At 44.2% G+C, this 60,948-nt stretch overlaps 1 pseudogene; it reads right to left on the bottom strand.

Moving 5' to 3' along the window:
- Window positions 1-22,799: 22,799 nt before the first annotated feature.
- On the bottom strand, window positions 22,800-22,917 carry LOC124607759 (annotated as a pseudogene).
- Between the last annotated feature and the right edge of the window lie 38,031 nt (window positions 22,918-60,948).

Raw genomic sequence — 60,948 nt, 5'->3', positions numbered from 1 at the left:
TGCCGAAAATTATCAAGGAGGAGGAAATGCATGAGAGTCATGGTGGCTTCAGGCGAAATCTCTGCCCAGGCTCTAATACTTGGTGGAAGACATTATTTTCGAGGCATCTTTACGTGCTCGCAGAGCGCTCGGAACTGAAAAAGCTACGTGAAGCGATCAACGGGCATATTACAGACACTACCTAGCACATAAGTGCACAGCTTCATCAGATTTCCATTTCGCACCCGATCGGACCTTACTTTCCGAATAGTCCTCGTACTCACAGTGAAGTATAAATTTTCCAGCACTGACCAGTTCACTGCAAATACTTTATGTTATGAGCGAATTTGCGTGTACCCGCAGTGAAGTATACACTTTCCAGCACTGACAAGTTCACTGCAGATACTTTATGTTATGAACGAATTTGCGTATACTCGTACTGTAAGCTTCTCTGTATGGCTATTGATGTTTCGGAATCGTCCGGTTGACGTATGTCTCTCTGTGTAACAAGTAGCTACACTTTTTGTGTTCGCTGAATAACCACAGAACTACGCAAGAGACATATTTCAGTTCCTATACTTGATACGGTTCTATGTATTTCACTGCATGTTATTATTTACAGAGCGTTGAGACCGGCTCTTTTAGGGTCACTGCCTTCCGTAACAGCTAACAAACTGAAGTGCGCCCTGCCTAGTGTCACGCTTTTATTGGCAAATATATCAGCACGCCGAGTTTTCGCAGCAAGCTGTTATTATAGCAGGTGATACGCAATACGTTACAATATAATCTGCAATCTGACGTCATGTTTTATCACCAAATAAATCTCCATGGCGTGTTTAAACAGAAAAATTTGATTTCCAGGTGTGCTGCGAAAGCTCATCTGTCTTTTATTAACAGGTGTACACGTAGCGGACAGATCAACAGCCAGGCTACATATAAATGGGCGGCGCGCACGGGAACAATTTCCTGCACAGCGTGTTTGTGAACCTTTCTGGTAATAAAATAGTGGTAATGTAATTAAATGTGGCACATCAGCTGCAATGGAAAGAGATAACGGTTTTAACGTGTGTGCAGGGGTTTTTCATCGCTGCAGGAGAGAATACGCAATAGGCGAAAATGTAAATAGTGAAGTTAGCAGACAACAAAATGTCACCCCTGCAGCTCTTCAAAATGAAGCAGTATCCCTGAAAGGCACTGGATGGCACACGGAGAATGAAGTTGTAATTACTGAGGCAAGAAAAAGTTGTATTTCCGGACATTCATTTGAACTGGGCAATTACGCTACATCAATAAAGAAATTTCTACAGCTAAAAATATGTATGACTGAAGCAATAGTTTTATTAAGTGTGATTTAAGGCGGCTGTGTCTCCCGTTCAATAACGGGAAATAGACTGTACGTCGCTCATGTAGAACACCGCACGTGATGTGACGGGAATCACGTGGGAGTGTCAGCTTACTGTGAAATGTCACGTTCGCTTCGTGCACTACATACTTACTCACTTTCCGTGTCTGGGCAGGAACATCTAAACTCTCTTCCTCTAAAACTCTGCAGCCTTAACGGCTTTGTCATTGCACAAAAATAGATCTTCCGCTGTGCAAAAGAACTCCGTCCGTGGGCACATGAGCAAATTTTCAATTGTCTGTTTCTCCCCATTCAAACTGGCCATCTTCGGAGTAGCCCCCTTAAAAAACATGTTTCAAATGGCTCTGAGCACTATGGGAATTAACATCTGAGCTCATCAGTCCCCTAGACTTAGAACTACTTAAACCTAACTAGCCTAAGGACATCACACACATCCATGCCCGAGGCAGGATTCGAACCTGGGACCGTAGCAGCAGCGGATGGCTTAACCATGTTTACTTTGCATTTTGCGACTCCTGTTCGAACCTGTTCAGTGCTCTCCGTGTACTATACTGTACTTGATGCCCTTGTGTAATTTCCTCAAATGGTTCAAATGGCTCTGAGCACTATGGGACTTAACATCTATGGTCATCAGTCCCCTAGAACTTAGAACTACTTAAACCTAACTAACCTAAGGACAGCACACAACACCCAGTCATCACGAGGCAGAGAAAATCCCTGACCCCGCCGGGAATCGAACCCGGGAACCAGGGCGTGGGAAGCGAGAACGCTGTAATTTCCTCTTTGAGGTGCAAATCTGCATTTTGTCCATCCATAAAGATAAGCGGCGGGACTCAGGTCAGCTATCTAACTGTACTGTCCGCTGGAGAAAGGTCTTCCTTGATTTAAGGCGAGACGGAACCGTTTGGTGGCTACACATAAGGTGCCTTGAGTTGATCTGCTGATTTTTCCTCTCTGTTTCACTGGCTACTGATATTTTGCCGCAGGTGGGTAAATACTGCGGAGAGGTGAAGGCCTCATGCATCCAGTGACAATCCTGACAGTCTCATTCAGAGCGGCGTCTACCTGTTTGGAGAGGATAGACGCCTCCCATACTGGTGCCGCATATTCCCTGTCTGCAAAACTGAGTTCCATTGCTGATGATCGAAGCTATTAATAATGGATTACACTGTGTGAAGATGGTTAACATGATCCAAAACTGATCAGCATTCTTTATCAAGACTACCAATTCTTCACTGACTTCCAGTGTGGTGTTTAGAGAATATAGCAAAGTGCCATAACTTTCGCAAGTGTTGAAGTTCCATTTCCCTTGAATGTCTACGCCAACGCATAACCGTTGACAGCAATTTCAAGAACGTTCCTGTATGCACATGATATAACCCTCGCCGCACGAAGTCCAAGTTTCGTATCTGTCTGAATCCACAGAAGTTTATTACGCTACTACATGTGGAATTAGTAAATATTAATCACTCAAACACCCAAGTTTGCGCATTTCACCTACAGAGCAAGGAAAGTCGTCGCCAGATACGTTTAGAATTTTCAGGAACAATTTCTGGGCGCACTGTCTTAATGTAAGATCCATCGTACTAAAAACAAAACGAAAACCTCTATAGAAATGGAATTATCCACAATCAGGCAGGGCTGCAATGAGATTCATATCCTTCAAAAATTAGTGCTTTAAAGTGCTACTGTGTGTTTCCGTCGCTGTTGTTGTAGTATTGTCCAACGGATGGTTTGATGCAACTTCTCAAGCTAGTCCCTCTGGTGCAAGGTTTTATTTTCATATTGCTGAGCTACTGCATAATAAATTCACCTGTACCTACTTACTGAATTCAAGCCGTGATCTTCACTTCACTCCATTACCAAATTAACTATTTCATCTTTTTAATGAACACACCGCCATATGATCATATTTGTCCATACAGTCAAACTGGGTGTGTTCATTTAAAAATAATTGTATGACTGTTGCCCAGAAACACCAAAAACTGCAACTATTTCGTGACGCTCAAAAATGTGGCTTACCAACCTATCCGTTTTCTTAGTCAAGTTGTGCCAAAAATTTATTTTTTCCCGTATCAGGTTTAGAACTACTTCATTAGTTTTGCATTCCATCCTTCTAATCTACGATAATTTTCTGCAGGATCACGGTTAAAAAATCTCCTATTCACTTCCGTATAAGGCAACACTCCACACAAATCCCGGGATGGTTCCTTTCAAAGGGCACGGCCGACTTCCTTCCCCGCCCTTCCCTAATCCGATGAGACCGATGACCTCGCTGTCTAGTCTCCTTCCCCAAACCAACCAACCAACCATCCATCCATACAAATGCTTTCAGAAAAGATGACCTAACACATTTACGTTAGATCTTGATATATTTCTCTTTTTCTGGAAAGTTGCCCTCGGCATTGTCCATCTACATTTTATATGCTTTTTATCTCTGCCGTCATCAGTTACGAAGGGCGTTCAGCAAGTAATGTAACACTTTTTTTCCTGAAAATAGGATGGTTTATTCAGAATTCCAGACACCATATGATTCTCCACTCTTCTGGCTACGAAACCCTAGTTTTCAACACAATATCTGTTCAATGCAGTGACCTTTCACCACCTTACTGGGAGGGCCTGTATGCCGGAATGATACCGCTCTACTGGTCGACGTCGGATCCAATGTCTTCCTGCATCAATAACGCCCCCATAACATCCATATACCGGTTGCATCACAGTGCATCCTTCATCGGACTAAACGGACGGAAGCCCTTTATGATCTTCTGTTAGGCGGCGAGAAACGCAGCGAGTGCCCCAGCTAGTGAACGAATGTGTTAACACTACCAACAGAGAGTGCAATTGAGAAGCGAGTTGTTTGCCTGTGATCAGTCGACCACCTAGAATGAGCGTATCCACACGTTCCAACATCACAGGAGTCACAGCTGTGTACAGCCGGCCGGAACGCGGGAGATCAGACAGGTTTGCACCATCTTCTTGCGATGAAGAAAGACGCCTCGCCCAACGACTCACCCTGCTTTTGTTCACTGCCTGACCTTCATAGACATTCTGCAAACGCCTATTAACAACTGTGATCCGCTGGTTTCCCGGCAGAAGAAATTCAATGGCAACTTTCTGCTTGGAACGTACCTCCGTTACAGACGCCATTTTGAGAGCTACGTATAGCGTTGCCACCTATCGGGACTTCATAAAACTATGGGGGCTGAAGCGGGAAAACTGTGCAATATCCCACAACACATTCCGCACGTTTCCAACAGAAATTGGTCGAGAAAAATAAATGTGTTGCATTACGTACTGAACGCCCCTCATATTTTGTTGCCGAAATAGCAAAATTCATCTACTGCTTTCAGAGTCTAATTTTCTAATGTAATTCCTCAGCATCGCCTCATTTAACTCGACTACAGTATTATCTTTATTTTATCTGTGTTCATCTTTTCCATACACTATTCATTCTGTTCAAGTGATATTACAAGTTTTCTGTCAACTGTGATGGAATTAGGTTGCCACAAGCAAACCATAAAGTTTTAACTTCTTCTCCCTGAATTTAAATCTCGTTTCTAAATTTATCCTTAGTTTCTTTCGCCGCTTGCTGTTTGTACATACTGAATAATATCGAGCAACAGGTTACTATCTTGTCTCCCTACCTTTTCCATTACTACTTCCTGTTTCACTCTTGGAAGTGAAGTTTGATTTCCGTACCGGTTGTAGTTACCTTTCGCTCTTATTTTATCCCTGATAAGTTCAGAATTCGAAATTATTCGAGACAGTATTTTACGACCACGACTTCTTAAACTAATGGTTCAATAATACTAACACCTATCGGTACTTGTCCTTCCCAAAGCTGGTGTAAGTTAAGTACTTCCAGTCACTGAGATGCAGAGTCATCGACAAAACTTGTAGGCTGTTTACAGGCTTCCACAAGTTTTCTCCAGAGGCTAAGCTTTATTAACCAGTTGGAATAACATCACCCCCTGCAAGCAGAAAAGTGGTTCCGGGTAAAGAGAGGATTAAGGTGAACAGGACCGCGCCAACGCGCAGCATGAGTGAAATGTATCTCAGTAACGACTAAGATGCCGATAGAGCTTTCTGAGTATATTTAAAGAACGCAAAATGCAAGGCTGCAGGAAGGCAGAAGGAGATTGTGTCAGTTGATGAATACAGCTAAACAGCTAGTTTGTGGACACAATAAAAGTTGGCTGGTATTTTACCAGGTTAGGATCAGCACTGGGAAGTTAAACAACACAACGAGAAAATGGTATGTCCATACTGGTATGTACGAAGGCAAAATATTGTTAAGTTCCTGGTCTCAACACTTATTTTATTAGTAAACTGCAGCCTTTCCGTTCCACAATTTGAGTGTAGGTAGGTTATCAACATGAGCTCCTCTCAGGACTTGTTCAGTTGTACTTCGACGAGTTACTATACAACATACGCAAGTGCACGTACAGTGAAGGAATAGCCTGTGTCCACTGATGCTGCAGTAAACATATGTAATGCCATCCCTGACTCTGAAACTTCCTGTCGGATTGAAAGTCTCAGTCGGTCTGAGACTTGAACCAGAAAAAGTGCCTTTCGTAGACAATGTTCTTACCGAGAAAGATATCCACAAATGACACGCGACTCGCCCTCACAGCTTTCCACCTGCCGATACCTATTTCTTACTTTCCATTCTCTGAGAACTTCTCCCGCCCGCTTACCTTGCTGAACGGGAAGAAAGGGTATCGCGGGGAAATGATATAGCCACAGCCTAGAGCAGGGGGCGGGCAAACGTTGCACGCGGCTCATGAGCGCACAGCGCTGCACGTGTGCTGCTCGCGTGCAGGCGTCGACCGGGGCTGTGGCGACAGCCGGCAGGTTGCGGCAGTGTAGTGCCAGGCTAAGCTGCTGCCGTTGATGCGAAGCGAGCACTATGTAGTGAACGTTGTATTTCAAGAAACGGAGAAGTGGAGATTTGCTATCTTTTAAAAAGTAATGGGAGAATCATTTTTTCTTTGTGCAAAAACGTGAAAATTCGAAATGTTTAATAAGTGGCAGTATTCTCGCTGGTCAACGGAAGTTTAGTATTGAAGGCCATTATAATAAATTTCACAAGGACGAGTACAATTTATTGTCGGATTCTGAGCGGATGGGGAATTGACTGAGCTTAAGAAGAGCGATCTGACGATACCAGATGAATCTGTCGTAGTTGGCCGGCCGCAGTGGCCGAGCGGTTCTAGGCACTACAGTCTGGAACCGCGCGACCGCTATGGTCGCAGGTTCGAATCCTGCCTCGGGAATGGATGTGTGTGATGTCCTTAGGTTAGTTAGGTTTAAGTAGTTCTAAGTACTAGGGGACTGATGACCACAGCAGTTAAGTCCCATAGTGCTCAGAGCCATTTGAATTTGTCGTAGTTGCTGTTGTCACGAGAGATCTGCGACTTTCTCTCGTCATGTCTCTCATCTAACTGATTTAACATTTTATGGAGCACTGTTTTCACGTTTTCAGGACGACAACAATAATAGCCCAGCGGTATGTGCAAGTTATAAGACTGCGCTTAATATAGCGAGAGCTGGAAAACTATTTGCTGAATTAGTAAGTCTCAGTTAAGAGCAAACATCAGTGATGAAAATTTACGTAACTGTTGTGTTTGTCTGTATGTAGAAATTTTGTTCCAGATATTAAACGTTTTGTAAACTCCGCCTGTGATAACTAAATAAAACGTATCGTAGGTAATAGGTACTCTTTGAAACCATGATTTCTTTCAAGCACTCCTACTATCCTTATTGATTCACTCAATAAAGCAAGCTAGGAAACAAAACGCATTACAGAGGAAGGAGCGGACAGAAGGTATGGTGGGGAGGGGAAATAAGCGGAAAAGCTTGCCCCTGTGTGCACGCGGAACACCTGTTAACTGCACCGCACATGTGCAGGATTTCTGCCCGCCCCTGGCCTAGAGGTTGGTTACAGAGTGAGTCTTTCACTCTTTCCTAAGAGATCAAAACTGTTTGTCGGTTTGCGACATCCTCCCAAAAGTGCTAGTCCCACAAGGTATCAGGTAAAACTTTTGCGAAGTTGGAAAGTACGGATAAAGTAAAGGCTGTGAAGGGCGTGTTATGCAACACACCTGGATTGCAACTCGACAGGCAACATTAGCGGTTCGAGTTCTCGTCCGAAGCAGAGTTTTTATCTTCCACGGAGTTTGAAAAAGCGCGTACTCCGCTGCAGAATGATACATCGTTCTTTTGCATTAGTCTTGTGACTCGTTTGATGCGGCCCGCCACGAATTCGTCCCCTGTGATAAACCCTTCATGCTGCAGTAAACATATGTAATGCCATCCCTGACTTTGAAACTTCCTGTCGCCACGAATTCGTCCCCTGTGATAAACCCTTCATCACAGTGTAGCAGTTGCACCCTATGTCTTCAATTATTTGTTCGATGTATTCTATTTCTGTCTTCAGTTATTATCCTGTACATATTCCCTGATGTCTTAACACATGTTCTATCATCCTGAGCCTTCTTCCTGTCAGTATTTTCCTTATGCTCCTTTCTTCGGAGATTTTGCGGAGAACCTCCTCGTTCCTTCTCTTACAGTGAAACTAATTTGTAACATCCTTCTATAGAACCACCTCTCAGACGCTTCGATTCGTCTCTATTACAAATTTACCACGGTCCGTGATTCACTATAATACAATTATGTGCTCCAAACGTACATTCTCAGAAATTTCTTCCTCAAATTAAGGCCTATGTCTGACACTATTAGACTTCTCTTGGCCAGGAATGCCGTCTCTGGCTGTACTAGTGTGCTTTTTATGCCTTCCTTGCTTCGTCCGTCGTGCGTTATTTTCCTTCTGAGGGAGCGGAATTCCTTCGTCTACTTCGTGATGACCAGTCCTGATGTCAAATTTCTCGCTATTCCCATTTCTGCTACTTCTCATCACATTTGTCTTTTTTCTGTAGTCATCAGACTGGTCGTTCCATTCAACATTTCTTGGAATTCTTCTTCACATTCACTGAAGATAGCAATGTCATCAACGAATCTTGTCACTGATATAATTTCGCCTTGAATTTTAAACCCACTCTTTAACCTTTTTTTTATTTCGTCCATTGCTTCTTCGACGAACAGTAGGGACGAAAGACTTCAATCCTGTCTTACAGCCTTTTTAATCCGAGCACATCAATCCTGTTGGTCTTTCAGTCTTATTTTCCTCTTTTGGTTCTTGTACATATTGCATATTACTCATATTTCGCAGTTGTCTTACTGCTATATTTCTCAGAACTTCGAAAATCCTGCACGCTTTTACATTGTCGAACGCTTTTTCTAGATCAGGAAATCCTATCAGAGTGTCTTTATTTTTCACGAATCTTGCTTCAGCTATCAAACGCAACGTCATAAGTGCCCATCTGGTGCTCTTTACTTCGCTAAAGTCAAACTATTCGTTCTTGCATCCTCGGCTAAAATATTAACTTCAAATACAAGGTAGGAAAATATTAATTTGAAGTTGTTTCAGAGTGTTGGGAGAAAAGTGAAAGTGGTGAAAATTCTAATTCTTTTATTAAGGACTTCTGAAAAAAAAAAATTGTTTCATGCAGTCGGCAAAGACTGTCCGAATTGTCACCCAGCTTCGAGTTCCGGGGAATGCAGTACTCATACCCAGATGGTGGAGACGCGGAATAATGGTACAACAGACATGCAATCCACAACTCGCTGTTGTCGCACTTGAACAAGAAAATCTTAAAAATTGTACATGTCTGTCGTTGCACTGTTTCCATTCTGGACTGACCGACACTTATTTCCGCAACAGTAATTGCAGTTATCTTCTGCTATTTTTCGAAAACCATTAGAAACTTATTATCATGGCGCGCAGTGCCTGTATTATTATTTCCAAATATATAGAGATTTTTAGTTCAGTGCCAAGTCGTTTATTATACTGAGGGAAAATGTATGCCAGTGAGGTTAATTATTTTTGATAAATTAGAGGGTGTGCAGTTTTTTTAAACTGCTGCGTGAAGCTGAGACTATTATTTATTCCATGTTTTGTCGTTTAGCACTCTTTGGTGGTTATCAGCGCACGGTACCAACACCACCTAGATGGTATTGACGGTGTAAAGAGACATTATTAACAGCAGTCATATGCGAATTCTAGAGTCCAAGTAAGGATTTTTATACAGGTAAATTAATACTCTCAGGGAATTTTTATTCTATGCTGCTTATATTGGTGGGTCAGGCGAGATACATTATAATAACTCAAATGTTAAGAACTTTAGTGCTCGGGACTTAATCTCCAATGTATTTTATATTGGAAGCTGCGAAACAGTTACTTTAGCTCATTATTAAAACTGACATGAATCTCAACTTTTTGTTCTTTTCAAAAGAAATATATATCACTTTCTGTACCGATGTTAGTGAAACGAGTTCAGTACCTTATTTATTTTAGTTCATTTCATTTTTTTAATGTTATCAATTAATTTAATCATAAAACTGCTATATACACTTAAACAATAAACATTATAAGATTTTAATTAGAAAATTGATCCAAAATGTAATTTTCGCAATTTAGCAACTACAAAATTTCGTTCGTAGTGCCCAGAACACATTTTCAGTCTAGCAGATACTGATCCAAACATCAAGACAAATAACACGTAACGTTCACAGATGTGGTCTTCATGTGAGAACTACAGCTAGGACCTAGCCCTTCTGACATCCTTTCAGGAGAAATGGAAAATGTGCATTGTAATTTCGCTAAGAACCATCCGTGCTCTGTCAGCCGTGTCTCATCTTCTCTTCAGACCCTGTTCACCGATGCATCGCTGTCACTATTTACAGATCTTAATTGGCTCTAGAAATATAAAAGAAAGTTTTAAAACGATATTATTTCAATCCAAGCTCCTGTGTCCAAGACTCGCAATGTGTCCGATCGTACCCAGAGCCCACGCTGGCGTGGAGATGAAACAATGCCAGGCAAGTAGTCGTAATTCCGGCTGATGACCACGATCAATTAGTCTAATGCACTGCATTCCGCGGCAGCTCTCTCATATTGGCTGGAAATTTAATGATACCTCCTACAATTGCGTGTTGATGGGCAGTCAGAATTTTCAATTAGCGGTCAGATTCTGGTGTGGTACAGCAGCCGTATATGGAAAACACGATCCATAATACTCACAGTGGACCACTAGGAGCATTATTCGCCAACAGCAAGAACATCAACAATTTTCGAAGTTAACACATCTGAGCTCACACGTATTAAATAAAATAATGCTAACTAACACAGCTACCAAAACTTATAAAAAACTAGTGAAATCGCAACTGAAGTAAAATATTTTCCGAATCCATCTTCTAAAATGCTACTGTGCTAAACGTTTCTGAAGGTATTGGGACCAGCGTAAACACGAATACGTCCGTTTTTCCCTTATGTATCAACATACTTAATTTGGTGTATCAAGTTTTCGTCAGTCACCAGAATTTCTACTTGTTTGAAATATCCCTCCAGATCTCCCGTCAACATGTTCATTTATAACTATCTGCTACGCCAAATATCTTTGAGAAAAACTGTTATACAATTCACAATCCTATTACTCTATTACTATTTCCCGCGTCATGTTTGCTATTACTCGACGTCATCCAGAGTCTTACTAATGTTTTCTTTCTGTAATCGTTCTCTGTGTAATTGTTGCCTCACGTAACGTAAAGTCGTATTGCAGTCTGTCGACGTCTGTAGCGCCAAATACTTAGTAATTTCAGTTTCTTTTCTCCAGTTATTCGGAAATAACAGATTTTAAAGAATTAATTTCGTAAGTCAACGAATTATAAACATCAAACGTAAAAAATAACACATATGACACTTTCCTGAAGTTCTGAAGTGTTTCGTATTTATATACGGTGTTTCAAATAAGTCTTCGAAAATAATAAAATTGTGTATTAATCTTGCTATAAGCGTTTCGTTTTATTCACTTAAAACATTTTCAGTGGTTGAATTTTCCTCTGATATTCCTTAAATTCCGAATTGTCTTCTTCGTGCATATTTTTCAGGTATTCTTGCGACATCACTTTGACTTCCTGAAGTATAATAGAGTTAAGTATTGCACCACTAATGTTTATTTTTCGTTCTTGCATTTCACATTCCCTGACGTAAAACACGATTAAACATTGCACCACTAACGTCTATTTACATTCTTAATGTAAATAAACAGTAGCGGTGCCTAGTGGTGTTTCACGTAAGGCAATACGTATTACCTCAAGTAAAAATTATTTTAGGTCAAACACACGAGTGACCACTTCAATATTGGGAGTACGTAGAAAATTATGGTAAAATAAATAAGCGTTTTTAGCAGATAAATTGCTGGTTTTGAAACACCTTCAATAATTATACAGCAATTATGAACACCATGGTCAGAAAAACTAAGAATTTGTTTCACACTTCCCTGTGGCCTGAGCAGTTTTCAGGCTAGTTACAGAGTATCTGTGACTGCGTCACAAATGTTCACGTCCAGAAAGACCAAAGGGTTTGTCTGTATCCAGGATAATTATCAATACGAAATACTAAGAATTTCGAAAAGGATGAGGTGTCATCGAGATGTAGGACATTAGAGATGAAAGCTACATTCGAAATAAACAATGACTGAGTGAAAGGTTATCATAGCTTCATTCGAACAACCATCATGTCATGCGCCTAAAGTGAGTTAAGGAAACTGTTGAAAATGTAAACCAGAATGTCGAGATGAGGTTTGGCCCTCATTCTTACCAAAAACGGAAGTATTGCAGCACCTCGTTGCTTCAACACAACAACCAAAGCAACTTACGGGCAAGAACTCGAAGTGGCTGGTAGCAGCACAAGATTATCTTTATGCTGAGGACGAAGACTCTCTGTTCCTACTACGAGTCGATAAAATGCAGCACAAGATACTGTGGTGTGGATGTCTCGTGTTGAGAAACAAAATCTCACAGACACAGCGCCTCACCATTACATGTACTGATGAGTCAACACATTATGACAAGTGCCTATTGCCCACCGTTAGATTGAACTTAGCACAGTGGCTTTGCGGCATGTGATGCTGGGAGGAAAGTATACAGGGTGCTCCGAAACTATTAGTTCAAATTAATACAGAGAGAGAGAACATCAAAACACATGTATTTAACTATACAGGGTGTTACAAAAAGGTACGGCCAAACTCTCAGGAAACATTCCTCACACACAAATAAAGAAAAGATGTTATGTGGACATGTGTCCGGAAACGCTTAATTTCCATGTTAGAGCTCATTTTAGTTTCGTCAGTATGTACTGTACTTCCTCGATTCACCGCCAGTTGGCCCAATTGAAGGAAGGTAATGTTGACTTCGGTGCTTGTGTTGACATGCGACTCATTGCTCTACAGTACTGGCATCAAGAACATCAGTACGTAGCATCAAGAGGTTAGTGTTCATCACGAACGTGGTTTTGCAGTCAGTGCAATGTTTACAAATGCGGAGCTGGCAGATGCCCATTTGATGTATGGATTAGCACGGGGCCATAGCCGTGGCGCGGTACGTTTGTATCGAGACAGATTTCCGGAACGAAGGTGTCCCGACAGGAAGACGTTCGAAGCAATTGATCGGCGTCTTAGGGAGCACGGAACATTCCAGCCTATGACTCGTGACTGGGGAAGACCTAGAACGACGAGGACACCTGCAATGGACGAGGCAATTCTTCGTGCAGTTGACGATAACCCTAATGTCAGCGTCAGAGAAGTTGCTGCTGCACAAGGTAACTGCATGGAGAGTGCTACGGGAGAACCAGTTGATTCCGTACTATGTACAGCGTGTGCAGGCACTATCAGCAGCTGACTGGCCTCCACGGGTACACTTCTGCGAATGGTTCATCCAACAATGTGTCAATCCTCATTTCAGTGCAAATGTTCTCTTTACGGATGAGGCTTCATTCCAACGTGATCAAATTGTAAATTTTCACAATCAACATGTGTGGGCTGACGAGAATCCGCACGCAATTGTGCAATCACGTCATCAACACAGATTTTCTGTGAACGTTTGGGCAGGCATTGTTGGTGATGTCTTGATTGGGCCCCATGTTCTTCCACCTATGCTCAATGGAGCATGTTATCATGATTTCATACGGGATACTCTACCTGTGCTGCTAGAACATGTGCCTTTACGAGTACGACACAACATGTGGTTCATGCACGATGGAGCTCCTGCACATTTCAGTCGAAGTGTTCGTACGCTTCTCAACAACAGATTCGGTGAACGATGGATTGGTAGAGGCGGACCAATTCCATGGCCTCCACGCTCTCCTGACCTCAACCCTCTTGACTTTCATTTATGGGGGCATTTGAAAGCTCTTGTCTTCGCAACCCCGGTACCAAATGTAGAGACTCTTCGTGCTCGTATTGTGGACGGCTGTGATACAATACGCCATTCTCCAGGGCTACATCAGCGCATCAGGGATTCCATGCGACGGAGGGTGGATGCAAGTATCCTCGCTAACGGAGGACCTTTTGAACATTTCCTGTAACAAAGTGTTTGAAGTCACGCTGGTACGTTCTGTTGCTGTGTGTTTCCATTTCATGATTAATGTGATTTGAAGAGAAGTAATAAAATGAGCTCTAACATGGAAAGTAAGCGTTTCCGGACACATCTCCACATAACGTATTTTCTTTCTTTGTGTGTGAGGAATGTTTCCTGAAAGTTAGGCCGTACCATTTTGTAACACCCTGTATATATGGTCCCTGACCGCAATTTCTGATTCTAGGGACGATTTGCACGGAAGATAGTTTGGGATGCTAAATTACGGCAGTGGTACTCACAGGAACTCTCGAATGCGCGACAGTTGGTCTATATGCACGCAGTACCGTATTTTACACTAATTTTTAAGCATTTTTGTAAATATCATTTTAGCATTTTTTTTACTAGACTGCAAAGTCAGTCTACAAAATTCTACTTTATAAAACCGAACTGACATTTAAAATCCCTGAAAATCGTCAGCATCTAATTTAGGCCATTTTGCATTCAGTCCTCTATTTGTTCAGTTCTTTTTTACTAGTCCCCAGTCCCGAATGGCTTTTCCTATTGGCGGACGTCCGCAGCTCGTGGTCTAGTGGCTGGTGTTGCTGCCTCTGGATCACGGGGTCCCGGGTTCGTTTCCCACCCGAGTTGGGTATTTTCTCTGTCCGGGGACTGGGTGTTTGTGTTGTCCTCATCACATCATCATCTTCATCATTTGTGATAGTGTCTAGATTCGATAGTATAAAAAAAATGGACAGTGTAAAAATTTGGACTTTGTACGGGCACTGATGACATCGCAGTTTAGCGCCCCAAAAACCAAACATCATAGTCATCACCTGTTGACAGACGGCCGAAATGCAGCTCAGCTCGCTCTGTTTCCATGTTCTTCTGCATATGCTGTTACTTTAAATTTATTGCCCGTATCATATGAATACTTCTTATTTTTTCTATTACGAAACTGGCCACTAACAAAAATATTGTACTGTTCCCGAGAACACAAATCTCTTCCCGTTCAAGTACACTGATGCCGTAGACTGCAATGACGCATCATAGGCAACAGACTGCTCCGAGTTTGTGATGGCGGAGCAGAAGGGAGACGGTGTTAGCAAGCCTGTGATCCCCGCAACTTACATTCTTCGCACCGGTGCATGGCTGCTGCCTGTTGGATCCAGTGTTGCCAGATAGAGATAGGTTCCCCGTGGCATCGAATATATGGCCAATTTTAAGACCGGCTGGAATTTTAAATCAAACATTGGACATTTTTATATTACTTTCGAGTATAAGACGCTCCTGAATTTTGGAGGCAATTTTTCGAAGAATTGTAGGATCATTGATTATCGTGTCCGTTCCAAGATTTCCGGCATGTCCGTAACGGAACTAGCTGGGATGTTAGTTCTTGCGACGCTATCATTTCTGTTCACACAACGGTTCCATACATCAGCTGCTTCATGTGCCCCCAAAGGAAGAAACCCACGTGAGGCCAAGTGACCTGGGTTGTCAGGTCGCAGCATCACTTAGGCGCCCCAACGTGCTGGATGTACTTCCTCTGTCTAACATTCAGAGGTGCATCCACCAGCAGTTATGGCAACACATTTTTCACGAAGATGCGATATCTCCGTCCTATGACGTGGAATGGAAGAACGTATATCGAAATAGAGGGATAGAGAAACAATTAAAATCGCTCAAAAGAGGAAAGGCCGGCTGACCTGATGGGACACCAGTTCGATTTTACACAGAGTACGCGAAGGAACTTGCCCCCCTTCTTGCAGCGGTGTACCGTAGGTCTCTAGAAGAGCGTAGCGTTCCAAAAGATTGGAAAAGGGCACAGGTCATCCCCGTTTTCAAGAAGGGACGTCGAACAGACGTGCAGAACTATAGACACATATCTGTAGCGTCGATCAGTTGTATAATTTTGGAACACGTATTATGTTCGAGTATAATGACTTTTCTGGAAACTAGAAATCGACTATGTAGGAGTCAGAATGGGTCTCGAAAAAGACGATCGTGTGAAACCCAGCTCGCGCTATTCGTCCACGAGACTCAGAGGGCCATAGACACGGGTTCCCATGTAGATGCCGCGTTTCTTGACTTCTGCAAGGCGTTCGATACAGTTCCCCACAGTCGTTTAATGAACAAAGTAAGAGCATGTGGACTATCAGATCAATTGTGTGATTGGATTGAAGAGTTCCTAGATAACAGAACGCAGCATGTCATTCTCAATGGAGAGAAGTCTTCCGAAGTAAGAGTGATTTCAGGTGTGCCGCAGGGGAGTGTCGTAGGACCGCTGCTATTTACAATATACATAAATGACCTTGTGGATGACATCGGAAGTTCACTGAGGCTTTTTGCAGATGATGCTGTGGTATATCGAGAGGTTGTAACAATGGAAAATTGTACTGAAATGCAGGAGGATCTGCAGCGAATTGACGCAAGGTGCAGGGAATGGCAATTGAATCTCAATGTAGACAAGTGTAATGCGCTGCGAATACATAGAAGGATAGATCCCTTATCATTTAGCTACAAAATAGCAGGTCAGCAACTGGAAGCAGTTAATTCCGTAAATTATCTGGGAGTACGTATTAGGAGTGATTTAAAATGGAATGATCATATAAAGTTAATCGTCGGTAAAGCAGATGCTAGACAGATTCATTGGAAGAATCTTAAGCAAATGCAATCCGAAAAGAAAGGAAGTAGGTTACATTACGCTTGTTCGCCCACTGTTTGAATACTGCTGAGCAGTGTGGGATCCTTACCAGATAGGGTTGATAGAAGAGATAGAGAAGATCCAACGGAGAGCAGCGCGCTTCGTTACAGGATCATTTAGTAATCGCGAAAGCGTTACGGAGATGATAGATAAACTCCAGTGGAAGACTCTGCAAGAGAGACGCTCAGTAGCTCGGTACGGGCTTTTGTTGTAGTTTCGAGAACGTACCTTCACCGAGGAGCCAAGCAGTATGTTGTTCCCTCCTACGCATATCTCGCGAAGAGACCATGAGGATAAAATCAGAGAGGTTAGGCCGCACTCAGAGGCGTACCGACAATCCTTCTTTCCACGAACAATACGAGACTGGAATTGAAGGGAGAACCGATAGAGGTACTCAAGGTACCCTCCGCCACACACCGTCAGGTGGCTTGCGGAGTATGGATGTAGATGTAGATGGTTCCCCAAGCTGTCACCGAGAATGCCGACCCAAATGACACTGAACTGCTGTTGAAGAGCACGAGGTCGAGTATCTCATGGATTCACATATGCCGCCGGCCGGGGTGGTCTCGCGGTTCTAGGCGCGCAGTCCGGAACCGTGCGACCGCTACGGTCGCAGGTTCGAATCCTGCCTCGGGCATGGATGTGTGTGATGCCCTTAGGTTAGTTAGGTTTAAGTAGTTCTAAGTTCTAGGGGACTGATGACCACAGCAGTTGAGTCCCATAGTGCTCAGAGCCATTTTTTCACATATGCCCAAACTTACAGGTATTGAAAGAGCCTTCACGAGTACACAAAACCTAGTCGGTGCAGAGGACCTCGGCCGGAATTTTGGGGTGCAGGACACTCTGTTGAAAAAACCATTGTGCGAACGGCACGCGTTGGGGGAAATCTTCAGGTGCTACAGCTGCCACGCGCCGAAGACGGAAAGGATGAAGCTGCTAGTCGTGTGTCGCATTCCAAACAAGGCTATGTCTGGCCCCAAGGATGTGTGCAACACGTCGTGTACTTGTAAACTGAATGTAGCAGAATCCTGTCTTTCATTTTGGGGGTTCGCAATGTTTCATTCCGACCTGTATCAAGCATACTTGCACGGACAGCACATGTTTCACGCAGTATGCCATGCAAACGTCCAAACCTTTGGTGCTGTGGAATCTGCCGGTTGTGGAAGCGCTATTGATACTATCTCATTGCAGCTCGTCCATTTCCATTCACGGAACCGTATACCAGACGTATGTCAGCCATTTCAGTATTTGTAAACCGCTCTACGTTCACTGTTGTTGGCAAAAGGCGGTAATTACTGAGGCTGAATCGGTATGTTCACAAGGAAGTCACCATTGTTGTTACAAGGCAGTGATCCTCGCGAATGAATCGCTGTGTTTCGAAACAGACCTCAAAGCCAACCATCCGTATACAGAGCTGTTTTGAATATCAGCAGACGTTCCGAGTCAGCGATACAACAGCTTACGTCAGCACCACTAACAAAGTGTTCCATAACGTTACAAGATGATTACAGAGACCGTATGTTCCTTATCTAAACACATTTGTTTTGACGTTCTCTACCTCTTGTATTTATCTCCACGAGTGGTTTCAGAACACACTGTATAAGCGGAGCCGAGACGATTGTGGAATCATTCTAGTGGCCATACTAAGAATTTGTCGCATTAGACACTTACTTATGGTATTAAACCACATATTCTTTTGTGTTTCGTGATTTCATCTGTAAACGATCGAGCTGCATACAACAATGGTTTCATACAATAAACGTGCAAATTTGTTAACTGCGTCGTCCCACGTCATTACCTTATATTGTACAAGTGAAACGAAACACTTAGAAGCAGAGAAACAGCTAATTACACGTTGATTACGATGCAACGCAGACAGTGAACAAAGCGTTCCACTATTTGACAGGTAATCTTTGGCTGCTTATTTAATGTGTCCGTCCCTTTTGCTCTGTTTTCACGAATTTTGTTTCCTAGTGTGATAATCATTCCTAAAGGCATCATTCGTAATTCTCTCTAATCTACTACGTTCTTTTACAGCTGTGACAAACTTCATTTCTGCTTCCAGAATTCTTTAAACTTGGAATTTATGTGTGATTATGACTCCCTTCCATACAATAAAGAACGAACAGCCGTGGTCTTAGACTGTTTAGATTGTCCCTCTTTCCATGATTTTTTTCATAATCCGATTTATTTTACATAAATATTTGAGAATTGTACCAATGTCTTACCTGAATTTCTCTATCCTACGCATATGTAATTTTATATCCTAGATAGTTAAAATACTCAATTTATTTCACTATTTACCAACAGTAGTTTTTGGTCTTTTGGGGACATTTCTTTTCAATCCATCGTTTACAGTTTTCCTGTTGGTATACTGTATTTACTAGGTGTCACTCATAAGGGTCGTCTGCCACACTTTCTCTGGAGTTTCAGCAGGTATTTGCAATTTCGTTTTAGTACTGTATCTGGAGTCAGCCCAAACAAATAGTACTCATCACCCCTTTAATGCTGCGGAGAGTGTCGACGGAAAGCGTCGGTCTTTTTCCAGTTTCAGACAACATTATTTTTAAAAGGCGGCTCGTGGTAGCCGCGTGGTCTAAGGCACCTTGAACTTGTCTCGGTCCGTGCGGCTGCCCCCGTCGGAAGTTCGAGTCCCCGCGTGGCCGCTACGGTCGCAGGTTCGAATCCTGCCTCGGGCATGGTTGTGTGTGATGTCCTTAGGTCAGTTAGGTTTAAGTAGTTCTAAGTTCTAGGGGACTGATGATCTCAGATGTTAAGTCCCATAGTGCTCAGAGCCATTTGAACCATTTGGTTCGAGTCCTCCCTCGGGCTTGGGTGTGTGTATGTGTTGTCGATAGCGTAAGTTAGATTAAGTAGTGTGTAGGCTTAGGGACCGATGACCTCAGCAGTTTGGTCCCAGAAGGCATTACCACAAACTTACATTTTTACTTTTAAAAGCGATTTTAATGTGCCCATTCGATAGAGAAGTTCCAGATTAGAATAGTGCGATATTTCCTTTATCGATACGTATTAACAGGGACAGTAAAACTCTAAGCACAACCAGTACTCCAGCAGCCACAGTTCTGCTCTGGCTCGCAGTCAACCCTACCGCCAAACACTCAGCGCTGCTGGGCTGCCGTTTATTCTTCGTGTTTTAGTGTTCCTGTTAATACATATCAGTAAAACGAATATGTAACTAGACTAATCTGGGAGGTCTCTATCGAGAGGGGTGTAACATTCAGATTTAAATATAATTTTGTTTGTAACGTGAAACAAATCGAAGATTTCTGTTGACACTGGGCATCGCATGAAAAGCGTGACGAACCTTAATTGTTTAGACTGACTCCAGCAGTACTATGCACAAACTAAACTGCAAATATCTGCCGAAACACCACAGAAAATGCGCCTGGCAGTTCTTAGGAGAGGCACTGGGTATACAGGATAATTCAGCAGCCCTGCCTATGAGTTTTATGCAACCCACAACGCCTTCAAATACCACACGCAACATTTTCCTATTCTTTCGCTCGCTGCGCAGAAACTGTTAGTCCCATACAAAAAACGAACAGGGCCTGTTGTAGGAGATCTAACGTAGTTAAATTTTGTAATAGGATAATTTTTTTCACTAGGGCGTGTGGCCTCCAGCGATAACGTATCCCAATACAAAATTAAACTACATTATATTTCCTACAAAAATGTGCTGTTAATTTTTTCTGTAGTACTAATAGTTTGCGCGTGGTGAGCGAGAGAATATGAAAGTACCATGCGTGGATTTTGAGGACGTTGTAGGTTGCATAAATCACATGGGTAGGGACAGCTAATTCACCCTGTATGTGTGCCCGACAAGTAAACTCCTTTTAGTAGGTCATCTTCTACCAAAGATTAAGTGTGGGACCACTTCATCAGTTCATTCTTAATTCTGATATAAAACACATTTCTGCTGCCTGAGATCTACCCTTTTATTATTTATATGTAGCCACGACTCATTTTCATGTACTAAAGTACAAACAGTCACGCTCTTATAAAATGTCAATCGTATCACTTGCCGCATTTCGTTTTTCAGAGATATGTTTTCAGGAGACAGAATAAAATATCGTCTGTCAGAATACCTGCATCAAACTCAGCTTACCGTCCAGACATATGTCAAAATGCATGGGTGATACTTTACACCTTGATCTGACCTCTTTGTTTAACAACATAAAGTGACGGGAAAAAATCGCAAAACCGAGAAGGGGCTGTGCGACACACAGGAAGGTTAGTAGGTGTGTGTCTACATTTGAACGATGATGTCAATTCAAATTTCGCTCAGTCTCATAAGAGTAGCGCTATATGAGGATGCAAATCATATTTGCTTTAAAACTGCCAGTACTTCGTCTCGTCCCGAGTTCGAGTCTCGGTCCGGCATACAGTGGCTCTGAGCACTATGGGACTTAACATCTGAGGTCATCAGTCCCCTAGAACTTAGAGCTACTTAAACCTAACTAACCTAAGGACATCACACACATCCATGCCCGAGGCAGGATTCGAACCTGCGACCGTAGCGGTCCCGCAGTTCCAGACTGAAGCGCCTAGAACCGCACGGCAACAGCGGTCGGCAGGTCCGGCACACAGTTTTAATCTGCCAGCAAGTTTCATATCAGCGCACACTCCGCTGCAGTGTGAAAATCTCATTCATATTTGCTTTAAATACACGCTCTGGCGGTCTTGACGGTTAGTTACCTTTGAGACTGGCCGTGATGAGTTGGTTTCAGTCAAAAATGCCTATAAAGAAGCTAAATGTTCGTTCTTGAATGTTGCAGAAAGACTTGGCAGGAATGTGGCCAGTGTGTGTTACTGCTGGCAGCGGTGTTCAAGAGAATGTACAGTCGCAATAAGACCGGGCTCTATTCGGCCACGTGGAACTATTGAAAGGGAAGACCGTCGTGTCCGCCGTGTCACATCGCAATGCATCTGCAGTAGCAATTTGAACAGCACTTGGCATCACATTGACACAATGAACTGTTAAAAATCCGTTCCTTCAAGGACGGCTCCGAGCCAGTCGTCCTACAGAGTGCATTCCACTGACCCCAAACTACCGTCATTTGTGACTTTAGGGTAGAGTGGAGGTCATTGCGTTTTTTAATGGACGCTGGTTCTACCTCAGTGGTAGTGATGACCGTGTGTCGGTTAGAAAGAGGCCTGTTGAGGGCCCGCAGTCAACCTGGTTGAATGCTACCCACTGGACCTATACCTGGAGTTATGGTGTGGGGTGCGATTTCTTATGTCAGCAAGAGTATGACTGCAAATTTGTACGTCAGTATGGCGATTCGACCTCTTGTGCTGCCATTAAAGGGCAGCATTCCAAAGGATGTTTCCAACTTGATAACGTTCGCTCACATACCACTGTTGTAGCCTAACACGCTACACAGTGTCGACATGTTGCTTTGGCCTACTCGATCACCAGATATGTCTCCAGTCGAGCTCATATGGAGCATCATCGGACGATAACTTCCGCGTCATTCACAACCAGCATTAACCATCCTTGTATTGACCGATCGCCGGCCGCTGTGGCCGAGCGGTTCTACGCGCTTCAATCTGGAACCGCGCTGCTGCAACGGTCGCAGGTTCGAATCCTGCCTCGGGCATGGATGTGTGTGATGTCCTTATGTTTGTTAGGTTCAAGTAGTTCTAAGTCTAGGGAACTGATGACCTCAAATGCTAAGTCCCATAGTACTCAGAGGCATTTGAACCATTTTTTATTGCCGATCAAGTGCAACACGCATGAAACTCCACCCCACAAACTGAGATCCGGTACCTGTGCAACACAGCGCATGCATGTTCGCATGCTCTTTCAACATTCCGGCGGTTACACCGGTTATTAATGTAGCAGCACTTCACATTTGCATTGGCTTATCTCGCGCATACATTTACTTGTGATCTTGCACTGCTAATCACTTAAATATTTTACCTATACAAATCTGTGCCTGAAATTTCATCTCTCTACCTTAATTATTATTGTGGTGTTGCGACTTTTTTTCCATCAGTGTGTGACATCTTCATTAGACGTGATGTCTGTTCCATCTCGTAAGTTCGTCTTAAAGCACTCCTCCTTCAGGCCGCAAGTGGCCCATCGAGACCACCCGACCGCCATGTCATCCTCAGGGGAGAATGCGGATAGGAGGGGCGTGTGGTCAGCACACCGCTCTCCCGGTCGTTATGATGGTTTTCTTTGACCGGAGCCGCTACTAATCGGTCGAGTAGCTCTTCAGTTGTCATCACGAGGCTGAGTGCACCCCGAAAAAATGGCAACAGCGCATGGCGGCCAGAATGGTCACCCATCCAAGTCCCGGCCACGCCCAACAGCGCCTAACTTCGGTGATCTCACGGGAACTGGTGTATCCACTGCGGCAAGGCCGTAGCCTAAGTTGGCCTTAACCATGCCATATATTCTTGGGTCTGCCAAGAAGTATTTTTTTCATCGGGTACATGTTTCATAGCTTTTAGTGGTTATCGCCGCTCCAACGTTCTTTTTCTAGGTGGTTATCCTGTTTGTATCAATATTCGTCAACTATACACAGTTTATTTCTTCAGTTTTAATTTTTTTTCTTCATTTTTGTCCACATATGCTGTGTTATTTTACCATTTAAACTTTAGGTGATTGTGGCATACCCTCTTCAGAGTGTCGGTCAGATGTAATGGTTAATCTCATTTCGCCGTCATTATTGACTGTTTTGATTATTATGCGCAGCCGTCTTGTAAAGACGAAAGCAGAAACGTTAGAAACCGTCTGTCGATGTGCGCTGGCGCTCGGACGTGGAGCAACGCGGGAAAGGGCAGAGGTCAGGCTGCAGCCTCAGCCGCGGTCGCAGAGGGGGGAGGGGGAATATTTCACGTGCGGCGAGGACTGTCCTCCAGCGTGAAGAGGCGTTTAGCACAAAGGCGCCGAGTTTAAAATATTCGCCCCCCTGCCGCTACGGCCGCTCACTGCGCCACGGGGTGCGCCTAACGTCGCTAACACGCGCTGCCTTCAAGTTTAATTGCACCTTGTTTTAATTTTCAATTCAAGCTCTGCGCCGCCGTGCGACTTCACGCTCGGCGGAAGAGGGACTAAAGTAGATTTTCCTCTAGGGGGAAAGACGGGCATGGGTGCGCGGGGGACCGGAGTGCTCTGTAGCTTTCTGAGGACACGTGGGGCTAAAGTCTCTACGATGCCACACCGGAGGCAGTGCTTCACACAACTTCGTGAGAGTTTCCAAACAGACCACAATATTTTGTGCATTCCATCAAAACGCAGCCTAGGCGCTGTCTAACGACTATGATGAAACTGAAACCATGGATAAAAAGAAGTGTAAGGTTTAACGGCTGGCCTCATTCGAGAAAAAAAAAAGGAAGAAAGATTTGCCTTAACGAGCCGTTAACAATGTAATCGTTATTGGCGTCAAACTGGAATAGATTGGGGAAGGAGAGGAACGAAATCAGCTGTGTCCTCTTCAATGCGATTATATTGAGATTAGCACCACGTGATTTAGGGAAACCGCAGAGAAACCGGACGGGTATTTGAGCCCTGTCAGTCTAGTACCTTAACCACTATGGTATCTCGTTTGGTTCGACAAGGGGAAGAAAATTGGACACAGTGTGCGATTCTGGACGGACAGAAGTACACTACTGGCCATTAAAATTGATGCACCAAGAAGAAATGCAGATTATAAACGGATATTCATTGGAAAAATATATTATACTAGAACTGACATGTGATTATATTTTCACGCAATTTGGGTGCATAGATACTGAGGAATCAGTACCCAGAACAACCACCTCTGGCCGTAATAACGGACTTGATACGCCTGGGCATTGAGTCAAACAGAGCTTGGATGGCGTGTACAGGAACAGCTGCCGATGCAGCTTCAACACAATACCACAATTCATCAAGAGTAGTGACTGGCGTATTGTCACGACCCAGTTGCTCGGCGACCATTGACCAGACGTTTTCAATTGGTGAGAGATCTGGAGAATGTGCTGGCCAGGGCAGCAGTCGAACATTTTCTGTATCCAGAAAGGCCCGAACAGGACCTGCAACATACGGTCGTGCATTATCCTCCTGAAATGTAGGGTTTCGCTGGGATTGAATGAAGGGTAGAGCCACGGTTCGTAACACATCTGAAATGTAATGTCCATTGTTCAATTTGCCGTCAATGCGAACAAGAGGTGACCGAGACGCGTAACCAATGGCACAACATACCATCACGCCGGGCGATACGCCAGTATGGCGATGGCGATGACGAATACACGCATCCAATGTGCGTTCACCGCGATGTCGCCAAACACGGATGCCACCATCATGATGCTATAAACAGAACCTGAATTCATCCGAATAAATGACGTTTTGCCATTCGTGCACCCTGGTTTGTCGTTGAGTACACCATCGCAGCCGCTCCTGTCTGTGATGCAGCGTCAAGGGTAACCGTAGCCATGGTCTCCGAGCTGATAGTCCATGCTGCCGCAAACGTCGTCGAACTGTTCGTGCAGATGGTTATTGTCTTGCAAACGTTCCCATGTGTTGATGACACAGATCTAGACGTGGCTGCACGATCCGTTACAGCCGTGCGGATAAGATGCCTGTCATCTAGACTGCTAGGGATACGAGGCCGTTGGGATCCAGCACGGCGTTCCGTATTACCCTCCTGAACCCACTGATTCCATATTCTGTTAACAGTCATTGGATCTCGACCAACGCGAGCAGTAATGTCGCGATACGATAATCCGCAATAGCGATAGGCTACAATCCGACCTTAGCAAAGTCGGAAACTTGATGGCACGCATTTCTCCTCCTTACACGAGGCATCACAACAACGTTTCACCAGGCAACGTCGGTCAACTGCTGTTTGTGTATGAGAAATCGGTTGGAAACTTTCCTCATGTCAGCACGTTGTAGGTGTCGCCACCGGCGCCAACCTTGTGTAAATTCTCTGAAGAGCTAATCATTTGCATATCACAGCATCTTCTTCCTGTCGGTTAAATTTTGCGTTTGTAGCACGTCATCTTCGTGGTGTAGCAATTTTAATGGCCAGTAGTGTAGTAGTAGGTTGCGTTCCACTACTTGAAGAATGTTTTTAACTTCAAGAGTTTGCTGTATGGACGTTCAGAGACAACATTTACGCTGGGAAGCGTACCACGCTCACGCAATCCGTGAAACACCCTGCTATCAGGCAGTCTACGATTCGGAAATCGTTGTTGGTATTCTCGCACAGCAGCTCCGAAATTCACATTGGACAAACCATAGCCAACACCATGTCAGCATAATGTCGGAAGTTCCATGAGACTTTTCGTGGATGATGCTGTTGTACAGAGAGAAGTGGAAAGGATAGAAAATTGTAGCAGACTGCAAGAAGATCTGTGGAAGGCCGACGCTTGGTGTAGAGGGAGGGAGAGGGAATTGACCTGCAGCGTAAACAAATGTAACGTATTGCGAATATATTGGAAGAAGGAATTGTATGTCGAGTACATAAGGGACATCATCGGACAATAACTCCAGCATCATCCGCAAACGGCATTAACCGCCTCTGTACTGGCCGACCAAGTGCAAGAGGCATGGAACTCCTACAAGCTCACATTCGGCACCAGTACTACACAATGCATGCCCGTTTGCACGGCTGCAAGCAACGTTCTGGCGGCTACATCGCTTATTAATCAGCAGGCATTTCACATGTGCAACGACCTATCTCGCGCTTAAATTAAACTGTGATACTGCAATGTTAATCACACAGATTTGGGACCTAGACAAATATATTGCCGAAATTCCGTAATCTACGTTAATTATTTCTTAGTGTTGTTATTTTTTCCGTTCGTGTAAGTGTAGTCGTGAGACTAATGCTGTCGAACGATTTCATTTGGTGCTTCTTTATTATTTTGTACTCTCTGATATTCCACCATTGGGCTCGTGAGGGGCCATAAGCGTGGTTAATCTGTCGGCGGCCTCATCATATTTGCTGTTCGGTCGCGAGCGCGCTGCTCTGACTGTGGCACAGTACGGTCCGCACACGAGGAGAATATTAATGTCTGGCCCCTGACACGTGCTTTGTGTGCACCAATTACGTCTGACATGTGCAAATGCGACAGTAATTTGAGTTATCTTTCATCGCTTGTCCATTTTTGATATCTCGAGTGGCGGAACTGTTAAGCCCCAACGCTAGTCTTTGTAATTTTGACGTTTCATATGCCCCCCGGAGTTGATCAATTTCGTTATCACGATCTCTGCTGTGATTCGACGCTGGCGCAATTCAATTTCCTGATTGCTTTTTTTTCGCCTGCGAAGTCCATTCGGGAGAGAAACATATGTGTTTTAAACAGGTATAAGCTGGTAAAAAGATGATCTAATCTTCACTCCTATTTCTAAGTGTACGGCAAAAGTGTTAAGTTCCTTTATAGAAACAGATAAGTTACGAAAAACTTGGATCGACAGCTTAGTACTGAATTTTTATATACACATGAATTGCCAATTGTTAAGGCTCAAGTAAAAGAATTTTTCTCATAAGCAACACTATGACTTCATGTGTTCTCTGCAAGTCACTTTACGATGTGTGGCAGCAAGTAGTCGATTCGCTTGTTCCGGTCAGAAAAGAGCTTGCCTGTAAACAGCGGTATGGCACAAGCTGGTTGTTTTGAGAAACTATTCAGAAAAGTTTCAATAAAATCTCATAAAAAAGATATGACAAGTATATCCATTGTGTTCTTATTTTATTCATATAAATCAGTGTTTTCAAATATTTCTTGAGCCTTGTCTCGCATCCGCGTGATTATTAACGGATGAACTTCCTGTTGCCCCTCCGCCCGCGAAGAAGAACACGTGTACTGCTGCAACTGTCCATGTCTACTGTTACTTACATGTAAGTTCAAAAATGGTTCAAATGGCTCTGAGCACCACGAGACTTAACATCTGTGGTCACCAGTCCCCTAGAACTTAGAACTACTTAAACCTAACAAACCTAAGGACATCACACACATCCATGCCCGAGGTAGGATTCGAACCTGCAACCGTAGCGGTCACGCGGTTCCAGACTGAAGCGCCTAGAACCGCACGGCCACACAGGCTGGCTACGTGTAAGTGGGCAAACAAAATTAATTCCAAGTTTTTGCGAATCGTGTAACCGAGGCGGGACGTAGGAATCAGACCGGTATTCACCTAGTGGGATGTGGGAAACCACCTAAAAACCATGTTCAGGCTGGCCAGCACACCGCCCTTCGTCATTAATCTGCCGGGCGGATTCGATCTGGGATAGGCACAGCTCCCCGTCCTGGAAGTGGCTCTTTAACATGCTCGGCTGTCAAATTGTGTGAAATAGGTACTTTTTGAAATAGTAAATTGTATCCAAAATTCTATTCTTAAAACCAGATCAGTGGGTACTTAACGTGGTTTGATTGCCCACTGAGTGCACTTACCATGAGTTATCACTGACCTGCCACTGTTTAATTCCTGGACGAGTTAGTGAAACATTTCTGTGAACCTCTCAAAAATACAGGTTGGAAAGATAAGAACTGTTTCAGGTTCTGGTACTAGTATTTGCTTTACGAAGTTTAGAAATAGTGAAATATAAGGACTGTAAAAACTGACATAACTAGATACTAAAGATGTCCCTTAACATTTCTGCCATCACACTCTCACGTATATTCACAATAACAGTAGTCGAGGGACACAACACTTCTTTAGTTGCTTAACGGATTATTAATATTTACCTGAATAGCGACAACTTTTGAAGAGCATTTACATTCAGAAACATGTTCAGGATCTTTATCTGAGTAGTAATTATCCACACCACTCACGGATTTGTATATGTCGTCCCTGAAAAGCATTTTCTGGCACGAACACCGCACTAATTTCCACCACCATAAGCCATATTTTTTTGCACTTACCACTATTTACATGCACACATCATGGTAGAGTTTCCATTAGTGAAAATATGAATTTATTGATTTATGGTGGAACTATCAACTAATATGAATAAAACAAATCGCGTAGCATGTTTTGCATTCAATAACGCTGTTTGCCATCTACTGTCCCTTAGCACTGTTCACAGCCCAGGTCTCCAGATATCTTCTACCCTTCGGTTATTGTGTCACGTGTATTTCAAATGGCGACATCGTCACAAGGATGTATCGATCACAGCGCTGTTAGTAATATAAAAGTTTTCCGTTTACATGCTATTAAAAGCAGCACAGGGACAGAAGGTAGTGGAGGATGAAGAATTAAGAGGTCGAAGGGTGTCGTTCGGTAAGGAGAAAAAGCAGAAGTAGTTTCTTCCTGCCGATGTTTCCAATCAGTCTAGCTATCAGAGTACTCAGCGCAGGTTCTTATAAGCTTCATGAATATTGTCATGAGGGGTGGCTGGACTCGCCGACGCGCTTCTCGTGGAGATTGTTGTCTCGGGGGAGGGCGTATTTACTTTCACCGGCACTCTCGCTAAGCCAGCGTCTCCTACCGGAGGCAGGAGGCGCCAGTCTAAGGAAAGGTAAGGTAAGGTAAGGTAAGGCGAGGCGAGGCAAGGCGGATTTCTGCGCAAGCCTCTTCGGGCGCATCCGCCCCGAGTCTGCTGCTGCTTCCAGTTATTGGGAACTCCTTCCGTCTTCGCAACATCCGTCCAAGGCAGGTTATCCCCTATACGCCCTTTCACGTATCAAAGTGATTCGGCGGAAGCTCCACCGCTTAGAGGAGAACGCCGTATCGATTGCTGAACATAGTAAGGCGTTTCCTCCTATAAAATATTCTCGGAACTGTATTTCAGTGTAATATACCAAATCGACGTAGCATTTGACGAGACAATTTTCTGTATAAAGGTCACCACAATTACGAGACCTTTACAGTGCAATAACACACATACTTAACCCCATGATCACGTACAGTGAGACGAAGTTACACTGTTAGTCACTGAAATTACACCCTCATGGAGATGGCATACAACAAATGTATTGGCACAGAATGGTTATACACTGAAGCGCCAAAGAAACTGGTATAGGCATACGTATTTGAATACAGAGATATGTAAACAGGCAGAATACGGCGCTGCGGTCTGCAATGCCTATAAAAGACAAGTGTCTGGCGCAGTTGTTGGATCGGTTACTGCTGCTACAAAGGCAGGTTATCAGTGCCTTTGAAAAAATGGTTCAAATGGCTCTGAGCACTATGGGACTTAACTGCTGTGGTCATCAGTCCCCTAGAACTTACAACTACTTAAACCTAACTAACCTAAAGACATCACACACATCCATGCCCGATGCAGGATTCGAACCTGCGACCGTAGCGGTCGCGCAAAGTGCCTTTGAACGTGGTGTTATAGTCGGCGTACGAGTGATGGGACACAGCATCTCCAAGGTGGCGATAAAGTGGGTATTTTCCCATACGACCATTTCACGAGTGTACCGTGAATATCAGGAATCCGGTAAAACATCAAATCTCTGACATCGCTGCGGCCTGAAAAGGATTCTGCAAGAACGGGACCAACGATGACCGAAGAGAATCTTTCAACGTTACAGAAGTCCAACCCTCCCGCAAAATTGCTGCAGATTCCAATGCTGGATCATGAACAAGTATCAGCGTGCTAACCATTCAACGAAACATCATCGATTTGGGCCTTCGGAGCCGAAGACACATTCGTGTAGGACACAAAGCTTTACGCCTGGCTGGGCCCGTCAATATCGACATTGGATTGTTGATGACTGGAAAAATATTGCCTGGTCGGACAAGTCTCTTTTGAAATTGTATCGAGCAGATGGACGACTACGGGTATGGAGACAGCCTCATGAATCCATGGACTTGCATGTCAGCAAGGGACTGTTCAAGCTGGTGGCTGCTCTGCAATGGTGTGGGGCGTGTGCAGTAGGAGTGATATGGGATCCCTGATACGTCTATATACGGCTCTGACAGGTAACACATACGAAATCATCCTGTATGATCACCTGCTTTCTTTTATATCCACTGTGCATTCCGACGGGCTTGGCAATTCCAGCAGGACAATGTGACACCCTAATTGTCAAGAATTGCTACAGAGTGGCTCCAGGAACACTCTTCTGAGTTTGCACCACACACTCAGATATCGCACGGAGGCCGCAAGAGGACCCGGCCAAACGACGCGCCGCGGAAATTTCCTCGCTGCTCCACGCCAACCGACTAACTGCCCAGGCCCAGAAACGGTGAAAGGACCAAGTATACGTCGGCCGATGAGACGAACAACCGAACGACCAACCAACGGTCGTCCCGCTCCAATCTCCCTCCGTCGGACAGTTCATGTGTGTCGCCAGCGGTCGGTGAGCACTGGCTGTCGACGCCTCACCGGCGCTCCGTCGCCCGACTTCACTGCTGCTGCGTTCCAACTGCACTGCTGATCCGTCCCGAACTGACTGCCAGACACACGACAACCCGGAAATACTATCGGTCGCCCCAGAGATGGTACGACTGTGCACTTATCGATACGCGCTCTGCTGCCGCTCATGGGCAAGTAAAGCCGGGTTCACACACGCAACGAAAGTATCGCCACAAGTCAAGTCATTCTGGAGTGGCGCTGTGAGCTACCGTTCACACAGGACGCCACAAATTCTTCGTAATTGAGCAGTTTGCAAAATGGCGTCACCTGTCTCAGCTGAAATGATTCGGGCCTGCGTTAATGTTGTAGCGCAAATTGTGACATTAGAAATGAGCGAAGAGTTAACAACAAAGAAACGGAAGCGCAAATGGATCCGTAAGTGGAATCGCGCAGAAATTATATGGGAGCAACAAATACGCTCATAAAAGAATTAACATTAGAAGATGAAAATTCATTCGTAAGCCATTTTCGGATGTCGAAGACGAATTTCGAGTACTTGTTGAGCTGTGTATCTAGCTCTGTTCAAAGATCGGATACACACATGAGAGATGCAATCCCTGCTCGTGTGAAACTTCAAGTAACTCTCCGATATTTGGCAAATGGTGATTCCATGTCATCTCTCCAGTACACCTACCGTGTCCCGAAAAAATACTATTTCAGTATTCTTGTGCGAAGTGCTGGATGCTATTTACGATGCCCTTAAGTCTCATTTGAAGGTAAGTGATAAAACATAACCCCTTTTGCTGTTCTAAACAGTGAAAGTTAATTGATTTTTCACCGAATTGAAATTTTCTGCACTCGTTAAGTAGCAGTATATACTATTTTAGTATTTTGTCTTACATATCATGTGTAGCTGAAATCTTTTTACAACCAGCCCACAGAAACATTGCTTTAGATATTTCACAGATTCACTAGCCAGAGCTTTAACTGCAGTGTTGGAAATATGCAGCAATTAACAGTGTCTAAATATACTCTCAGTATTTCAGATGTCTTTATGAACTACAGATCCCTAGCTTTCATTATTTATGGAATGAGCTAATCATACATGAAAGTACAAACGAACTGTCCTTCAATCATAGTTCTAATTAATAGCAAACGCACAAACAAAAGCACTATCTGCGAACGAATACGCACTAGAAAGGTTTGAATCCAACCGCGAGGTAGCATTCGAATGACGTTATTCGATTGTGGAGAAGGCAAAATGGCGCAACAAAGTAGAACCAAGTTCAACTTTTTGTGGCGTGACAAAAGTTGCGCTTCTTAAATGGCGCCACCGAAAACTAGGAGTTCACACATGCAACTACAAAGCAACTGCAGTTCGCCATTAGCAGTGCCTGTGTGAACCCGGCTTAAGGCAGGAAGTTAGTGACGCCAGTAAATGGCATAAGAAGATGACAAACAATAAATGGTATCAACGCGAGCCGTCCACAGCTCAGCCATTAATTGTGATACGCCAGAATTTAGATGTATAGGTATTACGGGCTATGAAATATAGTGCTATACTTCTTCGCTGTTAGACAATATTCCGATAAACACGTCAATAGCACTCTACAGCGGCCGTTGCGTGGCGACATAAACAGGTGCGTTTGTATCACATCTTCACCGCGCAAACAAGGCGAAGTACCAAAAGCGTCCCCATTGGAGGCGGCCCGAGAAGCACTCACCTCTTTGCCGGTGTTAGAATGCAGGGGCGTACGGCGCGCGATTTCGAGACGAACGGAACGAGTGTGCCGCTCGTTAATTTCGAGCGAGCGGATCTGGCCCCGGCCGCCGCCTAGTCTCTCTCGAGACTCTCACGCCCGGCTGCGCTAAGGAAGAGCGACGCCCGATAAAAACTACCCGAGTGTAAACAAATTGCCAAAGGCGGGGCCGGCTAGCGCGGGGGCGGTTGTAACGGCGGGCATTAGCGGTTCGCCCGCACTCGTGCAGCTGCCGCGTCTGACGGAGAGGCGCTGCTGGAGCGTCTGCGCTGGGAAATCGCCCGTGAGGAATTCCCCCTCAAGCAACCCGTCTGCGTACTCTCTGATATTCTCACAGCTCTCGGGACACATACTCCGATCTCGGGGAAATAACCGTCGCATCGAGCGCACTGCCGCGGCGCGTGCACGGAATGAAGCACGAAGCCTCATCAGGATGAGAGAGAACACAGCAATCGAAGTTGTGCCCTTGTATTTGTGTTTATACCGAGTATGCCTACTGTTTTATAGATGTAGATACGGGGTGAAGCAGCTGAGATATGCTGTCACGTCCAAAACGTGAGTGTTGCTTGGGATTGGGAGACAGGGTTCGGGGAGAAAGGAAAATAGTCAAATGTAACACCTACAGCCGTCCTTAAGATGTCATTTATTTTATGGCTAACAGTCTCGGTGCTTCAGGCCTTAGCTGACACTAGTCGGGTTAACACTATTCGGTTGTTACATATGACTGAGTATCTGGACACAGCCGCCCTCTCTGGATGATGATGATGATGACTAATGATGATGATGATGATGATGATGATGATTTGGGTTGAGGGGGCGTTCGACATCACGGTCATCAGAGCCCTGACGAAAAATCAACAGAAAATCTCATGGGTGGGGACGAAGGCTGTCCCCTCATGCAGAGCAGTTTATAACGTACTAAAGTCTGCCGTCCTTCCCCACCAATTTAGGGATGAGGCCTGATGGTCCACAAAATTTCACCACGCTGTTAACACTGGTATCGGTATCTGCGAGGACGGTGGGCAGATCTCCAACGAGACCAAGGGCTGCCCTATTATCAGTAAACACGAAAAACGTAGCCACAATATGCCGGGTTCGATTCCCAGAGGGGTCAGGGATTTTCACCTGCCTCGAGATGACCGGGTGTTGTTATGTCGTCTTAATCATCATCATTCATTCCCATTACGGTCGGAGGAAGGCAATGGCAAACCACCTCCGCAAGGACCTTGCCTAGTAAAAAAAAATGGCTCTGAGCACTGGGACTTAACATCTATGGTCATCAGTCCCCTAGAACCTAGAACTACCTAAAACTAACCAACCTAAGGACATCACACACATCCATGCCCGAGGCAGGATTCGAACCTGCGACCGTAGCAGTCGCGCGGTTCCGGACTTAGCGCCTAGAATTGCCTAGTAAAGCGGTTCGGGTCTCCGGCATCGTCCCCTACGCTCTGTCGAGGAGTATGGGAATTCATCATCATTTATTCAATGAGACGGTCTTGCGCCTTCTTACTAGGAGGGCGTGTATGTCGTATGGTACCACTCTGCTGGTCGACGTCGGAGCCAACGTCCTGTTGCATCATCCACGTACTGCTTCCCGCGTAATGCATCCATCATTGGTCTGAACAGTTAGAAGTTGGAAGGCGCGATATCCATGCTGTGTTTGTGGCTATGAACAATTCTTCAATTCTTCAATTTCTTCAATTTCCTGAGGGTAGCACCATACGCTACAGAGTTGACCGTTGCACCATCAGGGAAGACTTTAAACAGAATAACCCATTCAGAGTCCTAGAAGACCGTCGCCATGACTTTCCCGGTTGAGGATGCGGCTTTGAACTTTTCCTTCGGAGTAGAGGTAGTGTGTCGCCACTCCTTAGATTGCCGCTTTCTTTCTGACTCGAGATCATGGACCCACAGTTCATCGCCTGCGACGAAGTTCGAAAAAAAATTTTCACCCTCAGTCTCGTAACGCACAAGCAATTCCGCACAAGTCGTCCTTCGTTGCTCTTTATGGTCTTCTGTAAGGCGATGAGGATCACAATGGGCAGACAGCTTTAACTACCCAGTTGGTGAACGAGCGAGATGGTGCAGTGGTTAGCACACTGGACTCGAAATCGGGAGAACGACGGTTCAAACCCACGTCCAGCCATCGTGTTTTAGGATTTCCGTGAGTTCCCTAAATCGTTTCAGGGAAACGCCGTGATGGTTCCTTTGAAAGGGCACGGCCGACTTCCGTCCCTATCCTTGCCTAATCCGATGGGACCGATGACCGCCTGCCGCGGTGGTCGAGTGGTCCTAGGCGCTACAGTCGCAACCGCGCGACGGCTACGGTCGCAGGTTCGAATCCTGCCTCGGACATGGATGTGTGTGATGTCCTTAGGTTAGTTAGGTTTAATTAGTTCTGAGTTCTAGGGGACTGATGACCTCATATTGCTCAGAGCCATTTGAACCATTTTTGAACCGATGACCTAGCAGTTTGGTCGTCTCCCCCAAATCAACCAACCAACTAGTGGAGGAGTGTTTTAGCATTACGAACAGAGACATCCAGTTGTGCAGCGAGGTGTTTGTTTGTGATCTATCGATCACCTCGAATGAGAGTGTCCACACGTTCCGACATTTCAGGAGTCACAGCTGCGTGCCACGGGCCGGGACGCGGGAGATTAGACAGGTTTGTCAGACTTTGTTGCTTTGATGAAAGACGCCTCCCCCCAAGGACTCACCGTGCTTTTTGTTAACAGGCAGGTGTCCGTAGACAGTCTGCAAGCGGTTATGAATATCTGTGATGCTCTGTTTTCCGCCAAAACAAACTCAGTGACAGCTCTCTGCTTGGAACGCACGTCCGTTACTGACGAAATTTTGAAGGCTGCATGTGGCGCCGCCACCTATCGCAACTTCATGAAACTATAGGGGCTAAAGGAGGAATATTTCACGATGTCCCACTACAAACTCGCCGAGAAACAAAATGTGTTACGTTATTTATTAATCACCCTTCGTATTTATAACAGCATATTTTGTGGACAGCGTCACAAAGCTTCCGATGTCATCCACTGCGTCCTTTATATTTACTGTGTATACTATAACACTCCCTTCGAGTAGTCCTGAAATTACTTTTTACGTCTGACGAGAGCATGTACGTGGCCAAATTCCTTGAAGTAGGCAGTTTACATAGCAGTATGAAGTGGTGGCCAGTACAATTAGCTTGTAGAAATCTGCGACAACATTTGCCGTGGAATGCGAGTGTGTTCCGACTGCGAAACACCATTTTGCTTTCCGAGCCCGCATTTGGAGGTTTCGCCCGCGGCACTGCCCTCAAATACTCGTAAGCACGACTATTAAGTGATTTTCCTCTTGCCTACGACAGGTTTTAACGACTTCCATGTTTCTCTGTTTTGAGAGACACGCAAAGCCATGTAAACTTTGTGCAAATTTGCACATCCACCTCCACCGCCTAAGCTGGCTGCAGAGAGAATCGACCGCGAGGTGTGGAGCCGTGTTTGGAGGGCACTCGCCGTGGTGTATGTTATGCTAATGTCTTTGAACGCGGTAGGCGCCACCAAAAGGACCAGCCAGAGCCAGTGCAGAGCCTCCTTGTCAGTGCGGATCCGACTGCACAGGAGGCGACTGTAGCGGAACGGCACTTACGAAATGCACGGTCCAGTTCGCCTGAAGCATTCTCCACCTACCTTCACCACCAGTTTGCAAACTGAAAGACCCATATACTTACGACATAAGCATCAGTCATCGCCTCAAAAAAATAAAATTCTGTAATTAATTTGTTTGTATACAGGTACATGCAATTAAGGGAAAAACAAGAATGGACGGAGTAAGGAACGTATATATCAGAAAGGACCTTAAACAAGAAAGTATGAGAGAAGAAATTGAAAAAAAAAAGAGATTAAGATGGTACGGGCATGTTAAGAGGATGTGTGGGCAGAGACTCACCAAAATCATGGAAGAACTAAAGATGGATGGAAAAAGTACTAGAGGGCGCCCAAGAACACGGTGGAAAACGAGAGTGAGAACATCTGTGGAAAGGAGAGGTGTGACCTGGCAGCAAGTGGAGGAAGAAAAGTGGTGGGAGGACCGAGCCAAATGGAGAGGACTCGTCAGCACCCAGACCCGGCAGTAGCTGGAGCGGGATCCGGATATAGATAGGCAGGTACATGCGTGGACGGGAATATGTTGGGTCAACTCGACAATATCCAGGTGCCCCTAAGAACAAGAAACACCCTGACGACTCAAACAAAATAAACAAAGTAAGAATTAAAATAGAAAAGAAAGAAAATAGATCATAACTACAAGCATAAAATGATTATTGCAAATCTCCGTAGCATGCTGGTGATCAACAGCTACGTTCTGGAACTAGTCTTTTCCTTTTAATGCTATCTGAATGTATTTCGTTCCATTCAGACTACGCCAAGAGCTCACAGATCGTCGACTGCTTTAAGACGTACGTGTGACTTCCACCAACACACTAAACCATCGCCTGCCAAAATCGGATTGTCCATGAAGTCTGTCGATAAACTGAATAATCGTAGCCGTTCGCGCTTTAGGCTACTCAGGCTCATTTTTCTGAACTCTCCTTGCTACTAGAGCTCTGTTAGAAATGTTGGTAGGCCTATAGCATTGTAACTAGATATTTTAACTTTTCTGTTAGTTTCGTGCATTCGCAAGGCTTAATCTCAATGTTCGGATATTGTATCAGTAAATAATTAATTTATTACCAGAACGAGTCCATCTGTTTTCTTTTTTTTTTCGATTTCCTCACCCAAACGTTTTCCGGCACAACGGTATTACCTAAATATTTTAAAATATTTGAAGCGTACGAGTACAATGACGACGGAAAATTAGGCAAAACTTTTTCGTTGTTTGCAGCACATGCATTTGTTTTGACTGGGTAGTCTATCATCTGTAAGACGGCTCAAATGGCTCTAAGCACCATGGGACTTAAAATCTGATGTCATCAGTCCCCTAGACTTAGAACTACTTAAACCTAACTAACCTAAGGACATCACACACATCCATGCCCGAAGTAGGATTCGAACCTGCAAACGTAACAGCAGCGCGGTTCCGGACTGAAGCGCCTAGAACCGCATCTGTAAGACCACAGCTGTATTGATAGATGGGTAAGTCTAACAAAAATCACAACCTATTTGTGAAAGTTGAGCTTCTCTCGGCGTATGTAATGTTAAAATAGTGGAATGCTGCCAGGTGATGTCTTCGACAACCACCGATATTTTTACAGGTGCACACCCTTTCATTTTCAAGGCACGAAAGAAGCAAGTAATATCTGTGTGAGGGATTTAAAACCTCAATATACAGAGCATTTCCGGAAAGACAACACACACACACACACACACACACACACACACACACACAAACGCGCGAGCTCTAGTACCAACACACAAGGCGACCGACGTCAGAATTTATCGATTGGGTATACATAAATTATAACGGATGAAGTAGCATTAACTCAGTCTGTTGTTCGACAAGGGAGAGAGCAGGATTCCACGCAGGGAGTAAACAAGAACTTCCGTATACAGCTTGCCCATTGGTCATTAAATAAAAGTTATTTGAACAAACTCTTTGTTTTGAAGAATTTTCTTTTTTCTCTGTGGGTATTCATAGTTGTTTTCCTATTACTCTCTTCTTGTAAAAGTTTCTCTTTTGCAAACATAGTCCAAAAAACAATGTAAAAAGCATTTATCCAGAAAACTATAATCAGGCACTAGTTTCATAGAAACACACTGTCTATGTTCGTACTGCTTTAGTTTGGCTGCATCCGATGTTCGACTGTTTTCACTGTATACCTGGAGCGTATTTTAAACGTCCTCCCCCCCCCCCCCCACCCTCACCCCTCTCTCTCGGCTTTTTTGTCTCTTGTTAGTCATGTGTGTGTGTGTGTGTGTGTGTGTGTGTGTGTGTGTATGTGTGTGTGTGTGTGTGTGAGGGGGGGGGGGGGGGCTGCTCTTGTATGTTGGCAAAGGGGAAGCGGAGGGGGCTGGCTGGCATGGCGAACGGGAGGGAGAGGCCACTTTAGACACCTGCACCGGTCTCTAGGAATGTAGTTATGCCATTGTGTATATCCCTGTAATCCTGATACACATTCGAATCGCCGCGCTACAATGCCATAGCAGCACCTAGAGCAGCCGAAATAAAATGGCACAGCCCGTTGATCAAAGTGAGTCTCGTACGGTATTTCCGTTTCGGTACATGAAGGGGACTAACACTGCAACACGCTGAGTTGATGGATTCGTACGCCAACAAGGCACCATCATATGACACAGTGGTTAAGAGGCGAACAAGCTTCCCGTGTGGTCAGACAAGTCTGCATGATGAAGAACGAAATGGGAGACCATCAGTGTAAAAAGTGAAATTAATTAGAGTTCAGTTTTCACACGAAATTTTAACATGTCGGCGGTCGCTGCCCGTAAGATTCCGTTACTGCTCACACCATGCAAAGAACCCGCCGAATCGAATCAGCAGCGGAAATGTTGCTGCTGTTAATTACCTACTTAGTTTCATGTCCTGTAGATCATTTGAACGATTAATCGTAATGACGTGGAACGAGTCATTTTGATTTCACGCTATACGTTCACATGAGGGACGTTCAATAACTATTGCAACACTGTTTTTTCGGAAATCATGTTGGTTTTATTCAGGATTCTAATACACCATATTATTCTCCACTCTTTTGGCTACAAAACACTACTTTTCGACACAAACTCCGTTCAACACGACGGTCTTACGCGACCTCACTGGAAGGGCCTGTGAGCCCGTGTGGTATCATTCTATTTGACGATGTTAGAGCCAACGCCTTGTCGCATCAATAATTCCCCATCATTCACGTACTGCTTCCCACAATCTTGGGCCAAACACACCGAAGCCAGAAGGTGCGAGACTTGGGCACACAAGTTTGAATACCCCAACTGCTGTGCGAGAGTGTCAGCGTACCAACACCGTCCAGTTGTGCAGTGATGTGCTTTTCATCCATCGATCACCTCGAAGCAGAGTCCGCACATTCCAACACTGTAGAAGTCGCAGCAGTTGTGTGCGGCCGGCCGACATGCGGGACATCGGGCGGGTTTTGCGGACATTGTTGCGATGATGGCAGGCACCTTGCCCAACGACTCAACGTGCTTTTGTTCACTGCCACATTTCCGTGGACATTCGCCAATTGCCAATGAATATCTGCGATGCTCTGGTTGTCTGCCAAAACAATTTGAATGACCGCTCTCTGCTTGGAATTCACCTCCGTTACAGACGCCATTTTGAAAGGTACGTATAGTGCCGCCACGTATAGCAACTCAATGAAACAATAGGAGCTTAAGTGGTATTATTCCACATCGAATTCTGTGTTTTTTCAACCGAAATTGACCGAGAAAATACGTGTTGCATTATTTATTGGAGGACCCTTGCATTTAAAGATGGCTACTTTCTGATCATCAAGAAATTTTTATTTGTCAGGCCAATTGAGGTGCCTTCTTTATCCACCTAATCATCATGGAATAGTGATGACATTACCACAACGACTCTGAGACAGGTGCAAAGCAGGCAGTGTAAATACGAGGATTCACCACCGCCGAAAAAGGCGAACACAGAACTCTAATCGAGGAACGTAACTGGTACGGCGTAAAGCCAAGCGCCAGCACGCCAGTCGGGAACGACAGGGAAGAGAAAGATGTGAGAAGAAGTCAGCCAATCGTACGCTGGCCGGGCCTCCCTCCAGGACGACAACGCAACAGCAGCGGTCCTATGTGAAGAGGATATAAGCGCCGCGACAGACTGGTGACGGCTTAGTTCGATAGCAGCTTCAAGATTAGCGACTTGGATAGCAGTTCAGGAAATACTTTTGTTTGTTAGAGATCAGCAGTCACTGCAAAGACTTATTATTTCGTATGTCGCCCCTTGCTTGCGACACATCTTTGTAATTGCCGAAGTTAAGTATCTGTAATTTCCTTATGTAATAAAAATTATTACGAATTGTTTGATTGCTTCTCTAGCGAATCGAGTATGAAGGCTTCCTAGACACAATAAGATTGACGACAAGGCTAGACGAAACAGTAACGAAGAACGTATTTTGCGATTGCCGTGGTGTGTTGCTCCCAGATTATGCTCCTACGTGGAAACCGTCATAGGAGCGTACTACCGTCATCTGGTGAGGATCTAGGGAGCTGTCAAGATGGTGCGTTGTGGGAAGCTGTCCGAGGGCCCATCACACCTGCACCTATTTTACCTTCTCTCGCCGCCCACTCCCCGTAATCCTCTCACATGGCACCCAGAGACTACTAGTACTTTCCTCGTGTGGATAAATCATTACGTGACAGGCATTTATCAATGACGTCTAGGTGATTTCAAGCCGGGACAATTCCTACACACACACACACACACACACACACACACACACACACACACACACACACAAAACAAAAGCCTCCCCCGATGCGCACACACACACACACACACACACACACACACACACATATTGGTTTTCTAAAGCGATTGATTCGGTCATAGTACCTCAAGCGTTTAAAACACAGTCTGGCCGGCCGGAGTGGCCGAGTGGTTCTAGGCGCTACAGTCTGGAACCGCGCGACCACTACGGTAGTAGGTTCGAATTCTGCCTCGGGCATGGATGTGTGTGATGTCCTTAGGTTAGTTGAGTTTAAGTAGTTCTAAGTTCTAGGGGACTGATGACCACAGCAGTTAAGTCCCATAGTTCTCAGAGCCATTTGAACCATTTTTGAACACAGTCTGGCCAAAAATATTTATGTTCTGCGTGTTACCATTAAACGTCTTCAAGGAAGGAAGATTAGTATTTAACGTACCATCGGCGACTAGATCATTACAGACGGAACTCAAGCTCACAGCGAGGAAGGAAATCAGCTGTGCCCATTTCAAAGTAATTATTATGGCATTTCTCTTAAGTAAGCCACGGAAAACCTATCTGCGTCGCCAGATGCGGAAGTGAACTTCGTTCCTAAGGAAGTGAGTCCATTGCTTAAATTACTTCAGGTAAATTATGGTATAGTTCTCCCCAGTAGGCTGCGGTCGACCTCGCTCCCCAGACTCGTTCGAGAGACAGAGCAACACTGGGCTTGGACAGCCTGGGATATCGTACACAACATGCTGACCATAAAACCCAAGCGGATGAGAATCATTGCCGGCCGATGTGGCCGAGCGGTTCTAGGCACTTCAGCCAGGAACCGCGCTGCTGCTGCGGTCGCAAGTTCGAATCCTGCCTCGAGCATGGATGTGTGTGATGTCCTTAGGTTAGTAAGGTTTAAGTAGTTCTAAGTCTAGGGGACTGATGACCTCAGCTGGTAAGTCCCATAGTGCTCAGAGCCATTTGAACCATTTGAGAATCATTTGATGATAACTTGTTACGAAGTAGAAATCGGTAATGATACACTATCCGATCAAAAGTATCCGGGGACCTATTAGTGGACTTTAATATGGGATGTGTCCACCGTCTGTCTTTACAACTGCTTGAAGTCTGATGGTGACACTTTCAATCACCTGAATGTCTCTGGAGAGATGTCATCCCATTCTTTCTCAAAAGCCAAAACCGTAGAACGTAGTTATGTTGGACGTTGGTGTCTGGAGCGCAATCGACGTCGAACCTAATCACAAAGGTGTTCGTTGGGTTCAGGTCCAGAATCTTGGGCGCGCCAGTCCATTTGATGGATGTTATTGTCTAAAAACCACTGCTTCACAGATGCTGCTTTGTGACAGGGAGCATTGTCATGATGGTACAATTATCGTCTCCGAAAGATTCCTGTAAGTAGTAGACAAAGCCGTAAAATATATTGATAACCTCCCGCTTTTGTGGTTTTCCTAATAAGAGGCCCATATCCTAACCACAGAAAACATCCCTATACTGTAAGACAAAACATCCGTACTTCACTGTTGCCTCTATACATGATGGCAACTAACGTTCTCTAGTCAATCGCCAAACCCAAATCTTACATCGGATTCCCGTCACTCGAAATCTCTCGTTTCCAGTCATACACTGTCCAGTGTTATCCCTCTCTACACCACCTCAAGCGTCGCTCACCATTGACAACACAGATGTGTCACTAATGATGTACTGCTCTGCTATTGCAAACTCACTCTTTTTAATTCGCTACGCACAGTCATTGTGCTAGCTGGACTGCTCAAGAGTCATTTCTTCCGCTGATTTCATGCGACCTTTTATAAAGGCCCTCCCCAAAGCTCGACGGTCGCTGCCCGCCAGTACACGAATCTGTCTGGGTTGCGTTTAGCTGTGTTAGTTACAGTCATATCGCCAGCAGTCAACCTAACAGCTTTAGTATGGTTGAAATGTCGGTGATGTATGTGTTACTCAGGTGACATCAGACGACAAGTCCATATTCCAAGTCACTGAACTCTCCTGGCCGAACCATTCAGCTATTACTGCTTCTCCACGGACAACACAATACCAGGCGCCTCCTCCTATACTGGTGGGCCCACTTCTCGTGACGTCTGGGATCAACTTCAAATTAAGTAAAGGTGTTCGGATACTCTTGATCAGATAGTCGAAGAATTTTGTTAAAAAACAGTGATGAGTTCCTATAGTCAGTATATCTCGTCTGTGTGATTTAAAAAAACTTCCTTTTCAGCAACTCCTCTTATTCCATCAAAGAGGATCGTCACAGAATCGCTGAAAAATGAGTATTTCATATTCCTTTAAAAGTAACATTAGCTTTGTTCCATATTCCACAGACCTCGTTCTGTGGCATCAATGGAATACAACCAACGTAATGTAATCGTAATGTGATGTCTTACCATCTGTCACATATTCTGTTTCGACGACTTGAACTATATCTTACGTGGAAGCAACCATATGTTTCTGATGCAGCGAGACATTATTCTTTGTTGCTGATAAATATTTATTAGCTTGGCTACGCGTGTAGAAATAAGTGTAAGTGAGAATCGACGCACGTGTTTTTCTACATCTACATCGACATGGATACTCTGCAAATCACATTTAAATGCCTGGCAGAGGGTTCATCGAACCACCTTCACAAGTCTCTATTATTGCAATCTCATACAGCGCGTGGAAAGAATGAACACCTATATCTTTCCGTACGAGCTTTGATTTCCCTTATTTTAACGTGGTGATCGTTCCTCCCTATGTAGGTCGGTGTCAACAAAAACGTTTCGCATTCGGAGCAGAAAGTTGGTGATTGGAATTTCGTGAGCAGATTCTGTCGCAACGAAAAACGCCTTTCTTTTAATGATTTCAGCCCAAATCCTGTGTCATTTCTGTCACTCTCCCACATTTCGCGATAATACAAAACGTGCTGCCTTTCTATCAACTTTTTCGATGTACTCCGTCAGTACTGTCTGGTAAGGATCTCACACTGCGCAGCAGTATTCTAAAAGAAGACGGACAAGCGTACTGTAGGCAGTCTCATTAGTAGGTCTGTTACATTTTCTAAGTGTCCTCCCAATAAAACGCAGTCTTTGGTTAACCTTCACAAAAACATTTTCTATCTGTCCCTTCCAATTTAAGTTGTCGTAATTGTGATACCTAGATATTTAGTTGAATTTACGGTTTTTAGATTAGACTGATTTATCGTGTAACCGACGTTTGTGCGTGGAGATTGTGTGTTCAGATTCAGATTTCCCGTGCCCATACGATGTAACGCGTAAGAGAAGGGGATGAGGAAGGGGACGTGGAACACACCTGCCGGCACGTAAATAAGGGAGGTAAACGCGGCTCACGGAAGTACATCCACGCTGACGTGGTAGCGAAGCCGCGCAGCGCAGCCCCCAAGGCACTATCTATAACTTGGCAGTCGCCGGTGCCGAATACTCCTTGCTTTAGTGTCCTCGGAGGAGAGGTGCGGCGGTGCCGGGGCGTTCAGTTTATGGCGCCTTGCGTCGGCAGGGGTATCAGCAGTTAAGGACGTCCTGCCAACGTGAGACGCGTAAAATTCCCTCCCTCGTCGCTTCTCTCCTCCTCCCTCCCCTCCCCCCCCCGCCCCCAATAGCAGCTGCCAGGCCAACGTCATTACACCGAGTGAAAACACGCAGCTAGTCGTCATTACCTCTCCGTTTTCACCAACAACGTAACAGTATTACGAGTATTCTTACAGGAACTTTGCAAAATTACACTCGCGGAAATGGGAAGTGTTACACCATGAAACCCAAGTCCGATATCTTTCAAAATTTGTGGAGATGTATTAATGGATGTTAAATGATTAAGCTGTCATTACATTCGGAACAGATTTTCATCATCATTGTTGATTTAAGATGTGACCCCCACGGGGACACATACCTTCTGTATTCATTGTCCCATGGGAGCAAACAGTCTCCGAATGTCTGTAAAGTATGTATGCACAAATGTAAACGGACCCTAGCCAAGGCTCGACATACGTTATGTACCAAGAATAATGGGGATGTAACCCTTGTGCGTAATTTCTGGTTAAGACACTTCACAAGGACAATAATAAGTTTAAAAATTACAGGGTCGCCACCAGCCCAAGCCCTTCCTAACAATTAAGAAAACACCGAACTGGAAATTATCAGTCTAATTAAATTCAGAATTTAATTATAAGAATTAAGAAACTAACAAGATGAACAGGGTTGTGTGTCGTACTTAAAAAAATCAGGGAATAGAAATTAACTCGGAAACAGGCATCAATGAGAAAGATAAACGACGCAGAGTTTATCTTTTACGTAGCACATTTATTTCATTACTGAATTTGATGTACATCCTATGAATACATGTGACTGGTGCATGAACAAAAAAGTTTAACTAAATAACTCGCAAAAAATTGTAGAATCGCGCAATTAAAAAGGAAAAACACGCAAAAGGGAAGTGGAACACAATAATTCAATCATTCCATCTACATACCCACGACTGCCCGAAAGGAACAAAGCAACTTCCACACTTTTAATTTCAACCACCATCATTGCCGATTTTTAACAAAATAATTATATCACATTCCGAAAATACATAACTACACACGCTTCAGTTAAGCTGAAGTACTTAAATATGCCATGAATTTAACATAGGGAAGTTCTAAGTCGACCTACTTCCTATCAGCAGAAATCTTCTCTAGGAGCTATCAACTGTACTCACCAACCGCTAGCTGCAGAGTGTCCTTTCTCCACCGAGCTTCGCCTAACTACCGGTGCAACGGAAGCTACCAGAGGGGTAAGCTGACAGACAAACCAGTCCCAAAGTAGAAGGAGTAAATCTCTCTGTCCAGGTACTGGGGTCCTAAGTTGGTCACCCTGAGCTACCCTCCAAACGAGAAGCAAACATCACCTGCTCCTAGCAGACGACAACCAACTCAGCGTACCCAGCAAAAGAAACCCGAAACCACTCGTAAAAATACTCATTCAGTCACATTTACGCACACATAGGGTAGGGTGAAGGGAAAAACGTAATAAATACAGGTCATGGTTTCCTATGTAACACAAAAGAAATCAAACATAATATCATTTAATAAGCCGTACTTTGACTGCCTAGTCTTTCTGTGAGAGTAAATAAATTAAACCGCAATCAGGCGGTAGACAGAATAGGATGCACAGAATCCAGTGAGAGAAGTGTCTATGAAACGACTCCACAGAGACGTTTAATGTCATCTTGAGCAATTTCTTGCATGCTGGAAGCACATGCTGGGTTATAGTCAAGAAATTTCTTCTGGGTGTATAGTTCTCCGACGTTTCGGCTGCTGTTGCAAATGGCCTTCCTCAGAGTGTTTTTGATAACTGCTGAATGAGAAATACACCAGCGGAAGAGGTTGCTATCGTACTCTGATATGATATCAGAGTACGATGAAAGCCTCTTCCGCCAATATATAAGAACTAAAACTTTTATCATTGAGCAGTTAGCAAAAACACCCTGAGGAAGACCATTTGCACCAGTGCCCCAAACGTTGGAGAACGCGGACAATGCGGTCACATACCCAGAAGGATTTTGTTGTCTGTCACAACGGCCGCGGAAACCTACGCTTAAACATCCATGTTAGTTGATGAAGACGGCTGGTTAGCGGCTGGCGTGATGTTATACCTCTTCCCACTGCATCCCAGACGTGCTCTATGGGTGACAAATCAGGCGACTTGGCAGCCCAGTCAAGATTCTGTACGCTCTCCAAGCGTGAACTGCAGTGTGAAGTCTGGCATTATCCTGCTGGAACATACCATTTGGTATCCTGGTCGTAAGGGTATGAAAACAGAGCTTAGCATTCTTGTCACATACTAGGAATATTCAGCCTCCCTTCAACAATTACCGAATCAATTTCGTTCTCGTATCAATAGTCTCACACATCACGACTCCACGCGTTGTAGAGCTATGGGTCTCGAGAGTGGCTGCTTTCTGTAACCTTCTCCAGGTCCTCTATGGACGTCGGCATGATCACGACAAATAGAGGCGAGACTATTCAATGAACACCACTGAATGTCCAAATTCACAAAATACAAATGTTTGACGTCTCTGATGTAATGTAATTAGTAAACGATCCATGGCAATTAGAGAACTCAACCGAACTTTCAATAATCTGTACCCAGCCGTTCGCGGTGATTGCCTGTATCTAACCCCCTTCCACCTCCTCCCTGCCCGGATTTCAGCTCTAGTCAGCAGCCTATTCTGCGGAGCAGGTCGAAAATATTACGACCCTCTCTCGGTGTAGTACTTCTAGAAGAACCCATTCCTTCTCTTCTGGTACCCTAATATCATGCCTCCTTCTCATCATCACTCGTTCCGGAGTCATTTGTGGCGATAGGCTGCAGATGCACTCCTCTAGACATGCCATTTTTAGACGTCCACCTGCAAACGTTTTGTTACGTTATACATACGCAAAAGTCACCACGTACTTAGTTCTTAGTATGTAGGAATGACATCAGCTATGCACATATAAAACTGACAGTAAGTTGGCGTAAGGATCAAATTTTAATCAACGTATACCACAGACAAGGAAATGCTGGAGTATCTGCTTGGTAGTGTTGGGTTCAAAAAATACACTCCTGGAAATGGAAAAAAGAACACATTGACACCGGTGTGTCAGACCCACCATACTTGCTCCGGACACTGCGAGAGGGCTGTACAAGCAATGATCACACGCACGGCACAGCGGACACACCAGGAACCGCGGTGTTGGCCTTCGAATGGCGCTAGCTGCGCAGCATTTGTGCACCGCCGCCGTCAGTGTCAGCCAGTTTGCCGTGGCATACGGAGCTCCATCGCAGTCTTTAACACTGGTAGCATGCCGCGACAGCGTGGACGTGAACCGTATGTGCAGTTGACGGACTTTGAGCGAGGGCGTATAGTGGGCATGCGGGAGGCCGGGTGGACGTACCGCCGAATTGCTCAACACGTGGGGCGTGAGGTCTCCACAGTACATCGATGTTGTCGCCAGTGGTCGGCGGAAGGTGCACGTGCCCGTCGACCTGGGACCGGACCGCAGCGACGCACGGATGCACGCCAAGACCGTAGGATCCTACGCAGTGCCGTAGGGGACCGCACCGCCACTTCCCAGCAAATTAGGGACACTGTTGCTCCTGGGGTATCGGCGAGGACCATTCGCAACCGTCTCCATGAAGCTGGGCTACGGTCCCGCACACCGTTAGGCCGTCTTCCGCTCACGCCCCAACATCGTGCAGCCCGCCTCCAGTGGTGTCGCGACAGGCGTGAATGGAGGGACGAATGGAGACGTGTCGTCTTCAGCGATGAGAGTCGCTTCTGCCTTGGTGCCAATGATGGTCGTATGCGTGTTTGGCGCCGTGCAGGTGAGCGCCACAATCAGGACTGCATACGACCGAGGCACACAGGGCCAACACCCGGCATCATGGTGTGGGGAGCGATCTCCTACACTGGCCGTACACCACTGGTGATCGTCGAAGGGACACTGAATAGTGCACGGTACATCCAAACCGTCATCGAACCCATCGTTCTACCATTCCTAGACCGGCAAGGGAACTTGCTGTTCCAACAGGACAATGCACGTCCGCATGTATCCCGTGCCACCCAACGTGCTCTAGAAGGTGTAAGTCAACTACCCTGGCCAGCAAGATCTCCGGATCTGTCCACCATTGAGCATGTTTGGGACTGGATGAAGCGTCGTCTCACGCGGTCTGCACGTCCAGCACGAACGCTGGTCCAACTGAGGCGCCAGGTGGAAATGGCGTGGCAAGCCGTTCCACATGACTACATCCAGCATCTCTACGATCGTCTCCATGGGAGAATAGCAGCCTGCATTGCTGCGAAAGGTGGATATACACTGTACTAGTGCCGACATTGTGCATGCTCTGTTGCCTGTGTCTATGTGCCTGTGGTTCTGTCAGTGTGATCATGTGATGTATCTGACCCCAGGAATGTGTCAATAAAGTTTCCCCTTCCTGGGACAATGAATTCACGGTGTTCTTATTTCAATTTCCAGGAGTGTAGTTCAAATGGCTCTGAGCACTATGGGACGTAATAGCTGAGGTCATCAGTCCCCTAGAACTCAGAACTACTTAAACCTAACTAACCTAAGGACATCACACATATCCATGCCCGAGGCAGGATTCGTCTCGCGGTTCCAGACTGACGCGCCTAGAACCGCACGGCCACGCCGGCCGGCTAGTGTTGGGTCACAGGGCTCATGGTGTAACACTTCCTACTCGTATTTCCAACAGTGTGCCTGATATTCTAAACCTCTACTGTACAAGCTTAATTTGATAACAGATCTTTTTCGTTGTTCCCTTGAGGTTACTTGTCAATTTGTTATGTTGTTAGTGGAACCTCGCTTCAAAACCATGTTCAAATGGTTCAAATGGCTCTAAGCACTATGGCACTTAACATCTGAGGTCATCAGTCCCCTAGACGTAGAACGACTTAAGCCTGACTAACCTAAGAACATCACACACATCCATGCCCGAGGCAGGATTAGAACTTCCGACCGTAGCAGCAGCGCGGTTCCGGACTAAAGCGCCTAGAACCGCTCGGCCACAGTGGCCGGCAAAACGATGTGGAACGAGTCAGTTTACAGGATACGTGCGAATTATTACTGTTAACATTAATGAACACGTTATTTTCTAAGGCTACTCCTTAGTCTCCGCTATGGCCAGGTTTACGATTCGCTTTTTGTCTAGAACTGCATTTGTACGCATTAACTGACATGCTATCGTACACCTATCGCAATAAAACGGTACGCATAGTAAAAGAGATTCCTACTGAAGCCGTTACAGGTTGTATATCAGAGGAATTTTTAAAAGGAATTTCTGGAAACACAAATATAGGCTATTTCATGATATCAGTACCAACATATCTTCGATAATGTCACATGAAATATTCGATTTCTTCTTCTTCTTCTTCTTCTTCTTCTTCTTCTTCTTCCGCTTCCTGCTTCTTCTGACTTGCTGAAAAAGCCTATTAAGGAGGCTTATCTTGTCCTCGGTCTTCACAAAGACCTTTTTGCTCCTAAATCCTTTTCGCCAGCATTCTGAAAACATAACCTCACCATTGAATTACGCATGTGACTTTTTTTTCTGTTACTGATAGCAGTTCTAGTTCCCTCGTTGTGGGGTAATTTCTGGCTCCACCTGTACTGTTACAAACATTTACTCTGATAAATAATAATGATAAATTTTAGACTTCGAGTTGCCTGTAACTTCAACATTGCTGTAATAAGATTTTATCAACATAGTTTTGAACAATTTTGGATTTATGATGTTAAAAGTGATACGGAGTTGCAATAATGCAAGTGGCAGCCACAGTTAATCTGAAGTCAATCTGTGATAACGTGTTAGCGTGAAATGTCCTAGACGCTGGACGATCGCACGTTAGTGTACGCGATTGTACGATCTATTGATAAAGTTAAATGTCGAATGCTGCAGCATTGATTGATGGATATTACACTGCTATTTAGTGGAATACAAACACTTCATTGCCTTTTACTTGCTGCAGATTAAAAGTGGTGAATTGTTAAGCCGTCTCCCATAGGAATAGTTAATTACTACCTCTCTCGCGATCCACGCAATACACTTAAAAAGCGCTATCGCATCACCAGATGTTTGTTTAAAGACTTTCTTTTGGGAGCTCGACAACCCGACCCATAAAATAACGCAGAAACTGCCGCCCCCGCAAATCTGGAAATATTTTCCTGAGAAAAGCTTACTGTAGCTTTTTCAAGAGGCTACTAAAGAGACGTTCGTTTCATTCAGACAAATTTCTGTGAAGTCACCATTTAGAAACAGTTTTCCGCGTGAGAACCGGTGCTTGTAGCTTTGCCGAAGATAAAACGAAAGCGACGAGAACCTGCTTTCGAGTAGACTGATTTTAAAACGCCTCTTAATTGCGCATCTCGCAAGCAACAAAAGGGAGTGTGCAAAAGTTCGCAATGTCACCTGCCAGTATTATTGCCTCCCGTTCTTCGTTTGCCTGAGATATTGCTCCAGGAGCACCCAGTATTCAACAAGTGGGAACAAAAGAATTCCCATTGAAAGAATATTGGGAAAGTTTTGACTAGCAACTTGGGAAGCTGGAGAGCAGGGATTCCTCGCCGGCTTGTCGCAGCAATGCGGCAATTTACGGGCGTCCGTCGACCTCTTCCTCTGCGCTAAAGGAAGAGGCACGAAACACGAGAACAGGCCGCTGGCGAACGCTGATCTGATTTATGGTTCTTCATCGCTCTTCCCTCTACCGATATCAACGAAACACTTTCTTATGAGAATAAACGCAATCAAGGTGTTAGAGGACGGCAGCAGATAGCCGACGATGCTACGGTTAATATCTTCCTTCGCGTCTCACTCACAGAGGGGCGGTTCACTCCATTATAAATCGTTGAAAATGCCTTTTCCTCTCCTAAAGCCAAACTGTTCGTCACCTAACAAATCTCCAGTTTTCTTCCCTGTGCTATTACGAGCATTACCCGCGAAATGCACGGTTTCGGGTTACAGTTTCACTCTGGAATACTGTTTCAATTTGTATGTCCCATTGGGCACTTGTAACACCATACCTCTAATACTCTACTGATTTATTTTGTTTTATTTAATTTTACATCGTTGAACTTCTGTAATTAGTGTACCGATTAATTTGATACTGTAGTAAGTATAATCTCTCTAATGATCTTTTGTCTTCCTCATGTAATCTCTTTGGTTATCTTTAAAATTGAATAATTTTGTTTAAATAAGTTTTTGTAGAAGTACCAATATGTGCAAATGTTCTGTTTTATTTAAAATGTCTGTTTGCTGTTATGTAAACCGCTGACCTTCACTTAGCGTTCTTAGTTATTTTGTATGTAAAAGGTGTTGTGGTTCCCCTCGGGAACGGAACTGTAGCGCGCGCAAATTGTGATTGGCCTAGGTAGAAAAGGTGGAACCAAGAGTCAGTCGGGGACGAGCTATCAAACTGTGAACTGCCCATGTAAAAGTTGTATATTGTGCTGGTTCCGAGAGAGGCTTTTCCTGAAGCTTTCCAATGCCTCGGATGGCTGGATGAAGAGCTGGAATTTTTCTGAAATTGGTATCTATCATCGCCACCAAGAAATGACAGAGTCCAGCAATTCTACCTGCAAATCCACCTACTAACATGCAATCGCCACCACATTGCGCAATCACTGTAACGGAACGCTATAATAATGTACAGTGAAGGATCAGCTTATTGGATGTGTTAGTGTGCTCAAATATAAGGTAATTTATAGCTGAATTTATGTACCTACCTTGATTTTTTTCCTTATCATAACACCTCTCAGGTTCCTCTCCGTTTGAACTAAAGTGATTACCGAGTGACCTTACTGAAAGAACTTTAAAGGCCAGTGTTTTGCTAATAATGCCTCTTGAACATAATAAAAAGAAAGTTAATGTGGCAAGAGAGTGAGTTAAAGTAAATGATGCTTGCTGAAAATAATTTTCCTGTTAAAACAGATCATTAATATGTTGTTGCCAAGTTCAAAATTAAAAGTTCTTAAGACTGAGGCTTATAAAGTTTTGCTTAGTAAATGATCACATTGCTGCCTGTTGTAAATCACAGAAGGTGAGTCAGTATCTTACCAATATGTTAATTTTGTGTCTCACTGTAGTAAAAGTGGAAAACTACAGTTGTGGAAAGTTATAACCTCATGCTTGCTAAGCACTTGTTTCTTTTGGGTATTGAAAGTGTAATGATAGTGTAATAGGATCCACAGGTTATCCTTAATGCTCACGATAAATAACAATTAATAGAAAGACCACTATTTATCAAAACAATAATTACTTTACTTTAAAAAAAACAGTGAGAAGTAACCTGTTAGTGAATTCCATTTAACTTTCATTCTAAATAGAAAATTATTTAGCTGAGAGACTTAACCTGTGGCCAGTTCATAATTTTGCAATGAACTACATTTACAATTTTATGTCAGCTAGGAAAATGTTTGAAAAGTAATACTGAACCTATGTCCAATTTGTGACTCTACAGTGAATACTAATAGTAATGTTATAAATACCATTCTGTTTGAATAACCCATGAAAGTAATAGTGTGTATTGATATCTGTTATATTCATCCCAGTAGTTTGTTCTGATCTGTTAACTCCAACCTTAACCTGAACATACTGTATTCAGGAGCCAGAGTTCATTGCACTCGCGTGTGGCAAAGTATAGGTTGTGTTTGTCCGTCGAAGTTACTCAGACCTATTTTCTTGAACAAAAATGTTAATCATTCTCTTGCCTAATTAGGCTGGCGACCGTTTTTCTTTATTCTTTAAACAGTGTAGCTAGGTAACATATTATTCGTAACTGTTTGAATATTTACGTAATTCTGACTTTCACTTCCGGTAAGCCACCTCCGTTAGGTACAACACGGTCAATATAACAAAATTCCTCTCAGGGGGTAACACTGCTCTGTTGCGTTATAACATAATTGCTTTAACAAGATAGTTTTATTTCACGACCTGCCTTCAACTTTAAGGTTATGGTATAGCAGTAGCAGACGGTAGTGTTATACACTGACTGCTTCAGAAGCCTGTGGTCAACTCATTCCCTGCAAGGCGCCTTCAGCCAGACCAGAATATTCTTTTTTCTCAAAAATTTAATTCTTACACTCGTTCAAACATTAGATGAAATAAATAATTCTCGTAGTTGTTGACATAGTTCAGTAACAGCATTAACCTAGAACCCTCGTTTCTGACCATTTTAGCATATTTAAACCCTACTAGTTTTGCCCTAACTTCCGTTCCTTATCAGAGGTCACCCCGCTGTGTCCTTTCATCACAGTTTGCAGCTTCCACACATTCATTCCAACAGATTCTATATGTATAGTATTATCGCGCTTTTTCCCCTTTGTGGTGGAGGGACAGTGCAGACTTTTTCACGTTTTACAGACGTCGTTGAAGGCCACATTGATAGTGGAATAGAGTCAGTGATAACAGTGAATGGTGGGAAAACCCAAATAAGATTCGTGTTCTGAGTTACTGGATCCACATTATAAAGTTACACATGCCGGCTATGAAATATATTAATGCGTCTCCCCACGAAACTACTTAAGCGTGTAAATAGCAACGTACAGGTATATCAATGAAAATACAGTACTACTGCAATACTATACGAATTTCCGTTTCGTTTTTCTTTGTGAATTACTTCACGTAATTAAAATCAGCGTTCTAGGGTTTGGCCAGAGACTTTTGCGAAAGAGGCCTAAAGAAAAGGAACTATCTTTTTCTGTAAAACAAATCAAGTAGTGTGCTTGTTTTATTCACGACACAGTTAGGCGTCTTTCATTGTCTGGTAGTTGTAAGGTAAGCATCCATGTTTCTACGTACAGTGATTCTGACTTATATAAAACTTACTGTCATAATTGTGTATGTGAAATTCATTTAAAATATTAGACCTCGTTATCTCCCATATTAATAATTATAACTTTGTACGAATGTTTTAATTTTTTCGAAGGCCCTGAAAAAAGAATTCGTGACAAGTAGTTTGAGGGTATAACAACGGAACACATTATGAGTTCTATCGTTATTTATACTGTGTCGCTAAGCAGAACATCCCTGGGATCAATTTGCCAATCATTTCTTTTAGTTATTTTTTACGTAAGGATGTTGTTAGCTGATCCGTCAATTGCGATGATCTAGAATTTTGGATCAGGTTTGCAGCCTTTCTACGTTTCTCTCGCTCATCACAGTATTACAATTAATACTTTAATAATCGTATCGTATTCTTGCCGCGACTTACTGGGAAAATTTTCATTCAACAATCTCAGATTCTCCTTGTAGTAAACTTAAGAGAGAAACGCTTCAACATGACAGAGATCCCGATGTTATTCTATACGAAGAAAAAGCGGATAATGCAGAGACTTTCATTTATCTCGAAAACAAGCAAACTAACAGGGTACTGTGGCCAATATCTTACATGGATCACAAAAATGTTTACATATTTCTTTACACAGTCACAGAACAAAATGCGGTATTTAGTACGTTAATTATTTTCTCGGTGATAGATGTACTTTTTTTTAGGGCCCGTATAGATTGTTTTTCATAAAGAGACCAGTCTTTTAAGCTGAAACATTTATTCATTGAGGTTAAGGGTTTAGCTAGTTGCGAAGGTCCGTATGAAGGACCTGTTGTTTCTGAGCATGTTGGCGATACTATCAGATGCTTAACGATACTGGCGAACAGACAAATTGCTAACGAAGAGGTTCTCCAGCGAACAGAGGGACTGTCATGTCTAAAGACCACCACCGTTAAAACACGACCGACATGAATCCTGGATGAGTCATATTACCTCGGCATTTATATTACTTAGCCGGCCGCAGTGGCCGTGCGGTTCTAGGCGCTACAGTTTGGGACCGCGCGACTGCTACGGTTGCAGGTTGGAATCCTGCCTCGGGCATGGATGTGTGTAATTACAGTCAGTTGATCACGATGTATTTCGTTTGTTAGGCATTTAATTTTTCAAATGGTTCAAACGGCTCTGAGCACTATGTGTCTTAACTTCTGAGGTCATCAGTCCCCTAGAAATCAGAACTACTTAAACCTAACTAACCTAAGGACATCACACACATCCATACCCCAGGCAGGATTCGAACGTGCAACCGTAGCGGTTGAGCGGTTCCAGACTGAAGCGCCTAGAACCGCTCGGCCACACCTGCTGGCTTTAATTTTTCACTAGTTTTCTTGATTGTTTCGCCAAAGTACTTTACGACACGTTTCGTAACAACTTTTCTCCTTTATATATTTTATAGGCAATATGTATATTTATATATTGTGTGTATTAAAAATATATAGTCCATGTATGCCCAAATATTTACTAGTGGATCGTGTAGAAATTTCAAGAAAATCGGCCAAGAACTTTTAGAGACTTTTGGTAACAACTTTTCCCTTTCATATATTACATACAACATGTTTCAAGTCAAATTGCGAAATCCTGGGTATACACTGATTTTCCTCTTGTTTTGAAGACAACTTGTGAAAAATTTCATCAAAATCAGAATAAAACGGTAAATCTGTATGGATTACAAACAAACAAACCCACTCTCCTCTTGAAGAAACATGTCCGTTGTTCGGCAGTACAACTGAATCAGGCGCAACTTTTTAGCTTATCACTTCTTGGCTACTAACTGTACTCGCAACACACTTTTCTGACAGTATCTACATATATTACTGCATATACTTGGCCGGACGGAGTGGCCGTGCGGTTCTAGGCGCTCCAGTATGGAGCCGAGCGACCGCTCCGGTCGCAGGTTCGAATCCTGCCTCGGGCATGGATGTGTGTGATGTCCTTAGGTTAGTTAGGTTTAATTAGTTGTAAGTTCTAGGCGACTGATGACCTCAGAAGTTAAGTCGCATAGAGCTCAGAGGCATTTGAACCATTTGATTTGCATATACTTGCAAAATTATGCCATTGTACGACACACAGCTCAGGAGATATGGCATCATAAACATTGAGATACGTGAAAAACAAGCGTTTGCTTAAAATGGCGCACAAATTACCCAGATAATTCATCCAGTGTTTCATAATGAGACCAATCAGCGGCTTCTAACGAACATTAAGCATAATTTCGAATCTTTCGTAAACCTTTTCTCGTTTGCATCCTTAAAGTCAAATATGTAACACTTTAACCCATTTGTAAAGTAATCAGACGTCTAAAGCCGTTTTATAAATGAATTTCGATTCTTAAAGGAACGCGTGTTTACTGCTGGAAGTCTAAACCACATAGGTTTCTATAGATGGGCAGAACACAAGGGAAAGACCGGAAATAACGAACACTTACCAAATTAAGGAAGACTGCTAGTCCTACTGACAAGGAATCCCTTGAGTGCAAGATCCCATAAGAGCACTGATGTTCATAGCATTCGACGCCCCACATGTCTCCTACCATGCAACCATCCATAGTATTGGCTGCCAATGCCAAGAGGGGGCGGAACTGGAGGTGTCCAGCGGTGAGCCCAACATAAGGTTACGGAGTGTAGATGAACTGCTTCTTCGACGAGTAACACACAACAAGACTACAGTGCTAATCGTGTTGAAATAAAGCAGAACAGTGGCAACGATAAACAAAGCAAACACTTCATAATATCTACAACAACAGTTGACGAAATTGACATTTCGTCAGAAACGAACCCAAGGCATTTCGCATAGTGAGAAAGAAGTGGCAGGTGACATATTAGCGTTCTTGTAAGATGAGTCAGTGGAATGTGTGATATCGTATACGCTCGACTGTGCGTATAATGCGTATGAGGAATAAAATGACGACGATACGTGCTTAACAAGTGGAAGTGATATTGAAAATGCTGATCCATGTAGTTCATCATACTTGTCAGTATGAACACTCCTTTTGGCCAAAACACCTGCTCAAAATAATATGCTTTTTCTAGATTCTTGACCTGCGTAAAAAACTTGTACTCGTTTAGAGCAAACTTTCCCTCCCTAAAAGTGCGTAACATTGCAGTTCATAACAACTGGAACCACTGGAAAAATTCATCTTCTGGACGTTTGTTTCTTCCGTGCCTATAGAACACCTTATCGTATTGTCTGCAGCTACGACTCAAAGAATAGACAGTTTCATGGTAAGCTCCAAGACAGGTTGTTTCGCATTCGGTTGCATACCATCACATTCCAGCAGTTCTCCTCACCCCGTTATATCAATATGATTCAATACGCATTCTTTAAGAACCACACCTAGCTGAACAGTCCGAACGATTTGTAATTCCCATGGAATTCGTTCTTCATGGTGCGAACCTTTGTGATCACTATGGCGCCCCATTTTTCATTCGGATTAATGGTAAAAGTCAATGGTTTTCTTAACATTTCTTGAATGTAGACTATGTCCATTTTGTGAAGCGTAATTCATTCCAAAGAAGGTTCATCGCTGCACCTCTCGTACACTCATTTTCTGTCGCTCTCTTGATGCACATGGTGAATCATTAGCAGCTAATATTTTTTTCCTGACGTAACTGTTAACACAGCACATTCAAATGAGCTTTACTAAAGATTGAGCTTGCGACATCGCATTCAAGCTGTTCCTTGTGAGGGCACAATGATCTAAGTTCGCAGCGAGTGAAGAAGAAAAAGTACAATGATTCACCCTTCGGATCAAAGACCACAGAAGGAGAACAACAACAAGTGATACGTCAGTCATTCCACGAAACACTGGAGTTTCTAGTAGCCCGCTAGGGTACCCGAGAGCGCTAATGCGCTGCTTCCTGGACTCGGGTAGGCACGCCGGCCCCGGTTCAAACCCGCCCGGCGGATTAACGACGAGGGCCGGCCAGCCTGGATGTGGTTTTTAGGCGGTTTTCCACATTCCGCTAGGTGAACACTGTGCTGGTCCCCACGTTCCGCCTCAGTTACACGACTTACAGACATTTGAAAACGTTCGTAAAAATGGTTCCAATGGCTCTAAGCACTATGAGACTTAACATCTGAAGTCATCGCCGGCCGACCGAGCGGTTCTAGGCGCTTCAGTCTGGAACCGCGCGACCGCTACGGTCGCAGGTTCCAATCCTGCCTCAGGCATGGATGCGTGTGATGTCCCAAGGTTAGTCAGGTTTAAGTAGTTCTAAGTTCTAGGGGACTGATGACCTCAGCAGTTAAGTCCCATAGTGCTCAGAGCCATTTGAACCATTTTTCTGAGGTCATCAGTCCCCTAGACTTAGAACTATTTAAACCTAACTAACCTAGGGACATCACACACATCCATGCCCGAGGCAGGATTCGAACTTACAACAGCAGCAGCAGCGCGGTTCCGGTCTGAAGCGCCTAGAACCGCTCGTCCATAGCGGCCGGCTAAATGTTCGCACTATTTCATGGCTTACACTAGTCGCAGACAGCTGGGGGTACACTACTTACGTCCCGGGGGGTTGGAGGTGGCGGCAGGAAAGGCATCGGGCCACCCCCTGCAACTAAAATTGCCAAATCGATAATAACAAGGCCCGACCTAGCGTTGGTGCAGGATATAGGCCCAAAGACAAAAAAGAAGCAGCTCGACTTCCTAGTACTGCCTTGTTATAGCGTTTATACAAGACAATGTAGTATCAAAAGCCCGGCACCTGCAAGGCACTCACGCTTGGAAGCGAAAACGCTCAGTCGTGGGAAGAAGACCAGTGCACTGTTGTGGCGGAAACGGTGCGCATGTCGGATTCATTGAGTTTTCCTTCCGCAGACCTCTGCGAACGGGGCCTGCGGCAACTTCGCGGAATCTCTGGAGGCGCTAACTGAAACATTAGTCCCAGTGGCCAGAGGCGGAAGGCCAGGTGGAGCTGGAAACAGGAAGTAGCGGCAGAGGACGCTGGCGGGAGGAAGGGTACGCCAGCGCCACACAGCTTCGCAGCTACAGGCGCGGCCCGGGGCTACCTGCCAAACTCGAAACTGCTCCGTATTTGTCACTGGAGCAGACCCAAGTGCCGCAGTTCTGCGGCCCGGACAATGGCGCTGTAGCACACCTTGCTTGAGTTAAACTATCCACGACGATCCACACAATTTAGGAAGTGTGCTAACTTAAAGCAGTCAACCAGATAGTTCTTTGAGACTAGAACAGTACAACGTGCTCATTACTCTTTTAGGGACCTCTTCTTTGAGTTTCAAAAATACAGTACGTTTCTACGTTAATGTCACAAACTTGCTGAGATGACGAGCGATCGCTGTATCAATCTGAGAGAAAGAACTTCGACTATGAATAACTTAAGGTGGAATGATTACATAGATAATATTGTTGGTAAAGCAAACCAACGACTACCATATATTGGCAGAACATTTACAGGTCTACTAAAAAAATGGTTCAAATGGCTCTGAGCACTATGGGACTTAACATCTTAGGTCATCAGTCCCCTAGAACTTAGAACTACTTAAAACTAACTAACCTAAGCACATCATACACATCCATGCCCTAGGCAGGATTCGAACCTGCGACCGTAGCAGTCACGCGGTTCCGGACTGAAGCGCCTAGAACCGCACGGCCACCGCAGCCGGCAAAGAGGTCTACTAAATAGACTGGCTACATTATGCTAGTATGCTCTCTTATGGAGTGTTGCTGTGTGGTGTGGGATCTGCATCATATAGCATCCACGGAGGCCATCGAAAAAGTTCAAAGAAGGGCAGCTCGTTTTCTACTGTCGCGAAGCAGGGGAGAGAGCGCCACGGATGTGGTGAGTGAATTAGGGCGACAAGCATTAAAACGAAAGCATTTTTCGTTGCAGCGGGAGTTTCTTATGAAATTTCAATAATCAACTCTCTCCTCAACGTGTGAAAACATTTTGTCTGGACCCCTCTACATAGGAATAATCATCATAATAAAATAATAGAAATCAGAGTTGGCACGGAAAGATTCAAGCGTTCGTTTCTCCCGCGCGCTGTTAGAGAGTGGAACGGTATAAATAGCTTGAATGTGGCTTGATGAACCCTGTGTCAGGCTCTTAATTGTAAATTGCACAGTACAATATAGATGCAGATGTAGATTCGAAAAAGACTGACAAGAGGACCACACGGCAGTCGGATTTTTCTTATTTCTTTATATTTATGGTACGTGAAGTTCGGAGTTCAAATGCCAACGCTTCGAAGCGTTTCAATGCAACCCCGAAAAATCCTCGAGAAAATCAACCCTGAAGTTTTCCGAACACGTTTTACTCAGTAAAATGAAAACAATTATTTGACGTGCTGTCGGGTTCTGTGGCAGAACGTTTCACTGCCACGTGAGTGACCGGGTTTCCATTTACAGCCGATCAAAATTTTCAAAAAAATCCGTAGTGTTTGAGACGGGTAATGGCCGATCGAATCTCGTTTCGGTCTTTTTTTTTCGTTCATTTGGAATACCTAGATCCTTTACATATTAAATTCATCAGATATATGCTAACTAGCACATAGCTAATTATCATTTTTTATGAAAAATGCACATCTTCTCCTTTCTAATTACATATCGCACGCAAAATTCCAGTTTTAGTTGCAAGTATAAATTCTTAATAATTGCTCTTGTATTAGCAATCTTTTATCAAAGTTGT

This window comes from Schistocerca americana, chromosome 3 (assembly GCF_021461395.2).
Source record: "Schistocerca americana isolate TAMUIC-IGC-003095 chromosome 3, iqSchAmer2.1, whole genome shotgun sequence".
Taxonomy (NCBI): Eukaryota; Metazoa; Arthropoda; class Insecta; order Orthoptera; family Acrididae; genus Schistocerca; species Schistocerca americana.
This window is presented reverse-complemented; position numbering and strand designations above follow the sequence as displayed.